We start from the raw sequence: 72,089 nt of genomic DNA, 5'->3' as shown, positions 1-72,089 counted from the left end.
CCCACGTGCACGTAATCATACTAATTAATCGTCACTAAGCGATAATCCACACAGTGGCCGTGAACAATCGCTTCGACAAGGTACAATCGTAAAATAATAATCAACAATGTGCAATATTTAACTCAGTAATGGTGGTTAATTGCGTTGTAAAATATTTTAATGCTTGTAGCGGAATTTGTGCGACTAATAGACACGGCGTCCAGATCAGAATCAATTTATTATTGCTGCCTCCTCATCAACATATGTTCTCTAGTTTTCCGTTAGTTTAAAAAACTTGCATCCAATCAGCTCACGGCTTCTTCTAGCCGGCCGTTGTATTACGGGGTGCGTCCAGTACTCCGTTGCGATCGATAATTGGTCGATATGTCACTCGGTTCGGCTTACGGCATCCAGATGGTGCCTCGCTCGACTTGTTGCTCAAACATCGTCGTCATTCGTCGGTTTCCAATTTTGCTTTGCTCTCGCCGTTATCCTCCTCCAGATGTCACGCTGGTCGTTGATGGCTCTGTGTAAATTCGCGGGTTCGTCTGATCGCTTAAACTTAATTTCGCTCTCACTCTCACATAATCTCTACAATAGTCACACGACTGATCACACTCATTCATGCAAGATTCCCGCTAGAGGGCACCGAAGTGTCAACAACAAATAATTTCGCTGTCCGTATAAATACAGAAAAAAAAAACCACAAAAGTGAGTGAAAAAATAATAAAAACATCCCGCGAGGGACCAAGCGAGTTTAGTGATTACTTACATAAATATAACCTGAGCAAAAATCTCAATAAAGTGACAAACTTTGTTAAAAATCCAACCGACGCCAACATGGCGGACGGCGCACGTAAAATTCAAGGCAAACGTAAAGTCAACGACACGTACAACGCAAACGTGGCGAGTAAAATGTCAAAGAATACAAGACCTAAGCCTAAAATCATCACAACTGAAATGTTGGATAATGAATTCTTAAAAATAAGAGACAAAAGCAAAAATAATGAGAAAGCATTATTCGATCAAATGAAGATCAGACCTATTTTTCAAGCAAAGCAAAATAAAGGCAACGTCAGCGAAACTGCCCCACCACCTGACGGGTGGATAACACCCAAACACACAATCAAGACCGCTACTCCGATTCAGAAAGCAGAGACATCTACCAGCAACCAATTTAATGCTCTAACAACAGAAAATGAAAATGACATGGAGTTTGATATCGATCCGACAGGCGGCGCCACCCAATTGTCAACAAATAACCAAAACACGGAGTCTACCGCTCCAAAACAACAAGAGTCAACAAATCAAACAACAAATACCCCGGACACAGAAAAATCCGCCAGACCGCCACCAATAATAATAAATGGAGCAACAATCAAAGAGGTAATTGAATTATTCACCTCCAACAATATTGGAAAAACCGACTTTCAATTAAAACAAGTAAGTCCCAGCAATAACATCAACGTATCAACCAAAGTGTTGACAGTTTACACTAAAATAATAAAACTACTAACAGCAAATCAAATAAAATTTTATACCTACACTCCAAAAAGTCTCAAACCTAGAACGCTGATTCTTAAAGGCATAAAAGGAGACTTCAATTGTACCGACATTAAAAATGCCTTAACAGAACTTCAAACCCCAAACGTTGAGATTGTTAAAGTTCAAGATATAGTATTTAAAACCAGAAATCACACGAGTCATCACCACCTAGTGCAATTGTCACATTGGAGCAACACAGCGGAGCTGATGAAAGTGAGAGGTTTACTTTTTCAAAAAACAAGATGGGAATTTCTCAGAAAAAAAATTTGGAAAACGATTGACCCTAACGGCCATCCCGGCAACTTCCCGCTAATTCCATACTTAAGCGCTTAAAATTGCACTTATTACTTTTTGCGCTTTTCGAGCTCATAAATATAATTTTCGTGTCATTTTAAGCTATCCAAGCTCATTCAAAAAATTATTATCGTTAAGACGTGAGTAAAGAAAAAAAAAACAGGGTGAAAACAATAACTTCCTAATTTTTGAAAATCTTCGATTTTGTTAGTGGGAAGTTAAAAATGTCGCAGTGATTTTAAAAAAACACTTGTTTTCAAATCTTTTATTGACGATATCTTTTGAACTAATTAACCGATTTCTACGTTTTTGGCGGCAATCGACGCGGCTTTTTAAGTTCTATAAATTATGCTATGTCATTGAAAGTGATCCGAGAAGAAATGACGAAGTTATGTGAAAAAAACACTTTTTTCGGTTTTTTTCGGTTTTCTTTCGTTCACGCTATCTCTCGAACGAATCAACCGATTTTGATCGGGTTGACGCCGATCGGCGTGGTTTTTCAAGCTTAAGGGCGGATTAGTTTTTGAAGTTGATCAATAGAGCCGTTTAAAAGATATTCCAAAAAAACTACTTTCAAAAATGATTTTTTTCTTATTTTTTTTAAGATTTTTCAAGATTTCTTAAAATCTATCGGTCCGAATCGGTTCAAATTCTCAGAAAATCTAAGTTCAGCGTAGCCCTTTCGAATGGCACCAACCGCGATGAAATCGGTTCAACCGTTCAAAAGTTATAAGCGAGTCACATAGTCACACACACACACACACACACACACACACACACACACATACATACATACAGACATAGTGACAACATCGCGGGGGTAGTCAGGGAAGCTTCCTGTGACCTTCAAACGTCGAGATCTGATGAAAACTCGATTTTTGCCAAACGGGGTAAAAACAATAACTTCCCGATTTTTGAAAATCTGAGATTTTTAGCGGGAAGTTAAAAATAATCTTTCAGTGTCGAAACTGTCAAAAGTTGGGACTTTCACAAGCTAACTGCAAGCTCCAAAAAAAATGTGTCAAGTGTGGTGAAACCCATGACAAAGATATGTGCACAATCAAGCCGGAGGACACAAAAGAAGTACTTAAATGTGCCAACTGTAGCAAAACCGGACATCCAGCTAATTACAAGGGCTGCGAATATTACAAAAACTCCATAAAAATAATCAAAGGCAGGATCAGACAAAAACGCGAAGAAACGGCTATCAAACTCAACAGAATTAACACATTCATCAACCCAAACCGCTCATACTCTGCAGCCATGAATCTTAATAGCCAACAACAAGACACCAGTGCCTTACAAGGCCCACATTACTACCCAAATGCACCCAACGTGCATCAACAAGCTCCACAGCAGCAAGACCAGACATCATCGCCCCCACAGTGGGCAAAAGATTTGTTGACACAATTTTCTCAAATAATCCAAAGACTAACTACAATAGAAACACAAATAAACGACAACACGTCAAAGATAAATTATTTACTTGAAGTAAATAGCTTTGAAATCCAGCAACAATGACTCATAGGCTCAACACCAACAACAACAACCAAGATACAAGGACCTCCAACACTAGCAGTTCCAGAAACTCACTGAGAATAGCAGAAATCAACGTCAATTCAATAGTCAAACTTCAAAGAAGGCTTGACCTCACCAAGCTCATCGGCGAACACGACTTAGACATCACATTAGTCACTGAAACAAAACTGAGCCCTCGTCATAAACTCCAAATGGACGGATACAACATAGTAAGAACAGATAGACCAGGCCTAAACAGGGGTGGTGGCACCGCAATAGTAATTAGAAACGACATAGACTACAATACTCTATCTCACCCAAACTCAGTTAACAATAAAATAATAGAATATACACTAATAAAAATAAAATTAAGCAACAATAGACACCTAATAGTCGGCAGTCTCTACGCAACCACAAAACTGGAGTCTAAACAAGTGTTTCTCGATGAGCTTGACACACTCTTTCTCAACCTCAATCTGAACAACAACAACAACTACTATTTAATAGCTGGAGACTTTAATACCAGACACAAGGAACTAGGTGACAGGGTAAACAAAACCAGAGGAAGATGGCTGGTAAACTGGGATAAAGAAAATTCAATAACTTTCAGGTCCAAAATCCACACAGCACATGAACCTACATTCACATCAAAAGGAAGTGAATCCTACCTAGATCTCTGCATCGCTGACTCCAGACTGAATCTTGTGAACTTGACAAATAACAAACTAAAAACATTAAATTACAACAGTGACCACAGAGGAATTCTCATAGACTTAAACCTACAAAATTTAGAAATAAATTTACAATCAACTGAATCTCACACTTCATTTTTATACAAAAAAACAAAATGGAAAAAATTTACCAAATACATAAATGATAACTACTCCATCGAAATTCCTCGTGATAGAAACTTAAATATCGCAGAAATTGACGACTATATAGAACAATTAAATGAGGCAATAAAAACTTCCATAGAAAAAATAGTCCCGAAAAACACAGCACAACCAAAAAACAATTATTACATCACCAACAGGATAGTAAAACTACATAAACAAAAGTCACAGCTCCTTACGCTACTGCATAAAGAACAAAAGTCAAATACAGCCAATCGTCACCTGATAAAAAACATTAAAATTAAAATTGAAGCAATCCGTTCCAAGATTCAGCTGGAAATTAAAGCAAACATCGAAAATCATTGGGAAAAAATTTGCAAAAAAGTCAACCATCGTGACCACACAAAATTTTTCCCCATAATAAATAAAGTCTTCAGACCCCGGGAAAGATCACACATGCCTAATCTATCGATTAAAGAAGAGGACTCTCATCTAATTGATAGATGCGATATCAAAAAAGAAGAACTGAACAAAACAAATAATGAATATATTATTGAAGAAGAAGCTGACAAAATTAATATCATTGGAGCCTTCTATAAAACAATTAATTCTCCAAAATACTTAAATGCCAATACACGGACCAAAGAAATTGCGGACAGAACAGTCCAAGAACTGGAGCAAAGACTGGCCAGGGACACCGCTGAAAATAAAACAATCACTATATTCTTTCAAGAAAATAGAACATACGCTCCCAACAACAACGATGACAACTATTTCTGCACTGTGCTGAGATTAGAAAAAATCCTAAAAAGGCTGCCTAATAAAACCTCCGCAGGAGTCGATGACATTCCGTCCATCGTACTCAAACATCTGCCTACGGTCATGATCAAAGACTACTCGACTTTATTCAACAACGCTCTCAACAGGCAATATTTCCCGAAAGCCTGGAAAATATCAAAGATTATTCCAATTCTCAAAAAAGGGAAACCAGCTAACCAACCATCCAGCTACAGACCTATTAGCCTAACACCTAATATAAGCAAGGTCTTCGAGGCTATAATCAATGATTCAATCGTCTCACATTGTGCAGCATACAGTGTAATACCTGACAACCAATTTGGTTTCAGGTATCAACACTCCACAGTTCATGCCATCAACAAACTTCTGTCTGATGTAACATCGCATCTAGCACAAAACGATATCATTGGAGCAACGCTCATCGACCTAGAGAAAGCTTTCGACACGGTCTGGTTAGCTGGACTAATATACATTCTGACCAAAAACAAATTTCCAGAGCAACTGGTAGGTCTAATCTGGAGAATGATCACTGATCGTACCTTCTACACCTGGAATGGAAGAGGAAAATCGCCAAAACCTTTTAAAATAAAAGAGGGTTTACAACAAGGGACAGTAAACTCTCCCACACTCTTCAACATCTTCACCAGCCACACATTGAACGCTTTCAAGCTGAATCAAGACAACAACACCTACTCGATAGCTTATGCAGACGACTTAATCCTATATGTCGCTGCAAAATACCCAGAGCCACTGAAAGACCAGCTTGAAAGACTAGTAAATAAAATAAACAATTACTACGCATTGTGGAACCTACGCGTCAGTCCAGCAAAATGCGAAACAATAGTGTTCAGAAGACCAGCCAGATTCGTGACCAAGGCCAAGAGAATCACTAATGACAACTTCACCATTGAAACAATCCATCCAGTTTCAAGAGAACTCACCAAAGTCCCTACCAAAAACATCGTTAAATATCTGGGCATGAACATAGACTACTTGGCTAAATGTAACGCACACCTAGATGCACAGCTGGTGAAGGCCCGCAACACCTACAAGTCACTGAGCAGACTCTTCCATAACAGACACATCAGCTCCAGAGCAAAGGTAATCTGTTACCAACTCCTTATCAGACCGCTGTTAACTTACGCATCTCCGGTCAACTGGAACCTAGGCGCAGCTCAAGCTGAAAAGCTAAGAGCATTCGAAAGATCCTGCTTAAGAACAGCTCTAAATATGCACAGACGCCCAGACACCGACTGTAGAGAAAGATTTAGCAACAAAGAGCTATACGATGCTGCCACCATTCCGAGGATCGATAATCACAGAATCAAGTTGACCAGAGATTACTACAGTATGTTCAATCAAATAAAGAACGATACCATTAAAAATCTCAAGAATATAAGCGGAGACTTGAACACCAACTCTGAAAAAGGCATGCTGCAGCCACAAGCGTTCACTGCTCTTGATAAATTGGGATACATACAGAACAGTAAAAATGTACCCATAATTTATCACAGAAGCAGGCACAAAAGTAACAAAAATATAGACCTAAGTACTTTCAAACTACTACCTGATAAGTACTCTACAGCTCTGCCAAAAACAGATGAAACGGACTTTCACAGACTGGACCATAAAAAGTACTGGTGGATCGACACACGCAGCCCTGAATACGCCGAGCTTTTGCTCAGAAAAAGAAATTACAATCAGCATTAATACAAATAAATTAATTAAATAAACTCAACAGAACAAATATTATAATTTAACATTGTAATAGCAGCTTCAGCTGCACTCTTCATGTATATATGTATATAGTTATTTCTAGTTTTAAGTTTATAATTTAAAAGATTTACGCTAGGGTTTTTTTTTTTTTTTTCTAATAGATAATTTTTTCCCAACAGCACAATAAACCAGAGTTTGTCTAGGATCTAAAAATTAATATCCTATCACAAGAACACAAGAATTCTTTTTTAAAGTGAATAACACAGATTGTTTAAGTCCGAGTGCTGCTAACTACAGCCTGTAACTTACTTAAATCTAATATTTGTAAGGTTTTCTTTTTTTGTTTATTTGACCTAATAATTATAACACATGTATTATTAAAAATTGATAAATAAACTTTAAAAAAAAAAAAAAAAAAAACTCATTCATGCATACTTTTCAAATTCAGCGCGGTTTCGGGTATAAGCCTTACCTCGAGCTTCACACTCTGATCAGGAGGCCGCTTGGGGCGACACAGTCGCGTCGAATCTCCGCATTCCTTCAGCTGAGCCAAAATAATTAATAATGATAAAGAAAATTAAAATAAAACAAATAGCCAAACTAGTCTCTTGACATGGGGAATTTTTCCCATATCCCAATATATATATTATAAAGAATGTTGATATTAACCATTGTTTTATAGTCAACTAATATGAAGTTTGAGACGCACCAGGCATAGATATATGGTTGAGGGTGGGAGGTATAGTCCAACAGCAATAGCATACTGTTACTATTGGAAAACACCTTTCACTACTCTCCTAAAGGTGGCGTGGTAAAAGGTCGCGGTGGTTGTTTAAACCATTCACATTTCCGCGCTAAGAATATCTAATATCAGATGGCTCTGGTACAAGACGCGTGAAATTCAAACTATCATAAATATGAGTAACTTGAAAAATTAAGTTTTAGTAGAACTTATGAAATTTGAATTATAAATATTGATCTTAAACTAATAATGTGAGGGATTATAAGTAAAAACAATGAATTATTTATATTGAAATACAATATTTTATTGATTAAATAATTCCACTGGTCATTTTTACATCAAGACTAGAATTTATAAATTCAAATTTATTATATTTTCCACCATGATAACGCAGAAACAGATAGTTTGAATCTATTAATTCAGTCATACTCTTCATGAAGTTATCATCTTTTAGATGTTGAATAGTTCTAGATGGTAGATAAATGTTAAATTCATCGTTTATATTGACAACAATCCTAGTCCCATACTAAGTTGTAATAGCTTTGATACCGTTAATCTTATATTCTCGATTAAACTCCAACTCGCTCATTTTCTTAACAGAAAGAATCCCAGTAAGACAATTAACCTCATTTATCTTAGTAAGATCCATAATTGATAGCTGTAAAAATTTTTTAATTAATTAACGTGATTAATCAATTGATTAAATGATCCTTCATTCAATTCATATTTTAATTAGACAGTAAATGAATACTTACAATTAGTAATACTGATAGGTAGAAGATGTATATCACCAAGAACTCGTACTCTACTACTACTACTACTGCCTGTCGACAACTGGTACTTCACTGGAGACGTGTACTTCGTTTTTGTGAAGTACGCTCTCGGCAAGCTGCTTATATAGGCAGAAAATACTGCGCAGTTACCCCCACTCCTCTACCTAAAAACTGGTTTGATGACGTAATCTAGTGCGCAGTTAGAAAATTCTAGAACAGAATGAGTCATCTACTGCGCAGTTACCCCCCTACTCCTCTACCTAAAACCAGTTTGATGACGTCATCTACTACGCAGCAGAAATAGAACAAAGAAAACTGCGTAGTTATATGACCTTGAACAGGCTCAGACCTGTTTAGAGGTAGACAGAAACCTCGAAAGATGGTGTATCTTCTCGCATGTACTCCTCATACATACAGTTTGAATAAATTAATCTTTTCAGGATATAAACAATGAAATACACCTGTGATCTGAGCAACTATAGTTGATGCTGAGATCACAGGTGCATTTTTTAACAAAATGACGGAAATCAGATTCAAAATGGCGGAAATCTGACTCTAAATGGCGGGAAAATGATGGGTTTTTGGTTCCAAATGGCGAACGCAAATTTAAAATGGTGGATAGTCATCACCAGATGGCGAATAGTAAGATTCAAAATTCAAAATGGCGGATTTTCCACTCAAAATGGGAGCCACCAGATGTCAGATAGCAGTCACCAGATAGCAGCCATCAGATGGCGGATAGCAGCTATGAGATGGCGGATTCAAAATGGCGGATAGTAAGATTTAAAAAATGGCGGGAAAATGGTGGATAGATTTTAAAAATGGTGGCAGAATTCACCACTACCTTCGAAAAACCCTCCACCATATCCACGTCGGTAAAACAGGTCGGTAAAACAAGGCGCCCATATCTACAAACTTAGCATGAACCCACAAATCTGTTTCACCGAAGGAGCCAAGCCCTCTGATACACTACTGTGGTCAAGTGACTTAAGCTCTGTTGTTGAATCAGAAATCAGAATTAGACGACCGTTTTTGGATAGTTAACAGCAACGTCGTTTATCAGAATTATTCACATTAATTATCCGCACATTTTTTATAATTTGCAACATTGTTGTTGCATTGTTGATTTATTGATTATTTGGTAAGTAAAAATTTATATAGCGTAATATATTATAAAATTTTGGCACAATATATTTTTGTCTAATATATAACCTCATTTTCATTGTAAGTTGTGAAAATACTACAGACTTGGTGAATAGAAATAAAACCTATTGTAAAATAATCTAAAATGGCAAATAAAATTAATTTTTTAACGACTGTAAAATAATTATAATAGTTAACGTTTCTATTAAAATTTAATAATCATAACTTTAATCATGGAATCAGTATACAAAAAAAATAATTTTCCAATAAATGAGAATATCAATTTACAAAGAAAAACGTTTAGATCGGAAATAAAAATTATTAAAAAAATAATATTCATACAGATCATAAAAAAAATGTTGGCTTTTTCTTGGGTGTTAAAGTTGATAAAAATCTATAAAAATGTAAATAATGCGTGGTTTACTCGTAGATCAGAAATATTTTTTTCCTCTACGTGACAGCAACTTTATCTATTATTTTAATTACTTGTAGTTACCATTTATTCCTTTTGACAATCACTTTTATTATAAAATTATTTTTTGTTATTCGTATCATTGAAATTGACTTTCTCAACATTCCAAGATGAAAATGTTAACAAAATATGTAACATACTAATTAAAAATGCCGTATATTTCTTCCAACAAATAACCTTACATATTTGACATTATCGGTCACATAATAAATTAAATGAACAAATTAGTAATAACAACAATAATAAAAATACTGATGAACGCAAAATTGATTTGAAAAGTAAAGAATAAAAATTATTACGAAAATAATTACAATTATACTTATAAATATTTAAAATTTACAACTTTGATAAAAATGAATACTTGCATAATAATAATAACAATTGTATTTTTGTCAATCATATCAATATTGAAATTATAAGTACCATCTGTTTAAAAAAAGGACAATCATAATAATTATTATTTTTCTTTTTAGTAACCTGCTCGTTTTGATACAAGTGTAGCAATGAATTCCTATAATTAAAAAGGGAAAAGTAATTAAATGAATATTCTTTACTTTAAAACTAAAATTTTCTTCAACAATAATTTTCAATTTCGTTTACGGGCGTGGGAAACGTCAAGTACGTGCTGCTAGACTGCATGATGAAGAAGTAAGGAAGTCTCCACGAGGTAACGCTAGACAAGCACCAAATGCGCCGCTGCTACAGAATCAGGAAGGCAATCCACCACCGCTACCAGGCGAACTGCTACTTCCACCATTGCCACAAGAACAAGCACCACAGGGTGAAGGAGGTTATGTACCGATGGTCCAAGGACAAGTACCGTTACTACAAGGGCAAGGTGGTAATCCTTCACAGCAACAAAGACAAGCACCGTTGCCACAAGGGCAAGGAGATCATCCTCCACAGCCGCAAGGACTAGCCCCGTTGGAACAAGGGCAAGACGGTAATCCTCCACCACTGCTACATGGGTTACCACCGCCTCCACCGATGCTGCAGGGACAAGCACCATTGCCACAAGGGCCAGCACTGCCTCCACCTATGCTAGCGGTACAAGCATCGTTGCCTCAAGGGCAAGGAGATCATCCTCCTTAGCAACAAAGAAAACCACCATTGCCTCAAGGGCAAGGAGATCATCCTCCACAGCCACAGAGACAAGCACCGTTGCTACAAAGTGAAGAAGGCGATCCTCCACAACCTCACGAGCAAGCACCAAACGCATCGTTGTCTCAAAAGCCACCAGTTGGTCAGGTTTCAAAGAATCTTCGAGTTTCTCAGTCAAATTGTCCTAGTAATGGCTTTCAAGGACTAAATTTGTCAAACAGGTCTATTAAAACTCTGAGACTTTTTAATAAATATATGTCCGAGACCTTAAAAATGAAGACTGTTACACAAAATCAGCGACAAACGGAAGAAATTTGCAAAAGCCAAAAGACTGTTGAAAAAAGTCAACAAGTAATCACGTCAAGTAATTCAAGCAATGAGAGCAAGCGTGAAGGAGAACCTTCTCCGCACCTTTCGTTGACTCAATATGTTCCTCCCTACTCTAACCATCCTCAGTACTACCCTGCTTATCCTAATTATAGTATTACATCGGTTCCTCAGTATCACATGGCCCCAGTTCCTCAGTTTCCTATGCCACTAGCTCCTCAGTTTCCTTTCCCACCCGTTTCTCCGTTTTCTATGCCACCAGCTCCACAGTACCTGATCTCACAACTCCCTCAGTACCCATCTATGCCTTACAACTCACCATACGGATTTCCACCTCATTACTATCCTCCACGGTACTTTTAAGTTTTTGTATAGAAGGCATCTATCATTTTTATTTTCAATAATATTATTATTTTGATAACTATTATCTAAAGTTTAGAAACAAAAACATTTATTTGTTTTTATTCATATTCTTTTTAAAATAATGTTTGTGGCTTAGCAGTAATGAAAATATTTCATGCATAATTCTTAATCTAATTTTTTAACAGTAATTTTTTTCAGGTTTTTTTTTTCAATTAGAGATACTTATTAAAAGACGTAAAAATAAATATGTAAAAGAGATTTATTATTACTTCTCCTTGATTCTTAGAAATTGTTATTAAAATTTTTCATTTCATAATTATAATGTTTTATTCCTTTTTCTTAAGCTATTAAAATAGTGACAATAATAGAAAACATGTTTAGATGTGAACAATATTAATATAAATAATGAAAATAATAGTGAAAACTTTGTTTTGAACGTACATGAATAATATGCTACTAACATCATTAAATGAACATTTTAAAATCACAAGTAATATCATTATCTTAACTAACTATTATTAAAACATTAGTAGAAAAAACTTTTTTAAATTTCAAAATAATTTTTTTAAAAATATTTTGAACTTGTAAAGTTGACACTGATAAAAAAATTATTTTGACTCAAGAGCCGAAATTTTGAACCAAGAATACCATTTTGAAGAAAATGATTTTCTTGAGTCCAAAGAATAAATTCTTGATTCAAGAAATTAGTTTTAATTTTAGTAAATTTTGCTTGTCTCAAGAATTTATTCTCTTGACTCAAAAAAATCATTTTTTATCAGTGTACCCTTTTAATCTATAAGTAATATTTTAATGATAATAACAGTGATAACTATTTTTTGCACCTACATAAATATCCTACTAATATCATTAAATGAACATTTCAAAATCACAAGTAATATCATTATCTTAGCTGATTATTATTAAAACATTAGTAGAAAAAACTTTTGTAAATTTCATAATAATTTTTCTAAAACTATTTTGAACTAGTAAAGTTGACACTGATAAAAAAAATATTTTGACTCAAGAGCCAAAATCTTGAACCAAGAATACCATTTTGAAGAAAATGATTTTCTTGAGTCAAGAGAATAAATTCTTGATTCAAGAAATTAGTCTTGATTTTAGTACATTTTTCTTGTCTCAAGAATTTATTCTCTTGACTCAAGAAGAACATTTTCTCCAAAATGGTATTCTTGATTCGAGATTTTGGCTCTTGAGTCAAATTAAATTTTTTATCAGTGTACCCTTTTAGTCTATAAGTAATATTCTAATCATACTAACAGTGATAACTATTTTTTGCACCTACATAAATATCCTACTAACATCAGTAAATGAACATTAAAAATCACAAGTAATCATTATCTTAAGTAACTATTATTAAAACATTAGTAGACAAAACTTTTATAGATATTAATACTATTTTTCTTAAAACAATTTTGAATTTGAAACGTTTACCCTTTCACTTTATAACTAGTGTTTGAGATTTTTTTTTTTAATCCTTGATGCCGATAAGTAGGTGAGAATTAGACCTCTGCATCTTTATCTTATTATTATTCATATTATTACCTTGGTACATGTTCATTGTTTAATTTTTTACGACATTGTTTAAGCAACTCGCCTGCCCAGTTGTGTGCATGAATAGAAACATCGTCCTTACCACCACGGATATACTGAATCTCCTTCTTCCTTTGTAAATACAAGCAAATCCCTAAAAAACAAAAAAAATTAATTTATTAGAACTTTATTTGAATTCAACTTATAATACTACTAAATAATGATATATCTAATAAATTTATGTTATTTAATTGTATTAATATAAATTATTGTTACATACTTATAATGTTCTTATTGGGTATTGTTCCTAATACTTATTAAATAATTCAAGTTATACATACTTTTTATCTTTCGAATATCTGCTGATTTCACAATTTCATGGTTTTCATTGCCTGTTTGCGGTTTCAAATACATACGCTTCATAACATTGGGCCGCCACATATCATGCATTAGCACATTGGCCCGCCCTCTCAAACTATTTTGAAGCAACATCTTGGCGTAGTTTTCACCATCAATTTTTACTCCTTCGATCTCTATAAACTATACCCTAGCGGTATCGACGACTCAGAGTAAACTCGGAGTTTACGCGGAGTTACTATGGAGTATACTCCCTCTTGGAGTTTAATCGGGGTATAAGCGGAGTTTACGCGGAGTTTTAGAGGTGTATGCAAGGAGTATTGTGTGCAGTTACGACACGGAGTCACAAAAGTGTATTATTGGAGTTTTCGAGAAGTTTTTGACGAGTTTTTTTGGAGTCGCTATGGAGTTTTCCTCGCGTTTTTGTCGAATATTTTCGGAGTTACAGTGGAGTTTTTTTGGCGTTTTCGTCGAGTTTTTGTTGAGTATTTTCGGAGTTGCTAGGGAGTTTTTGTCGAGTTTTTTTCAATGTTTTGCGGAGCTTTATAAGAGTTTTGCTGGTGTTTTTTCGGAGTTTTGGTAGTGTTATTGTGGAGTTTACTTGCAATTAATAATACTTCACGGCATGAAAATTAATTTTAATTTCACAAAGATGACTATAAATAAATCATTTTTCAATTACGGTGTACTTTTTATTAATTAATTAATTTATTTACAAGTTGAAATATATTTATCTATATAGAATATGTTATTTAATAAATATATTATGAAGTTTATAAGTAAAATATATGATATATAAAAAAAATGACATCATAATGAAATTGTCAAAAGTTTACTGTTGTTACACTGAATCAATATTATCATAACTAAAATTAGAATTTTATCAATACATAAAGCGATTCAAAACTTTTTCGGTTTCCGTAAGATAGACAGTGTTGTTTATTACTTGGTGGGTCTTATTATGTGACTAAATAGTTAATACTGATAATGTCTAAGACAGCTTGACCGATTGAGCCCTTGGCTAGAAATAAAATAGCCCGAGTTCGAGTCCCGGTCTGTACGAATTATTTTTTTCGGTTTTTCATTCATTATTAATCAAAAACTCCGATGAAACTCGCAAAATACTCTTGGAAAGCTCCACAATAGCTCGGTAAAGACGCTGACTAAACTCGACAGAAAACCCGTAAAAACACTAATAAAACTCGGAGAAAACTTCATGAGAACACCAGCAAAATTCCAACCAAACTCCGTAACGATCTCAATTAAACACCTATTAACCACTATCGTCTTTATGTGTCACAACTGCACACAATACTCCGAGTTTACTCCCCATATGCGCTGACTATACTCCGTCGTTATGCTGAGTTTCGGAAGAGTTTCTACAGAGTTTTATCGGTGGCACCGAAACCGCTAGGGTAGTTAAAAATAATACTCATCATTGAAGAAAATTTCATTTTTTAGAATTATAAACATAAATGAAAATCTTTTAGAAAAACGATAAAAAGGTATAAATAGTAATTTTATAAAAAATGTTAATTTTTAGATTAATGATATTTTTATTTTAATTCTAGGATCAGAAATTTTATTTATTTCGAAAATTATTTTCGATAAAAAAAATTTTTAAAACATTGAAAATCGCTACAACTGTGTTGACGCAATTCAATCATTATAACACTAAATCCACCGTTAAATTGAATGATTTGAAAAAAAAAAAAAAAAAAAAAGAAAAAAAAAAAAAAGAGAACTCACCTCATTTCCACCTTCTACAATAACTCTCTGCTCTAACTCAGGATACTTTTCTTGCGTAACATTGTCGTTCCCCTGACCACCTTTTTTTAATAATTTTTGGACAGTCTTTTTCAATGAATTTACTGACCTCTCTAAGTTCTTGATTTTTTTTGTCATATTTTGTCTAGAACGTAATGGTCGTCTTATAACACTATTCACTCGCCGTGACCGACGTTCGTTGTTTTCCGACGATGAGCCTGTTCCTGACAATCGAGCCGATCTTCCTCGAACTGTTTCGAAAGTATCGTTGCGTAATGGCGGTGAAGGAACAGTTCTTCTTCTTGGATTCGCATTACTCTCGGAATCTTCGTCGTGTCCCATTGTAGTGTTGACATTACTGCCATCTTGGTCTCCTGGATCGTGTCCATCTAGTATTGCCTGAAAATGTTTATTTGTTATTATTAACAATGTTTTTAATCACCTAGAAGGGTGATTTGAACGAAACAGTTGCGCGCGCATCACCGCCAGTCGCTCGGAGCTGCGCGGACTGCGTCGGTAACTCACTCAGCTATTAGCATTCGCTTGTAAAAGTTTATTAATTATTTTGGACTAATAATTAATTGATTTTTATAAAAAAAAATGGTTGGTTCGTATGAACCAATAATGGGGCTTGCCAAAAAAAAAATATTTCAGGCAATCATCTTTATTAACTATAATATAAATAGCGATTAAAGTATGACTTAGCATCGATTTGCACACCTTTTTGCTAATAACTAATTTGCTGTTACTCATGCAGTTTGGCAAATAGCACCATTGAATTCCTCACATTTTTTTACATAAAAATCAATTAAGTTTGTCCGGTTTAGAATTTTATTGCCAAACACTTCGTAGTAGGGACAGTAGACTAGTACGTTAACTTAATTTCCCAAAATTCTCAATTTATTCATACATCTTAATTACCAATAAAACTGAATCTCAAAACTACGCAATCTCCAAAATTACCAAAATTACGCCTAACAATTACTTAACACGAAATTCTGACCTTCGATTTTAATTCATTAATACATCTTCTTAACTAAATTCATTTTCAACTCACTTAACCAAATTTTCTACTAAAGTTATCAATCAATTTATTCTACTTAACCCACTGATTTATTTCATTTCTTGATCTCCACTAAATAATCTTTAACAAAGTTCACTACATAATTTTCTTAACAAGTTCAGTAATCATTTTCTAAATTCACTAAATTTCTCAATAAATACATTCGCTAAATTAACTTAATTAATTAAATTTAGCCCACCGACATCTTTTCTAATTTCAGCCTCTTAATTAAATTAATAATCTAATCTGGCCTAAAATAATCAAAAATACCTGGAGACTCAATTATTGTTTTACCCAACGACGACTAATACTCCGGTCCAACTTGGCGGGCTCAGCTGCTTGGCGTCTTGTCATCTCGAACCAGAGTGCTGGCCTGCGGTCAGGGTTGTCCAATTCCAAAATGTCCAAATTTGCACTCTATTGACTTAAACTGATCTCAACAAGGTCACTGATTCACAAAGGCAAAAGGCCACTGGCTTCCAGAAGGGAAAAAAGACTCGATGTCTCTCCTGTCGGCTCTTTTATAATCCTCGAACTCCAGCTCTCGAACTTTCCTATTGTTATGCCCCGCTTCATTTTTCGGGGACAGTAGTGGGGACTTTCGATTAGCACGCCCGGTGACAAGTCGAAACTACTTGTCAAAAATCGAAAGGTAAGGGAAAGCCCTTAACTACCGTGCGTTAATTAAGTGGTCGATAATGACCCCGGGAAGTTCGATTTTCCCTGTTACAAATAACTAAATTATTAATGTATGAATTTAATTATTTTACAAATTTTTGTTGTAGGCTTCTGCTGATTTTTGTTATTATCGGTAATTCCAGAGCTATATGATATTTTTAACTTTCGTATCCTTATTGTTCCATCAAAAAAACGTTTCTTTAAAGCTCCAGTATCGTCTAAAGTTTCATATTGAGAATAAAAAAAAATTTTTGATTTATTTGTATGCATATTTGAAATATAATTTAATGTACTGTTACTACATATGCAATAAGTAAATGATTAAGAATTACGTACTGCTTGAACGAACAATTATAACATCATTAATCTGCCTGGTGTCAGTCTTGACAACACACATCAGATCTTCCTCCTCACTTGAATCAATGGGAACGTAAATGCCATCAATTTCCTCCTTAAAAACAAATTTTGCCTCGACAATCCATGCTTCTTTGCCATGGTAAATTAAGTATATTATTTATTCTCCTATGAATTATATCATTACATGGTGTGTACCATATGGTACACATATGGATAACCACTTTAGACCGGTAATTAAATCGGTCTAAAGATTATTAGGTAGCCCGGATAATTATGTATACGTAAGATGGACGGTGTGGCTTAATGTATATAGAATAAGCGAAAGGAAATTTAGTATAGACCGGATAGCTCAAATGGTAGAGTAGTCGACATGTCTTCGGAAGGTTCTGGGTTCGAATCCCAGTCCGAGCTATCTAATAATTTTTTCTCGCATATTCTATAAACTCACATTAAGATGATCCTCTCCACATTCCTTTCTCAATCCTTTCCTACCAATATCCTGTTACGTGAATGTGGAACGCTTCACGTAATAACTACCGTAACTCCTATTCTTTCCCGCTTTACAGCGTTATTTGTATATATAAAAATGTGGAACGCTTCACGATTTTGCGTGTCATCCTTGCGCAGGGGTCATGCTAATTTTCTCTGTATCGTTCCACATTTTTTATAAATATAAATAATGCTGTGAAGCGGGAAAGAATAGGAGTTACGGTAATTATTACGTGAAGCATTCCACATTCACGTAACAGGATATTGGTAGAAAAGGATTGAGAAAGGAATGTGGAGAGGATCATCTTAATGTGAGTTTATAGAATATGCGAGAAAAAATTATTAGAAAGCTCGGACTGGGATTTGAACCCAGAACCTTCCGAAGACATGTCGGCTACTCTACCATTTGAGCTATCCGGTCTATACTAAATTTCCTTTCGCTTATTCTATATACATTGAGTCACACCGTCCATCTTACGGTAAGCATTTTTACAAATATAAATAATGCTGTGAAGCGGGAAAGAATAGGAGTTACGGTAAGAATCGGTAAATACAAAGAAATATTTCTTAAATACTAAGAAATATTTTTTAAATGCTAAGAAATGATGTTTAAGAAATGATTTCTTAAATACAAAGAAATCTTCTTAAATGCTAAGAAATCCTTCTATTAAAAAAAATTCGAAAAAAAATTGACATGTAGAAATTTAAAAAAATAAAAAATGTAATTTTTTAAAATTAATTTTTTAGAATAAATTTTTTTGTCAAATAAAATTAAAAAATTGTCAAGTGACTGCTAACTTTAATGTCATGTTATAAAAATTGATGATAAGGAATAGTGGATCAAAGGAGTTAATAATAAGTAAATGATATATTCGTGGTTATAAGTGATAAATGTATTATAATATAAGTATATGTACAAGCTACACGTCCGTTCAGGACGATGTACTAGTAGGAACTAGTTACTATAGTTAAGCGGACAATTATATACGTGTGCTAATACATTCGAGAACATTCGGGAATCTACTAGCACTATGAGCCTTGCCCCTCAACACCCTCTCTCAAGGTACATAGTGCGTGCATACTAATCCAAGCTCTCACACACACTATTTACAATGCCTATATTTTTCACACATTTTCCGTGTTTACTACCACTCAGACCTTTCGTAAACATATCTGCTGGCATTCTCTCGGTACACATGTACTTAACATCTATGACTCCACACGCATACTCATTCCTTACAAAGTGATGCCTAACATCTATATGCTTCGTACGCTGGTGATATACATCGTTCTTTATCATACTAATTGCGCTCTGGTTGTCATTTAGTATTGTGACAGTCTCTGAGTCTTCCTGTATACCTAAACTAACTAATAAGCCCTTCAAGTATAATGCCTCTTTCGTAGCCTCCGCCACGGCCATATACTCTGCTTCTGTACTTGAGAGCGCCACTGTTTTCTGTTTTCGCGCCTCCCAACTAATTACAGATCCCGCCAGAATAAATCCATATCCCGTATACGACTTACGATCCATTGAGTCCCCTCCCCAGTTAGCATCTACAACAGCAAATAAAGCTAATCCGGTTTGCTCAAATTTTAACCCGTAGTCTAAGGTACCCTTCAAATACCTCAAAACCCTTTTCGCGGCTTTCCAATGATCTACATTGTAATTGGTATTGAATTGACTTAAGAAATTCACTGCGTATGCTATATCCGGTCTAGTAGTTATTGCGAGATACAACAACGCTCCGATTAAACTCTGGTACGGATACTTATTCATTTCTGACTCACTCATACATTCTGGTTTTACTAAATTGCATTTAGCCTCAATGGGTGTGTCTATCGGTTTACACTCATCCATCCCAAAACGTTTGAGTACGGCTTTGGTATACTCTCTCTGTCGCAAGAACACGCGTGACTCTTCGTCCCGCTCAAACTCTATACCTATACATGTTTTTGCTAAGCCTAAATCTTTTGTTTCGAATGACCTTGACAATAATTTCTTTATTTCACTTATCCAAGCCTCGTCATCACTCGCTAGCAAAATGTCATCAACATATATAGCAATATACATTACACTTTCACCTTTTCGGTTTACAAATAAACATTTGTATTGTGGCACTGCATTAAATCCTAATACATTTAATCTATCTACTAACTTTCTATGCCACTCAGCCCCGGCTTGGCGCAACCCATACAGCGATTTTTTCAGAGCACAAACACTGTCACTCCCCGCCTTCAAGCCCTCTCTCCAGCGCTTCGCGGTTTCTATAATTTTTACATCGCGTACTACCTTCCCGCCTAAACCGATGGGCTCACCCGCACTTATCTTTTCGATAATCTCGCGCATACACTCGGGCACTTCCATGTATACACTTTCCCGCAAATCACCATTCAAATACGCGGTCACTATGTCCATCTGGTGAATCTTCAAGTCGTATTCCGCTGCTATCGCCGCCATGATCCTCACTGACGTTGACCTGACCACTGGTGAGAATGTTTCTGTGAAATCTTCACCTGGTCTTTGAGAACACCCTTTTGCCACTAATCTGACCTTTCTTTTGCCATCAGACTTAGTGCAAAAAACGTAGCGACTTCCAATAATTTTTCTGCCCTCGGGTCTCTTTTCGATTTCCCATGTCTTGTTTTTTATCTGGGCTAGCATTTCTTGCTCCAATGCTACCTTCCACGAGTCTGCATTTTCTGTCTTGCTCGCTTGTTGCCATGTGGTTGGATTTTCTGTCACTGTTAGATACGCGAATATCTCTTCTTCCATCGCGTCATCGTACGTTCCCTCATTCTCTTCTTCGTTAGCAGCTCCGTGGCTTTCCCCACTATTGTCACTTGGTACTGTGACGTAGACCTTTCTCGGTCTTCCCACCGAACCTGACCGAATCAACATCGGTCGCCCTCGGCCTCGCTTGCTTGGTAAATCTATCCCTTCCCAAGACTTCGTTGCCCCTCTCTTTCTCTGGGGTCTCTCTGGCATTATTGCTGGTTCGGGCCTCTCCGGCTCTTCGCTCGGCACCTCGAGTTCTTCACACGACTCTTCTATTACCTCAGTGTTTCTCTCGATCTCGAATATTTCCTTATATTCGCCCTTGAACCCAATCTGGTCGACAAACTTCACATCCCGTGTAGTTGTAACTGATCTATCCCGCGGAAAATAGATGCGATATGCCTTGGAAGTATGTGCATATCCTACAAATACCCCTGGTTTTGATCTGGAATCTAGTTTCCCGCGCTTTTGCGTCTTATCCAAGACGAAAGCCTTTGTCCCAAAGACTTGCATGTGTTTAACCGTCAGAGGTTTCCCCTTCCACACACAATACGGTATCTCTCCGTTCAACGCACTGGTCGGACATCTATTTCTGGTATAATTTGCGTTGCTTAACGCCTCGGCCCACAGGTGGGGGGGTGCCCCTGCCTGCCGCATCATACATCGTACCATTTCGACAAGTGTTCGGTTTTTTCTCTCCGCTATGCCGTTCTGTTGGGGGGTGTGCGGTGCTGTCAATCTTCTTTGAATTCCATTTCTCTGTAGACATTCGTTGAACGCTCCATTACAATACTCTTTTCCGTTATCTGATTGTAACGCCTTTATCCTTTCGCCAGTCTGGTTTTCCACCTCATTTTTGAACTCTTTGAATTTTTCTAGAACTTCAGATTTATTTTTCATCAAGTAAATTTGGCACCATCTTGACTTATCGTCGATAAAAGTGACAAAGTATCTCTTTCCTGATCCCGATGCATGCCGCATTGGTCCACATACGTCTGAATGAATTATTTCTAGTAATTTTTGAGTCCGCTGTTCACTGGTTTTTGGAAAAGGTAATCTGGTTTGTTTTTCTTGTATACACACCTCGCACTCTGACAATTTTTCACTGTCGTTTATTTCCAAACCATACACCAATTTATTTTTGGCCATGAGCTTCAGGTCTCGCTCATTCACATGCCCCAACTTCTCATGCCATTTATTTATCTCTAACTTTTCACTAGTTACGGCACTGTTCACACTGTCTCTAATGTCATTTACAAAGTACAAGTTCCCGTGTCTTTTCGCGCGCATGATCACTTCATTGTGTTTATTTACCACTACCGCTTCAGTTTTCCTGAAGGTCACTGTATGCCCGAAATCTGTGGCCCGTGCCACCGAGAGTAAATTCGTTCTCAAGTCTGGTACGTATGATACGTTCTTAAACCCAATGTCCCATTGTCTTTTACCGGTCGACACTTTCACTGAAACGTTTCCCGTTCCCAATATTTTCGTATTTTTGTCTGTTGCCAGGCTCAACTCTGCCTGCTTCGGCTTAAAATCACTAAACTTGTCTCTACTGTTACACAGATGACTGGTTGCACCACTGTCTATACACCAACACATGCTACCACTACTACTGTACATTGCCTGTTCACTAGTACTTAACGTTGACTCATTTGCACTTCTCGCACTATTGTACTCTCTATTGTTTCTTTCTGGGCAATTCTTTGCGATGTGCCCCCTCTTATGACACCTGAAACATTCGACTTCCCGCCGAAAATTCTCATTCCGAGAACCCGACGCCTTTGGCTTTCCGCCATGTTGTCCACGTTGTCTCCTCTGGTCATACCTCGAGTACATTGCTCCTTGTGTTGGCTCGACATGTTTTTCCGCATGTCTCTCATGGTACTCCATGATTTTGACTTTTAGCCCATCCAGTGTCGGCAACTCATCGTGTGTCTCGATCGACGTCTTAAATATGTCGTAGCTCTCTGGTAAACTATTTAACAGTAAAATCACCAGCATCTCACTGGCCACTTCCAGGTTTACCTCCCTCAGTTTTTTCACTGACTCACAGAATTCTGCCACGTGTTTTCTGACGTCATCTCCTTCTGCCATCTTCGACAGAGCCAATTTTTTCAAAAGGTGCACTTTTCGCGCCGGTCCTTTTGATTCATACGTAGCTTTTATCTTGTCCCACATCTCCTTCGATGTTGACAAATCATCGTAGTTTGCTGCTTCTTCCATTCCCAGCGCAATCAGAAGATATGCCACAGCTTTTCTGTCTTTCTTGATCCACGCTGATATTAACTCTTGTCCAGTCTCTGGTTTCAGATTTTCTCCGATAATGTACTCCCACAAGTCGTGACTCATCAAAAGTCCTTTGATTTGAGCCTTCCAGGATCTATAATTCTCTGGAGTGAGAGGGTCTATTTTGACGGATAGAGCCATTTCTACGAACCACTTATTTAACCACTAAAAAAAAAAAAAAAAAAAAAAAACGGCACTATCAACTTTTTCCCGCTAGTCACAGCACAACGGTTTTCCCGCCAAAATGTCCGAGCTCCTACACCTAGTGTCTCACAGATGACGAACTCCACGCCACTGCACGCTATCGAAAAATTTATCGATGCTTTCCGCGCGTTTTTCACGTGCTTCTAAATAAATCACCACTTTATTTATTAATAACCACCTTTATTACTGGGTTACCTTTACCTGGGCCCATAACCTGATGATAAGGAATAGTGGATCAAAGGAGTTAATAATAAGTAAATGATATATTCGTGGTTATAAGTGATAAATGTATTATAATATAAGTATATGTACAAGCTACACGTCCGTTCAGGACGATGTACTAGTAGGAACTAGTTACTATAGTTAAGCGGACAATTATATACGTGTGCTAATACATTCGAGAACATTCGGGAATCTACTAGCACTATGAGCCTTGCCCCTCAACAAAAATAAAACTGTTGATGATAATATTTGTTAGCTTAGATTCACAGAAATAAATAAACAATTTAATGTAGCTTTCTTACTCGTCTGCAAATTACAGAAATTAAAAAAAAATAAGGATTTACTTACAACAAACATTAAAGTTTATTATAACGTACCTCAAGGATTATATTTTGTCAATTTTTTTTTCTTCCACGGTTGCTAGTGCTGTTGAAACATTTTAGCATGGAGACTAGATAAGTAGCCCGAACTCCATGTATACAAATAGCGTCTAAAAATAAGAGGGCGTTAGTGTTCCTTTTGTACCAAAATGGCGGGGGGTGAAAGCGGTAGTTTCAAATGGAATTGATAGAATTAATAAATTTTGAATCTAATTCAATGAATGAATGAATTAATTAATTATTTTAAATAATTTTTAATTTTAATTAAATTAAATGTTAATTATATTAATTTCAATTTTAATTAAATAATTAAAATAATTAATTAATTAATCAAAAAATGAATAAATAAATGAGTAGAGTGAAATAATTAAATTATTTAACATTACTTAATGAAATAATGTAAATAAATTAACTCGTTAAGAAAAAGAAAGAAATTAAATAAAATCAACAAAACTTATTTAGCGTAATAAGTTTTAAATATTAATGTAATTAATAATATAATTTACTCAAAGAAATGAAATAATTATTTTATAATTTTAATAAGTTTCAAAGGTCAATAGTAATGAGAAAAATTTTAATATAGATTAATATTATATTGTTAAACGTACAATTTTTTTTTATAAAGAAAATAAGTTATTTATGAGATAATGATTAATAAAATAAAAGATAATAATTCAAGTAATGAATATTTAAAATAAGATTCGTTTAAATTATAGTTTATGTTACTAGTTTAGAAGTTTTTTTCAGAGTTTTCATTTTTTCTCTTCTCAACTGATTTCTCTTGTTAAAAGTTCTACCGAGAAAATACAGCCTCATGGTTATGTAAAAATCAATTATTTCTTTGGTGATTTCAAGCTGATGAACTGCACACCCTACTAATGATAATGTTGGTAGGATTTTCTCAACTCGGTTTAATATTTTATAAATAATTCCATGACTCAGCCCCACTCTACCAACAACGTCCAAAATAGCAGCTTCTAATTGCACAGTCAATTGAAATAAATCGTCACTTGCTCGCGATAATCCTCCATACTTTTCCATTAAATCAATTAAACGGTCCCGGCAATGCGATTCATGATTAGACGATTGAAGACTTTTTAAGTACAATAGGCACTTACACTTAGCTTTAAGTTTTCTAACGATATAACTGGCCATGTAAGCTTGAACTTCTCGGCTTGTTGACACAACGTCATAATCATGGTCTTGAAGCATGCATTCCTCTGTTATAGAAGAATTTGGCGCTGATTCTGTAATTGTATCACTTAAGTCATTTTCACTCATATCACTGCCATCGCTATTGTTGGATGAATTATCTTGCCAAATTGCATCAAGTGGTACAGCGTTCTCAAGCATTTGGTCAATTTTTTCTAACCACTACATTCGCGGCTGACGAGACATTTCCAATGAGTCCTTTGTCTTCACTAGAGTTTGAAGTAATTCAAATTTAGTTACATTTGAACCTTTTGGTGGTTTAATCATGGTATTGCAACAACACAAACGAAAAACTTGACCAAACTGCTGAGGAGTTGGATGATCATTGGCACCACAACTGTATCTCATAATAGAAAACAATCTCTATAAGTAAAGAATAATAATATTAATATTAATAATAATAATAATAATAATAATAATAATAATAATAATAGAAAAAATTTGAGCATTCAATAGATAGAATTTCTTAGACTATTACCTCAGGATTATCTTGAGTTAACCGAGATGTTAGAATATATTCGTATCCATAATCATTGTGTAACTCAGATAAAATTTCTAAAGTTGCTCGTAACGTTACTTTAAAATCCGATATAGAGCTAGAAGATATAGGGAAAAGTTTTTTTTTTATTTGGATTTTGAAGTCGTTTTGTTTGATACTGAGTTTTTTTAGAGTTGAGCTTCATGGAGTAGATTTTTTTAATACTGAATTTTTCGAAGTTAAACTTTTTGGAGTAGATTTTTTTAAAACTGAGTTTTTTGGAGTTGAGCTTCTCGGGGTAGATTTTTTTAAAACTAAGTTTTTTGGAGTTGAGCTTCTCGGAGTAGATTTTTTTAATACTGAGTTTTTTGGTACTGAGCTTCTCGGAGTTGATTTTTTTAATACTGGGATTTCAGGATTGGAGTTATTTGGATTTACTTCATTTAAAACTGGATTTTCTGAAATGGACTTCTTTGGAGTAGATACTTCAGGAGCTTTTGTGGTAGTAAACATTTTTTCCCAATCTTCTAAAAACTTCAATAAAGTTAAAATGGCCTGTGTTTTCGGAAAAAGAAAAAGAACATACGGAAATTAATTATTTATGGAAAAAAATACATAGACAAAAAAATTGTAGGTAAGTTTTTAATAGAAACCATTAATAAATAATAGTATGCATAGAAGTTTTAAAAAAGGCCATTCGGCAGCCGAAATGGAAGTAGATTTCACATAAAGCAAATTTTAATTATAAATATTAATAATTTATTTACGAATATAATAAAAGGTTACTTGTAAACACAATACAAATTGTATAAAAACTATAAAAAATAGATTTTTTATGAGACATATTGGACAAAATAATTGAAAAACGACTGCAAAAGTAAAATTTCATTAAAAACCTACAGACGAATAGGTTATTTTAAGTTTAGGTAAATAAAATGACATGAAAATTGAAGCATGTTTAATGGGCTTTAAAATGAAATTTATAAAAATTCGATAAGTTATTTCATTCAAAAGTTATGCGCGAAAGAATCTGCCAAAAAATGAATTTTTAGGATTTTGAAAATTTTGAAACTCTGTAATTTCTGAACTACTTGACCGATTAAGCTCATCTTTGAACTTGGCCTTGGTAATCGTCTAAAAATGAAGTATGTTGAGTTTGAAACGGATCCATTATGAATTAGAGACGCTATCGTCCGGATAAGCCGCGTTATATTGTATATCTTAATATATATAGATCTCCTGTCACGATGTTTGTCCACGATGGACTCCTAAACTACTCAACCGATTTTGAATTAAATTGGCACACCGTGAGCAGTCTGGTCCAACTAAGAGATAGGATAGCTTATATCTTTAATTATAGTCGAAATTTTATTTTATTGCAAATTATTTGTCTATAATTAATTCTGTACCGTATTTACCCTGCACCTTGCCTCTCAGGCTGTTGGAACAGAATCATGGGGAAACCACAGAGAAAACCCATGATAGTACAGTCGGAGCTGGGCTAAGTCTACAGTGATTGATAAGAAACTCTTTTTTTTATCGGCCACTGAAGCATTAGGCCCTTCTCCTAGTGTACAGAGATCCCTCGCGCTAGCCAACGCTGACTAGAGCGGTCACTCATTCAAGTTGTTGCTTAAAATGGGTGATCGCTCAAGTCAGACGTGTGCCGCCTGGCTATCTCTGCCACGTTCAGAGGCTGGCAACGTAACGCACATATTTTTATCTATAATCACTGAAAAATATTGGTGCGTGCCGGGATCGAACCCGGGTCCCACTCTTTCGAAAAGCGGGCACTGAGCCGACTAGGCTATTGCCAACCTTTTATTTGTCTATAATTAATTGACAGTCACAATTATCTGTTAACTCCAAAAGATTCTAACGGATGTCGATACTTTTCGACTGGATTGAATAAGTAATCAATAGATGGCACTGCTATGGTAAACCGACAAACGTGTCATATAAGCTACAATTCAATATCATGATTACCACGTGCTATTGAGGCTGAAGTATAAATTAAATTTATTTTGTAGTAAACGAAATACCGTGAAATTCAATTATTTCTACTTTTTTAATTTTTGGTGTTAGCATAGCCAACCACGTGTTACTTAGACCGGTGTAAATCAAGTTCAAATTATAGTGACGATAATACAGTGAAATTATTCCTGCTTTTTACTTATTTGTGCTTCATTATTCAAAATTCTATAATTATAAAATATATACATGTAAGTATTATCACATAATTATAATAATTAATTAATATTTTAATGAGAAAATGGTACAAAGCTCCCCACACTTTTTCAATAATTTTACAAATATTTTTTTTTTTATTGTTTTTATTTAACCTCTATTAAAAATTATTTTGCACTTATTATTTTAATGTGCTTTAATAACATGCTTTTCAGTTTTTTTTTTTAATATTTAAACGATTAAATTAATATTTTCAGTCAAATGCCACCGAAAAAATCTAACCTCAACAACGCAAGCACCAGAGAGGCACGACGCAAACGTGTTAAAAGAGCTCATCAGTTGGCAGAACAAATCGAAACAGGAAATACAGCTCAAAGAATCAAGACAGCAGAAGGTCGTGCACAAGAACAGCCTGATACACGTCTGCAACAAAATATTACGGGAACAAGAGCGGCACAAGAACAAAACATAGTTACAGTACGAGTACAGGAAGGGCAATTCCAATATATACATGTAAGTATTATCACATAGTTATACAAGTTAATTAATATAACAATGAAAAAATGATTCAAAGCTTCCCACACTTTTTCAATAATTGTATAATGATTTTTCTTTTATTGTTTTTATTTAACCTCTATTAAAAATTATTTTGCACTTATTATTTCAATTTCAATGTGCTATAATAGCATGTTTTTTAGTTTTTTTTCCAATATTTAAACGATTAAATTATTATTTTCAGTAAAATGCCACCGAAAAAATCTAATCTCAACAACGTGAGCAGCATAGAGGCACGACGCAAACGTGTTGAAAGAGCTCATCAGTTGCCAGAACAAGTCGATACAAGAAATACAGCTCAAAGAATTAGGACAGCAGAAGGTCGTGCACAAGAATCTCAAGAACAGTGTAGCGAACGTCTGCAACAGAATATTACGAGAACAAGAGCGGCACGAGAATGAAACATAGCTACAGTACGAGCACAAGAACGACAAAGGCAACGGATCAGCCGCTCATTAATACGTACATCATTTGTTCGTCTTGCTTTTGAATATGCACCAGATATTAACTACTCTGCGCATTCAAAAATTGCTATCGGTGGAATGGATAAAGTATGTCAATATTGTCAGGCGTTGAAATTTCGAAATGAAGCTGCCGGTATGTGCTGCGCAGCAGGAAAAGTCGTGCTGTCACCTCTACCCGCTCCGCCAGAACCTTTATTATCCCTTCTTGCTGGGAATTCAGATGATTCAAAATTATTTTTGCGTAAGATACGCAAATTTAATTCTTGCTTCCAAATGACGTCATTTGGGGCAACTAAAATTTGCGATCTTGCATCCGATGGACGTAATTTTGAAACTACATTCAAAATACAAGGCCAGGTGTACCACAAAATTGGATCATTGATGCCAATGCCTGATGATAATCCGAAATTTCTTCAAATTTATTTTATGGGCAATTGTGAAGAGCGCGTAACTACTCGGTGCCAGTATAATTTCATTGAACAAGCAGAGGAAAGAGCAATTGTGATATTACTGGAAAATTTTTTAGAAGATCAGAATCAACTACTTCAATTAATCAAAAGAGTTTCGCCACGATTGCAAAATGACAACTATCAAATCGTCATAAAAGCCGATAAAGTACCATTAGGTATACATGCTGGTAGATTCAACGCTTCAACTGTTGATGAGGTTGCTGTTATCATGGTTAGTCATCCAGTTGACAAAATATCTATAAAAATTACACGGCGTGACAACACTATCAGTACGATTTCGGATCTACACCGTTCATATGATGCACTACAATATCCATTGATATTTTGGCAAGGACAGGATGAATATCATCTTAACATCAAACAGTGTGATCCTAATACCGGTAAATTTGACAATTACCTATTTATTTTCTTACTGTATGTATAAATGTTAATTTCGTATTGTATTTTATTTTTTATTTTTTTAGGTGATTATGGAAATAAAAAAGTGAGCTCAATGGACTACTACGCACACCGAATAATGATTAGACTAAATCAGGACAATTATATCCTTCGATATCGTCAGCTATTCCATCAATACATTGTTGATATGTATGCTAAGGTTGAAAGCGAACGCTTGCGATTCATTCGATTCAACCAGGCTAAATTACGATCGGAAGAATATATTCACTTACGAGATGCTGTTGCTGGAAACATCGACGGAAATTTAAATCCTAATGACATCGGTAATGCTTTCATTTTACCTTCAAGCTACATCGGCAGTCCACGGAACATGCAGGAATACATGCAAGACGCGATGACTTACGTACGTCATTACGGCCGACCGGATTTGTTTATTACATTTACATGTAATCCGAATTGGGAAGAGATACAAACTTTATTATTATCAGGACAACAAGCAATTCATCGTCATGATATAACTGCACGCGTGTTTAAACAAAAATTGAAATCCTTAATTGATTTTATTGTTAAATATTCAATTTTCGGTATCACACGTTGTTGGCTGTATACGAATGAGTGGCAAACGCGAGGTTTGCCTCATGTCCACATTTTGATTTGGATTGAAGATAAAATCCGTCCAGAAGAAATTGATCAAATAATTTCAGCTGAAATTCCAGACCCATTAATTGATCCAGAATTATTTGATGTTGTCACTAAACACATGATCCATGGGCCATGCAGTGCTTTTAACATCACGTCACCATGCATGGAAAATGGAAAATGTAAGAAAAATTTCCCAAAGCCGCATACGAATGACACTATCATGGATATTGATGGTTATCCTATATATCCCCGCAGAAATACTAAGAATGGTGGCCACACATTTACAATGCGACTGCCGAATTATCCAAATCAAGCAGAATTTGATAATCAGTGGGTGGTACCATATTCACCATTACTTTCAAAAACTTATAAAGCTCATATCAACGTTGAGCTTTGCAGTTCTGTAAAATCAATTAAGTACATTTGTAAATATGTAAACAAAGGCAGTGATTTGGCCATATTTGAAGTACAAAATATAAATAAAAATGACGAAATAGCACGATACCAAATGGGTAGATACATTAGCAGCAACGAAGCTATTTGGCATATTCTCAGCTTTCCCATACACGAAAGAGATCCTTCTGTCCAGCATCTAGCAATACATCTTGAAAACGGTCAACGTGTATACTTCACTGAAGAAGATCTTCTCCAAAGAGCGTTCGAGGCCCCAAAAACGACACTAACTAAATTTTTTACATTGTGTCAAAGATTTGATATTTTTGGCCGATTCGCAAAGACATTGCTATATGGTGATGTTCCGCGTTATTTCACATGGAGCAAATCCAGTAAAAAATGGGAACCACGAAAACAAGGAAAACGACATCCTTCCATTCCAGGTATATTCAAAGCTAAGACATTGGGGCGACTTTACACAGTACATCCAAAGCAACGTGAGTGCTTCTATTTACGTTTGTTATTGGTGAATGTGCCTGGACCAACGTCTTTTGAATTTCTGCGAACAGTTAATGGTCGAGTATTCAATACAAACCAAGATGCATGTCGTGAACTGCAATTGCTAGAAGACGATAACCATTGGGACTTAGCGCTTGCTGATGCTGCGTTGACATCAATGCCCAATAACGTTCGTCAGCTGTTTGCAATTATTTTGACGACGTGTTATCCATCGCAAGCACAAACTTTGTGGAAAAAATATAAAAATTGCATGACAGAAGACATATTGCACCGAATTAGACAAACAGATCAATGCCAAAACATAGATTATACGCCAGAGATGTATAATGAAGCATTGTGTTCTAATTTCAAATTTACCACTTAATCATTATGGTATGCCATCACCTAATCGCCCAGCTTCTGACTTAGTCAATACCGATTTACAACGAGAACAACAATATGACCATGGAAATTTAGCCACGATTATCACGAACAGTGAGCCATTACTAACAGCAGAACAAAAAATTATTTATGATCGGATTATGCTGGCTGTTGCTGCTGAACAAGGCGGTATTTTTTTCTTGGACGCACCAGGTGGAACCGGTAAGACATTTTTAATATCGCTGATTCTTGCCAAAATACGGTCGCAACAGAAAATCGCATTGGTAGTTGCATCGTCAGGCATTGCGGCTACTTTACTGGATGGTGGGCGAACGGCACATTCATTATTCGAGGTGCCATTGGATATTCATCATAAACCAGATGCAATGTGTTACATCAAAAAGAATAGTGGAATAGCTGCAGTGTTGCGGAATAGCTCTATAATAATTTGGGATGAGTGCACAATGGTGCACAAATATTCACTTGAAGCATTGCATAGAACTATGCAGGATTTAAACAGCAATGATAAACTTTTCGGTGGTACTATCTTACTTTTGTCTGGTGATTTCCGTCAGACCTTACCGGTTATACCTCGCTTAACTTTCGCGGATGAGATTAATGCATGTTTGAATGCCATCATTCTTATGGCGAAGTGTTGAAACACTTCGATTGACCATAAACATGCGGGTACAGTTGCAAAATGATCCATCAGCACAAATATTTTCCGAGCAATTACTAGATATTGGGAACGGTAAAATAGAACTGCAACCAAATACGCAATGCATCAAACTGCCAGACAATTTTTTTACTGTTCTTCAAGATAAAAATGAATTGATTCAGAGTATTTTTCCGGATATAAAGAATAATTACTTGAATCATAACTGGCTGAGTCATCGGGTGATTTTGGCAGCCAAAAATGTTGATGTTGACGAAATTAACTTCCAGATACAACAGTTGTTACCAGGCGATCTGATGTCTTTTAAATCAATCGATACTGTTGTTGATGAAAATTAAAGTGTAAATTTTCCAACTGAATTTTTGAATTCACTAGATATACCTGGAATGCCACCCCACAATCTTCAATTAAAGATTGGTTCCCCGATTATTCTCCTACGTAATTTGAATCCACCTCAATTATGCACCGGTACACGTTAAATCATCAAAAAGATCACCGGAAACATTCTTGAAGCAACCATTTTAACTGGGAAGTTTAAAGGAAAAGTGGTCCTGTTGCCACGTATTCCAATGATACCGTCAGATTCTACCATACCTTTCAAACGGCTACAGTTTCCAATTCGTTTAGCTTTTGCCATGTCAATAAATAAGTCTCGAGGCCAAACAATGTCCATTTGTGGTTTAGATTTGGAAAATCCGTGTTTTTCTCATGGGCAACTATATGTTGCATGTTCACATGTTGGAAAACCGTCGAATCTATTTGTGTTAGCTAAAGACAGGTTAACCAAAAATATTTTGTACCGATTAGTGCTAAATTAAATTGAAATTGAAAGTATTTATAATTTAAAATAATAAATATTACTGTTAAAGATTTAAGACTATCTGCCTTATCTACCTCATTCATAAGTTTCAATGTCATATGTTATTCACTAACAACTTTGTAATATGCTCATTCGTTACAAAATTAAATGTAAATAATAAATTTAAAAATTAATTCTTTTGTATTGATTTCTGCTTAATATAAACTGTAAAAAATTTTTAATCAATCGTGTTCAACGTCCTTCCCCTTTAAATCCCAATCCCGTGAATTTGTGTACCAACTTCAACATTTCCGTCTTGGTTCGTAAATAATTTCATTGTACTAAAGGGTTATAGTCATAGAAAATCTGTCATGGAGGTCACCATATTTTTTTACAAATACCATCTATGTATAAAGCATGGTGGTCCCCGTGACTGATGTTCTCCTACCGTTCCTCTTAAATTGTATACTACAATGTAATATAACAATAACTTTAGCCACAGCAACGCGTGGCCGGGTCTGCTAGTATATATATATATATATAAATACATACATATATAAACTTTTGAACTAATGGCATTTTCTGACCAGCTTGACGAACTGAGTCAGGAAATAGCAAAATTTTTCAAAAGTTGCGTCATGAGGACAAATGCAATAGTTAGATTTCTATGAAATCTACTAAGAAGCGTTAAGAAGTTAGTATTGCGATATTTTAAATAAATTGTTAGTATTGTTCTTAATTTGTCATCTCCTGCCAGCATCGATTATGGGTGATTTTTGTATTACTACTCTTATCCGATTTGATTTCTTCAACTCTTTATCCACTAATAAAAATTTGCAAATGCGCTGAAAATAGGAATAACATTGATTTTTTATTGATTCAATCAATCTTTGGAGTCTGTGGTGATGTCGATTACCAGAGTATTACAGATGATACAGTACTGATAGAAGACAGCATACGATGAAAATTATTGAATCCATTGTCAGCTACAACCATTCTGTAAATCATTAAAATTTAATTATAATTCATCTTTTTATAAGACTTGTAATCTTAAATTAATGTTTAGTAAAAAAAGCATATGAAAAGTTAGTAATAATTATTCAAGATTTAACAAGGAAGTATAAAAGCATAAAATATTAATTTCAAAAAATATGAACTAAATCTGAAAGCAAAATAACACATAAAAGCAAATTAAAGCATTTCCAAACATTTTCAATATTTATATCTATTTTATTACTGACAATACACAGAAAAAGTTACTTACTTTAAACAAGAAAATTTTAATGGAAATCCGAGGTTATTTTGGAGTAAGAAATATTTACCGAAACTCAAGAAAATTAGTTCTTCAATGAAGAATTTTTATCTTTCTGTGTATTATAAGTATGGTAAGTACGCACATTAAAATGTTTAATTATTAGCTCTTGAATTTTTTAAAAATTGTAATTTTGTATTTTTTTACATCCAAAAAATCGATATTTTAAACCCCAAAGATGTAAGTAATAAAGCAAATAATGTAAGATGTTAGTAATAAAGCAAATTAGAGAATAGATGAAAATATATAATCAATTATTTTTTCTAGTAAGAAATAATACAAATGTTTCTAATACTGTAAGAAAAGATGAATTCCAAACGAACCTTAAAAAAAAATTGTTCAAGTTGCTTAAGCTACTTCCTCATTGAAAAAAATTAAAAAAGTAAGTTAGCTATTTTGATGAAGAATGTAGTTAAAGTAATTGATAAATCAAGTTAGTTTCTTAGCCTAATTTATTTGATTACGAAAATTGTGTAATTTTAGCTCAAATTATAAAATTTACTGAGTCATGACACTCTTTTTACTACAAAGTGTTTCTTTTTATAAAAAATTCAATTTTTGATAGAATTAGGTAAATAAATCATGCAGGTAAATTATTAGAATAAGAAAAATTATATACAAAATCTCTTGTAATAAAATATCCACAACAAAAAATATTGCCACATGAAAATTTTTAATTAATTCTATGAATGAAATTATTTTCTTCATTACCTTCTTTTGTTCACAAGTATCCTCAAAGTATAGTGCGCTCTTAGCATCGTGCGAAGTCATAGCTTGGATGCCATCATCAATTATTTTGATAAATTTCTCGGTTGGTTCTGAAATTCTTGCTCGAATCATATTGTACATACAAGTGCTTTTCATTCGTATGAGAAGACATTCATAGATCCATTCAGTTTCATATCTCCTGCCAGTTGGACCCTTCTTTTGGGAGTTTTCAAAACACATTCTCACTCTTATTTGTTGTTGTTTCGGTAGCAAAGATAGTTTTTTATTAAATTATCCTTGATATACAGTTTTTATTCTTCTTTGAATGCCACGTAATTTTGATATAGATAATTGCAGCTGAAATAATTAAAAAAACTTAACAAAAAATTTGAACAATTTTCAGTAACAATAAAAAACGTTATTATCAACGTCGCAGTTGAAAAATACTCAATGACTATGGCACGCCGTTTTACTTTCTAAAGCTTAAGATTTTCTACCTAAGGTTAAAATTATAATTAATATTTTTACTGTTTTTGAATTATGTTTGACATAATTTTTATTTGAGATTATTTTTTTGAAATCTATTTTTATTTCTTTTTTGATAATGTTAATTCCATCAGCATATAGAAACATAGGGTTTTGGAGCATTTTTCATTTTTTAAGATATTATTTTTTACAATATTTTTGACATGTTTGTCAGGCAGAAATCAATTTTTATTTGGAATTTTTAGCTGTATGCATATTTGTCGATGTCATACATATGATAGTAAATTTTGTTTACGTTGTTGAGTATAGATAAAAATTTTTAGTCATCTTAGAAATTATGGTATAAGAAAACAAACGCATTTTTATTATTTAATACTAAATATGTTCTATGAAAAATTTTCTGAATTTTATTGAAGCTAAATTTTCATTAAGCTGATAAATTTAATTCAGTCCCTAAAAATATAATGTACAAATATTAATCATCATTGAATATGATATAAATTTATTAAACTTAGGTTTCAATTTTATATTGTATCAAAAAAAGTAACTTCGATCATTAAAGTCTCAAAAGAATCACTATTGGATGACAAGTTATCCTATTTTCATGTAATTTTTTATCATTTAAATTTTAATTGATTAATTGATATTTTGTTGATAATGATAATTATGAATTTTGAGATTATGTTTACATGTATATGGAGCATTTTAATATTAATATTCAATAATTCTTTATCTAAATAATTACATACCAGAATTATGATTTATGTTATAAATAACTTGTACAGTTATTTTTTGCAGTAATGTTTTAAGTTCAAATGCTTTCAGATATATTAATTATTCTTATTGATAAGGGCTCCAGAAATTTATAAATTAAAAATTTCACAATAATTAGTGCGATGACGGAAAAAATACTTCATCATTGGAAATTTATGTAAGCAAAACAACAGAATAGTAAATTATGGAAATCAATTGAATTTTATTTAAACTATCAAAAAATATTACATAATAATTAAGTCGATCTGTAAGTTAGCAATTAAAATTATCAATATTGATAATTTTAATTCCAAGTCTGAATTAAAATTATCAATATTGATAGTTTTAATTCCCAGTCTGAATTAAAATTATCAATACTGATAATTTGAATTCAGACTTCGAATTAAAATTATCAATATTGATAATTTTAATTCGAAGTCTGAAAGTTATGAATTAAAATGATCAATATTGATAATTTTAATTCACAGGATGAATTAAAATGATCACTAGATGTTTAAAACATCAGTGCAGCCAATACAAAATCGCGCGATTTTATCGTCTCATTCAAAAGTATTGTTATTGGTAAATGTAAATTTCAAGACACCCCCTCGTGGTCAAAAGCAGTACTACTCAAATCAGGTCATTTATTCTCATGGCGGTGACGTACTTGCCACCTGGCGTTAAAAAATTTAACTTCTCAAACCAGGTTTAGGTAATAGGCTTTTTTACACGGTGCCATTTACCAATACTCGGCAAGGTTACTAGATGCGTTACAACGACGACACCTCGTCGATTGGTGGGCTGTTTATTGTCACACAAGATTTGTTTATCAGTTTAAATTTAAAATATATCAATAAATGTATTTTAATAAATGATTCCCTAGTTAATATTGATAACATTTTATCTCAACTTAAATTTGTTGTTCGTTATAAGTTAATCAAGAAAAATTGCATATACACTCGCTCGCATTAATGGTGGACCCTCCCCCCTCCGCAAATTTTTTTAACTATCGGCTAAGAATATTGAAAATTTTCAAAAGTTGGGAAGTTATTGATTTTACCCCGTTTTTCGAAAATCAAGTTTTCAACGGATGTTGACGTTTTGAGGTTCTAGGAAGCCCTCCGAATGTTTCCGCGGTGATGGCCGTATGTACACGGAAAAAAGTAAACTGTAATATTCACTCGGATGCCGGTTAGTTTTTATAATTTCAAACAGTAAAGCGGACATCGGTGTGGCAAAAATGTAAATATTACAGAACTTAATGTAGAAAGTATAAAAGCCACAGTTTATAATTTAATATCCAAAATAAGTGATTAGTAGCTGTCACTATAGTAAATAACGACTCTTTCATCTTAAAAAATTACAGTTTCAAACAGTAAAAAATGCCATTTCAATAAATAGTCCATATCATGAAGAGAAGGGGAACTTAAATGAAAGAGAAAGGGGTCTCACTCAGGGAGAATTTAACATTTCAAACAGTTAAAATTATACTTTCAAAATATACATTTTACCAGTCTAAGCAAGTCAATAATTACAGTTTGACTTTTGGCGTTGCGTTTAAAATTTACCATTTTACTTTGTAAATATTGACGTTGCTTGTATTAAAAATTTACTAACTTTATTTTATACTTTTTACATATCATAACATCATTTTTTAGGTACGAAATGATAAATATTAAAGTCTGAATTCTTAATTATTATACTTTAACATTTTAGACATTTACCTAGCGAATATTACTGTTTGAAATAGTATTTTGTTCCATGTAAAGAGTAAATTGTAACGTTTAAATTGTAAATATTACAATGTGTATAGTAAAATTACAATTTTACTGTTTGAAAAGGTAATTGTTAGCAGTTGATCATTACTTATTATAAATCGACTGTTATTTATTACAGTTTACTTTTTTCCGTGTAAAGCTCTCATAAATTTTGAACGGCTCGAGTGATTTTATCGCGGTTGGTGCCGTTCGAAAGGGCTTGACCAAACTTAGATTTTGAATACAACTTGGACCGATTCAAACCAGTAGATTTTGAAAAATCTCAAAAAAAAAAATTACAAAAATGAATTAGGAAAACGGTTGACCCTGAAAGCCATCCCTGCAACTTCCCACTAATTCCATACCTGGACGCTTAAAATTACACTTATGTCGTTTTTGAGCTCTTCAAGCTCAAAAGTCTAATAGAAGTTTGATAAAACACTATTTATTGAGTTTTCAAACCACAATAACTTTTGAATAAATGAACTGATTTTCTTGCGGTTGGCGGCATTCGACGCAGTTTTTTAAGCCTCATGAAGAATCTTTAAGTTTGTATTGATCAAACCAGAAATTTCGGAGTAATTCCGAAAAATCACTTTTTTGGGTTTGCTTTCTTGCACGATATCTTTTGAACGAATCTACCGATTTTGGCTAGATTAGCGGCAATCGACGTGGTTTTTCAAGGTAAAGAGTCAATTAGTTTTTAGAGTTGATTGATAGAGCCGTTTGAAAGTAATTCCAAAAAAACCACTTTTAAAAAAAATTTTTTTTACGGTTTTTTTTAGATTTTTCAATAAAAATTACAAAAAAACTAAAAAAAATATTTTTTTATATGTGGTTTTTTCGGACTAACTTTTAAACGGCTTGACCGATCGATTTTGAATAATAATCAGCTCTTAACATCAAAAAACCACATCGATTCTTGCCAGTCGGGTCAAAATCGGTTGATTCGTTCGTGAGTTATCGTTGACGAAAGAAAACCGAAAAACGTTTTTTTTGAATTACTCCTATGTTCCTAAGTCGATCAAATTCAACTTGACAAATGTTTGTAAGGCTTAAGAAACTGCGTCGAATATCGCCAAACGCGTAAAAATCGGTTCATTTATTCAAAAGTTATTGCAGTTTAAAAATTAAAAAAATTAGAAAAACAGTAGACCCTGAAGGCCATCCGTGCAACTTCCCGCTAATTCCATACCTAGGTGCATAAAACTGCAGTAATGACGTTTTTGAGCTCTTCGAGCTCAAAAATACAATTGATGTGTTATTTTGAGCTCTTCGAGCTCAAAAATCTGATAGTAGTATCATAAAACTATATTTTTTAAATTTTTAAACCGCACTAACTTTTAAATGAATCACTCGATTTTCACGTGGTTGGCAGTATTTGACGCAATTTTTTTAGTTTCATGAAAAATCTTTAAGTTTGAATTGATAAACTAGGAAATTTGGAGTAATTCCAAAAAAACACTTTTTTTGATTTTCTTTAGTTCATGATATTTCTTGAACGAATTGACCAATTTTGACCGGCTTGACGGCGATCGACGTAATTTTTTCATGCTAATAGCTGATTAGTTTTTGAAATCGATCAGTGCAGTCATTTCAAAGTTATTCCAAGAAATGTTGGAGTTGTGTTAAAAAACAATTGTTTTCAAATATTTTATCGAGGATATCTCTCGAACTAATCAACCGATTTCCACGTATTTGGCGGCGATCGACGCGGTTTTTTAAGTTCTGAAATTGTTTTATATCATCAAAAACGATCCGAGAAGAAATGACGAAGTTATGTCGAAAAAACACTTCTTTCGGTTTTCTTTCGTTCACGATATCTCTCGAACGAATCAACCGATTTTGACCGGATTAGCGAAGATCGGCGTGGTTTTTCAAGCTTAAGGGCGGATTCGTTTTTGAAGTTGATCGATCGAGCCGTTTAAAAGATATTCCAAAAAACCACTTTCAATAATGATTTTTTTCTTATTTTTTTTGGGATTTTTCAAAATTTCTCAAAATCCATCAGTCCGAATCGGCTCAAATTCTCAGGAAATCTAAGTTTGAGGAAACTCTTTAGAACGCCGCTTCGTACGTTCCAATCGGTTCAGTCGTTCAAAAGTTATAAGCGAGTCACATAGTCACACACACACACACACACACACACACACACACACACACACACACACACACACACACACACACACACACACACACACACACACACACACACACACTTGGGGCAGAGGAGAAACTGCTACCAGGCGCGTCTCCCCGTAGTGGATGGGAGAACGCTCGCTGTCCTTGGATGACACTTAATCTCTTAGTTAATGAGGTATAGCGGGTAGGAGCCAAATAAAAAAAATACGTTCCCGTGGACAAAACTCCCCTTTAATGGGTTGGTCACACTAACTGACCTAACAAGACGATCGTTCCCTGCTGTGACCCACTGGGAGTGACCGGAACCTCGTGTCGTAGTTTCCGACGATGCAGGCCACGGCTGATGTGAGCTTGCTCTGTCGAGGTGTAAGTTGCAGCAGTGGATCAGGAGCCAGCCACTTCGGGCCTTGATCAGAAAGTACGCAGTGAGTGTTAGAGATCGGAATCTTCACCGCTCCGAGCGAGTTTAGGCCGTCGGTGTATTCCGGGACTGGCTAAGTGTTGGCTAGGCCTCGAGGAACTGGGGTAGGAGTACTATCTCCGAGGGTACACCCGTTCCTAGTTATGACAACCCGCTCCACTCCGTACGATGCGCTGGTGAATTTAAAAGTATGAGTAAAATTCAGGAAAATAACAATAGTGAAAACGGGCCTCATGCTCAACAAGCAGCGATTGAAGCAAGCGCTGAAATGAAGCGGTCGCAAGCGTTGGAACGCCTTGAAAAGCTGACCAGTGAGCTAAATGACTTCATCCAATCTAAGGTCAATATCCACAAGGAGATTAAAACCTAGACGACCAGCGTAGCCAATGCCCTCCAGAGATTCAAGAAACTTGATGAAGAATGGCGTTTAACAGTACGACGCACTTCTCGCTCTACACCGGAGAGAAGCATTCAAGCAACTGTCGTGAATGATGAAGCAATGGACACTGGAGCCGAAGGTGACAGTGAATCAGTCGCGGAAGACAGAAGCAGAACTAGCAGCAAGTCAACTAAGAGAAAAGATCGATCTTCTCCCGACCCAACAATCTGCCAAGTTGTGAAGAAAAAGGACCTGAAACCAAGCCCTCCAAAAAACACGGCAGTGCAGAACGCCGGAAAAAAAGAGGTGACTGAATAGCAGAAGGTCCAATCCAAAAAATAGAAGAAGGAGCAAGCGAGAGAGCGGTTACCAAAACAACCGGTGAACAAATCTCGGCCGGAGCCTTAGCGGGAAAAACCGCGAAAATTCACCAAACCAGATGCCTTAATTATTCGACCCGTTGAGAAGGCAAAATATGCCGAGATACTGCGTCGGATTAAAAAAGATGTCCCACCAGATCAGACCCGTGACGTCGTTGACAAGGTTCAAAAGACGAATGATGGGAATATGCTCATTACGCTTTCCAGAAAGACCGCAGACAAAGGACAAGCTTTGCTGAAGACCATCAAGAGCATCCTTAAAGAAGAAGCGCAAGTCATCTGTAAAGGCCCAGAGGAACTGCTTGAAATCCGGTACATTGACGACGAAACAACTAAAGACGATGTCCGGAAGGCCTTACAAGAGGCAGCTGGAAATGACTACGAAATATCTAAAGATGTCATTAAAATTCGTCCGGCCTACAGAGGTACTCAAACTGCTTCGGTACGATTGCCAGCAGCAATAGTGCAGAAGATACTCGGAAAGACAGGCAAAATAAGGATTGGCTGGGTTAATTGCCGTTTCAGAGCAGTTAAGACACCACTACGATGCTATAAGTGCTGGCACTTTGGGCACACTACTGCCCAATGTAAAAGCGAAGTCGACCGATCTGGGCTTTGCATCAAATGTGGGCAAACAGGTCATCAAGCTGCTCAATGCCCAAATAAAGTGAAATTTGCGTTATGTGCGAAAAAACTTGGCTCTCAGGACACTGCTCACCGGTCTGGTTCTGGCCGATGCCCAATCTTCCAAGAAGCACTCCAGAAGCTGACAAATAAACGAACATGAGGATACTGCAGCTTAACATCAATCACTGTAAAGCTGCGCATGACCTGCTTATGCAGACAGTACGGGAATTAAAGCTCGACGTTGTGCATTTATCGGAGCCATATAAACATTTAGCTGGACAACCTTGGGAGACGGATATCACCACGAAAGTTGTGATCTGGGCTTGTGGTAAGCTCCCTTTCCAGAGTGTAGCTACCAATGGCAGCGCTGGCTTTGTAGCAGCATCAGTAGATGGCATCCGTTTTTACAGCTGCTACGGCTATCCAGTGGCGATAGCCGGAGACTTTAACGCCTGGGCAGTTAAGTGGACTGGGGCAGTAAGCAGACTAATGCACGAGGAAGAGAGCTGCTAGAAGCTCTTTCTACACTAGATGTAGTCTTGCTCAACAGTGGTGACACACCGACCTACACCAAAGGTGACGCAAGCTCGATTGTAGACATCACTTTTGTCAGTACAAGCCTTGCTAAAGGTAACACTAACTGGAAGGTACTGGACATTTACACTGCCAGTGACCATCATGCGATACTCTGGGAAACGTCAAACGACCAGAACCTCAGGGGGCCTATCAAGCAATTTAACACCGTCGGTTGGAAGGTGAAATCTTTTGACCCAGAAGTATTGCTAACAGCCCTCGATAGTGATCCGATAGAGACTGGATGTGCAGAAGAACATACTAAAGCCCTGATGATGAGAGTAACACAAGCTTGTGATGCCAGTATGCCTCGCAAACGTGTTATGAATTCAAGACCTGCGGTACACTGGTAAAATGATCATATCAGCAACCTCCGTAAAGAGTGTCATCGAAAGAGAAGAATATCACAGCGTGGCTATCAACGACCTAACTCTGCAGTGCTGATCGCAGAGTACAAAAAAGCTCGTCGTGAACTTAATAAGGCCATAAAAAAGAGCAAAGGAAGATGCTGGAAAGAGCTCATATACGAGGTCGACAAAGACGTGTGGGGTCGGCCGTATAAGGTGGTCATGACGCACCTGAAGAAACAACAAATGCCGTCACCTACGTGTCCCCAACTCCTTCAGAAAATCGTCACTGCGCTGTTTCCACAGCAACACAGTCTCAATTATCAGTCAACGCAAGATGAACTGGATGACATTCCACCTGTCACTGAAGAAGAATTGTTGGAGGCCTGTAATCGGGTAGGAAATAATAAAGCGCCGGGATTGGACGGAATCCCTAATATAGCCTTGAAAACCATCATAAAGGCAGCACCAACATTATTTCTAGACGCTTACAACGCATGCCTCAAGGAGGGGACTTTTCCTCGTAAGTGGAAACAGCAACGGTTAGTACTTTTAACTAAAGGAAAGAAACCGCCAGAAGAACCGTCATCTTACCGACCACTCTGCATGCTAGATACGGCGGGTAAGATATTTGAGCGTATCATCCATCAGCGAATAGATGCAGTAGTCGACCCACTCTTGGCAGACAACCAGTATGGATTCCGGAAAGGACGATCAACCCTGGACGCGATCAACCTAGTTGTTAATACGGCCAAAGAGGCAATCGCAGGAACTAGATGGAAGGGTGGAACGAAGAAGTACTGCCTGGTGGCTGCCTTGGACATCAAAAATGCTTTCAATTCCGCTAATTGGGACTGCATCATGCAAGCTCTCGACGAGAAGAACGTGCCAACATATCTTCGCAGACTAGTGATTAGCTATTTTACAGATAGAGTGCTGAAATACGATACAAAGAATGGTCCAAAAGAGTATGATATAACCGGTCGTGTGCCACAGGGCTCTGTTCTTGGTCCACTTCAGTGGAATATCATGTATGACGGGCTCCTGAGACTGAAGCTTCCAAGATGTGTCAAACTGGTAGCGTATGCGGATGATGTTGCCGCAGTGATCGTCGTCAAACACCTCGACGAGATTCAACATCTGTTTGACATCACTTTTGAGAAGATCAACCAGTGGATGGATACAGTGAACCTACAACTGGCCAAGCAGAAGACCGAAGCAGTGCTTATTACCAGCCGAAAAGAAGTTGAAACAATTAAGATTAATGTCGGTGACCGAGAAATCACATCACAACCTCATATACGATATCTGGGAGTGATGCTTGATGCCCGACTCAACTTCAAGCAGCAAGTGGAACACGTCTGTACGAAAGCGTCAGTAGTGAGAGCTAGTCTCGCACGATTGATGCCGAACGTCGGAGGCCCAAAGTTGAGCAGGAGGCTACTATTGTCATCAGTAGTCACATCAGTGCTCACCTACGGAATATTCATTTGGGCTGACGCACTAGAGGTGCAAGATTCATGGAGAAAAGCTGGACCAATATATCGTATGAGTGCCCTACGAGTTGCAAGCGCCTTTCAAACAATATCAAAGGAAGCAGTGTCTGTCATTTCCGGAACTTTGCCGCTCAGAGTCTTAGCTGAGGAAAGACGGAACCTTTACCAACGAAAGAGGACAACCACACAAAGTGCCGAGGAACTCAGAGCTGAAGAACGGCAGAACAGCATCGCACGATGGCAATCGCAGTGGGACGCCGCGACAACAGGGAGATGGACACACCGTCTCATACCGAAGATCGACGTTTGGCTAAACCGAAGTCATGGCGAGGTCAATTACTATCTGACGCAGTTGTTGTCAGGACATGGATGTTTTCGGACGTATCTTCACCGCTTCAAGCATGATGATTCACCGGAGTGCCCGTCTTGCCCAGGAATCAATGAAGACGCGGAGCTCGTTTTCTTTGAGTGTCCACGATTTTACCCACAGCAAGATGAGCTGGAGATGATCCTACAGAAGAAAATCCAACCAGAGATAATAGTAGAAGCAATGTTGTCATCAAGAGCCTCCTGGAACGCCATCAGCACATTTGCAACAGAAGTCCTTATAGACTTGCGTTCCATCGAAAGAAGAAGAGCAAATGACAACAACTAGAAGAAAGTTAAAATAACACCTTAGCTACCAGAAGAAAGAGCAACAGCTAGATCCTCCCCTCACGAAGTAATGCCTAACGGCGATTTCCATGATGGATTAGGGGAAAGAGGAAAAGGGGTTTAGGGTTTAGTGGGTAGGGGCGCTAGCGTCGAGTTTTAGTATGACACTGCGTCGAGTCGCCACATATCCAGGCCAAGCAACTATGCCTAGAATCCGTAAAAAGGATTCCCCCCTTAAAAAAAAAACACACACACACACACAAACACACACGCACACACACACACACACACACACACACACACACACACACACACACACACACACACACACACACACACACACACACACACACACACACACACACACACACACACACACACACACACACACATAGACATAGTGACAACCTCGCGGAGATAGTCAGAGAAGCTTCCTGTGACCTTTAAACGTCGAGATCTGATAAAAACTCGATTTTTGCAAAACGGGGTAAAACCAATAACTTCCCAATTTTTGAAAATCTTCAATTTTCTTAGCGGGAAGTTAAATGAACAGTTGCGATTTCTAACATGTTTGCTGACTCAGAGGCGCGAAATTCAACAATATTTAATGATCTGGATTTATTTTTTAGCGTTAAATTTTACATTTCAGAGCAAAACTGAAATTTTTAACTTCCCCCCAAGAAAATTGAAAATTTTCAAAAATTGGGAAGTTATTGTTTTTACCGCGTTTTTCGAAAATCCTGAACATCCTAGAGGAGAGGTTAGGAAATACAAACAACTTCAGAGAAGAGTTGAGAAAGAAAGTGAAACGGGCATTACGAAGAAAGAAGATAATTGATACTGCAAGAGAAGAATTAGAAGAAGTCAAGTTTCTACGCCATCTACCAAGGCATGAACTAGATAGGGTCATGAGCTACCTGGAAATAGAAGATTTGGTAAAAATAGTGAACCCGAAGAACATCTCAACTACAGAAGAAGAATAGTGAGAGACAAAAATACTAACAATGACCAACAACACCAGAGCATGAAACGACAAGTAAAATAGCTGCATAGGTGATGTAATCAGGAAATTATTATTAAATCTTAATACTATAAATTTTAATAATATATCATAGATATATTTATATTTATATTCGTAGTTATATATATTTATCAGATATATTTTTCCTTTCTCTCTCTTTTCCGTGCTGAAAGATAATTACATAACCAAACTATAATAATACATCATGCTAATTAGGAACACTACTCTTCGTACACACTATGTTTGATTTTCATTTTTCTCATCTCAAAATCCGGCCGGTAACTCTTTCACGTATAAAATAATAAATATTCTTTAAGCTTATACTAAAATGAAACTACATATACTAACGCATTACTTGGGAAATGTAATTCCTTCCAGAACGGAAATCGATATAAAATAAAATAAGTTACACATGTACACATATATATGTGTGAAAATTTTTCTCCATAGAGAAGGTAAAAACAACGACTGAGTACAAAAAGGGGAATGAAATGGGGATTTTGCATTAAAACCGGGATTTAATGCTCGAAATAAATTTTTCTTTTTCTTTCTGTATCTACCGATAAGGGCCAGCAATAGAACCTGACTTTAAAATAGTAATATATTGAAAATTACTAATTTAACAGCGAGAATCCCTACTGACCCACATTGGAAAGATTGAAATTCCGTAAATGATAATTCTGTAGGAATATTCGGGGTTAGAAATTATACTACCATATATGTATAGTTTCTGGTTGTTGATAGTTATTTCGATTCTGTTTATAATCGAAAAAAAATTAACTGTATCGAAACGGAATTGTTTTGACACGCAATTTTCACAAGTTTTTGCAAAGTTGTCGTGTTATCAAGCCCATAGCCCCCATGAATACCACGCTCTCATCCGAATTCATCAGAAAAAAAAAACGAGTTTTCTGAGAAATCTCATTTAATCGATAAGAATTTTTTTTAACGCGTTCTGTAGTTACTATTATTTATTTTAATATGCATTTTAGCAATAATTTTTTCGTTTAAATTACGAAAATTATGAAAATGCGCTTCGCGCTTAAGGCATGCAAAATAATACCAATATTATTGAAAATAAAAATTAAAAGGATACGATTAGGTTGTGTGGTAGATACCACCCAGAACTGTGAGCAAAAAGAAAATGCTCAAGCGTCAGAGCACCACTATTGCGCTCTAACAGTGGAATGGCCATTACCAACAGCAGCAGCAGTGACGAAGAGGATTAGCACCATTCAGCCATCAACAAATAAAACCTGAAAATTTTTTTTTCAATGAGACAAATGAACATTAATAAATGACGAAAGGAATAAACTCACCATCAATCACGAAAATTAACAACAGCATCAGTAACAGCAACGCCATCGGCGGCAACGGCATTGACCAGCGGCAGGAACAACAGCAGTGGCAGCCAACCACGAAGGAGTCATCGAGGAAAACCGAAAGGAATTAATAACGACAAGGAAAATTACAGACATCAGAAGGGAACCCTACTTGGAAAAGGGATCTCTGAAGAAAAAATGTAGACAAAGGAGACAAAATCTCTAAGAAAATTTTGTATTTTTTTTTCCTCTCTCTCGGTTAATTTTTCTTATCAATTGTCACGAGAAAATGTAGCTGCCTGAAAAAAAAAGAGAAGAAAAAATATAGAAATAGGTAGGACAACCTGACAGGACCTCTCTGACAGGACCTCAATGTCAGCGATGTTGGACAATCTCAAAGGCTCGAGCTCAGGCGAAGGCATCTGGAGAATGGCCTAAGCCAACTTCAGCTTAGGTGGCAGGAAACCACATCTCTCCTCGATCACATGGATTGCATCTAGGGCCGCCGCAGGTTGGTCAGTAGTGGCCACGAGTGCGACCATAACGGCCAGACGCTAGAATTTTTTTTTCTCTCAAAAAAAAAAAAAAAAAAACTTTTGGAAAATCCCTTCGCTCTACCCATATTTTTTTTTCTCCCTCTCTCTCGAATTATTACCTCTGGGCTGCAATCGACTGCTGCCCACTGGAAAAAGGTCGTAAACCCGTGGTGACCATGGTGGTAAACATGGCGACCTGGAAACGCAAAATTATAATTAGTTAAATGAAAAAAATATATATATTAAATAATAAAGCTTCAGTAAGATTGAATAAGAATATGAAGTCATACAGTGAAACTAGTGAATACAAAAAAAAAAAAAACTAAGTCCGAGCACTCAGCAAGAAAAAGTTCATTTTTCGAAATAACTCCAAAAATTATTACCGGACATTAAGTTTTATAAACACCCAAAAGCTTCCATTCTCAAACGCGGATCAATTGAAACCAAGATAATTTTTTTTATAAATAACTCGAAATTTTTTCTTATCTGATGAAATTTTTAATAACACCAAAAAAAAAAATTTTTTTTTACTCGATCCTTTTTAATACGAACATACAAAAACGGGGAAACGCGTGTTTTACTACAACAAAATTTTACCAGACAATTTTTTTCCTTGTAAGGGAAATAAATGGGTAAAATTTTTATAAGTATTTCAGTAGAATTAACGTTATTAAGATAAGTTGCCTTAGTCATGTCTAATTGAAGAAACTGATGATCAAAAAAAAAAAATATTTAAAAATAATATTCTCAATTTTATTACAATTCTTCTTGTCTTACCTTTCTTTATAATGTTTGTAAACTTTTGTCACCTATCACTACCACAAAACTTGGGTAAACTTGTACAGAATTTTATTCGTTGGAACAACTCCGTTCAGTAGCTGCGTGTCGACTAATTATAATGAGATGAAATGTAACGAGATAGGATCATATTAACATTCCGGAGCGAGATATAAGCACGTGAAGAGTGAACAAAATTGAACAATAAAGACATTGGAAAAATTAACACGGGGAATCAAGTAAAATAATTGTGAAAATAAGTACACAAGAATAATATTCCTTATTAGAATCTTTATCAAAAACGGCGAAATTATAAGTGAAAGAAATAATGAGGAACTAACTCATAATATTCGAAATAAAGAACTTTGATAAGACCCACTCGTAAAAATTCTCGATACATCGTAATAATTAATTTTATTATTAAAATATAATAAATAACGGCATAATATAAAACAAAAAAAATTTGGAAAACGATTGACCCTAACGGCCATCCCGGCAACTTCCCGCTAATTCCATACTTAAGCGCTTAAAATTGCACTTATTACTTTTTGCGCTTTTCGAGCTCATAAATATAATTTTCGTGTCATTTTGAGCTATCCAAGCTCATTCAAAAAATTATTATCGTTAAGACGTGAGTAAAGAAAAAAAAAACAGGGTGAAAACAATAACTTCCTAATTTTTGAAAATCTTCGATTTTGTTAGTGGGAAGTTAAAAATGTCGCAGTGATTTTAAAAAAACACTTGTTTTCAAATCTTTTATTGACGATATCTTTTGAACTAATTAACCGATTTCTACGTTTTTGGCGGCAATCGACGCGGTTTTTTAAGTTCTATAAATTATGCTATGTCATCAAAAGTGATCCGAGAAGAAATGACGAAGTTATGTGAAAAAAACACTTTTCGGTTTTTTCGGTTTTCTTTCGTTCACGCTATCTCTCGAACGAATCAACCGATTTTGATCGGGTTGACGCCGATCGGCGTGGTTTTCAAGCTTAATGGCGGATTAGTTTTGAAGTTGATCGATAGAGCCGTTTAAAAGATATTCCAAAAACTACTTTCAAAAATGATTTTTCTTATTTTTTTTAAGATTTTTCAAGATTTCTTAAAATCTATCGGTCCGAATCGGTTCAAATTCTCAGGAAATCTAAGTTCAACGTAGCCCTTTCGAATGGCACCAACCGCGATGAAATCGGTTCAACCGTTCAAAAGTTATAAGCGAGTCACATAGTCACACACACACACACACACACACACACACACATACATACATACAGACATAGTGACAACATCGCGGGGGTAGTCAGGGAAGCTTCCTGTGACCTTCAAACGTCGAGATCTGATGAAAACTCGATTTTTGCCAAACGGGGTAAAAACAATAACTTCCCGATTTTTGAAAATCTGAGATTTTTAGCGGGAAGTTAAAAATTGTTACAAGTAAGACTTTCAAACGAATGCGTGACACTGGCTGCGCACCAGTTTGGGACAGATACATATAGATATACACACACGTACTGTTGTATCTCTTAAAGCGTTGCAAGACAGACGATATATATATATATATATATATATATATATATATATATATATATATATATATATATATATATATATATACTTACCTCAAGAGAACTTGTAAGTTCTTTAAATCCCGTTTTCACAATTCACAATTTTCACGCCTAACTCGGTCGAGATTTAAAAAACACATTAATTAACAATAAAGAACTCGTTTGTCTCTTTTGAAAAAAAGGCAATTTGGAAGCGATTCTAAGAAATTTTTTTCTCTTTCAAATCCTTTTATTTATTTAATAAAAAAAAAAAAAAAAAAAAAAAAGAAGAAGAAAAAATAATAATAGTTGAACGAATCAAAAAATGAGAAGGGAATAATATAATAAGTAGTAGCAATAAGGCGCGATCAATCTCGAAGAAGATCATGGAGTTCACGGATGCTGAAAAAAAAAACCTTTTCTTTCACAATTCCTTTTCTCAAAGTTACAAGAAGGAAGAAGTAGAAAACCATAAAAACTTACCGATTAGAAGCTTGGGACGAGCCAAGAAGGTCACGAGCAAGCTCTAGAAGAAACTGTTGAACCTGGCGATAGTCCGCCGGAGTAAGCTCCACTTTGGCAACAACGGAATTCCATAATGGCCGCAGAAATCGAGGAAGAAGCGGCCGGACCAAAGCCAAAATTTTACCAAGAAGCTCGAAGGTATCCGAATACGAGTCGGCGGAAGTGAAGCAAGATCAATCAAATAAGTAATTAGTCTCAAGTTGACCTAAGAAAGAAAAAAAAATATATAATAAAACGCAAGTAGAAACGAAATAATGATCAAATTTCTGCACACGAGTAAAAGAACTTACCGGGAGAGTCAAACACCGAACATACAAAATAAACCGCATCGTGGGAATAAATTGAACTTTGACCCATCTGTCATCATCTTCGAAATCCGCAACGGAGCGACGTGACGCTAAAAAGACACGAAAAGAGTAACGAAATTTTCACCCTTTTTGTTGTTCTTAATGAACTCGTGTCTAGAATATATTAGACTCACCCATTATGCGAAAACAATCCGCAGAAATTCAAAAAGTATATGGTCACTAAATCACGACACAAATAAGCATAAAGTGAATTTTTTCTTCTTATATCACCTTTTATCACTTAAACACACCCATGGAAAATAAATCTCGTGTCACTTAATGAACTTAACTACACTTCATAAAATATAGTTCAATGAATATTCATTTTTTTTTATCGACATTCACCATTGTAAAATTATAATAATTTTTTTAAGATGTAAATGACAATTGTAATATTTTTCTTGACTAAAATGAGTATGCGTTTACGACGGTAAATGGGCGATAAATGATAAATCTCGGCAATTAAACGGAACGTAGACGCAGTAAGTAGATTTTAATTAATTATAAATTAAGCAAAGAAGCGTCTTCTCAGAGACATAATCAAATTCAGAAAGGAAAACATTTTCAGAAATTTTAATTATAACAATAAATTAATTCATTAAATATATAAAAAATGAAAAGATAATGAAAAACGACTCTAAGTTGCAGGAGACTTATTTGAATAAATAAAGCATGCGCATTAGCCACTTGACAAGGCATAGACATACATCCACACGCCAGCCACCACGACAAAAAAAGGGATCGAATTTCCCTTTATTTTTTCTATTTCAGTATCGCAAATACTATTCTTCTCTCTTCAAAAAGAATTTTTGTGTTGAAGAACTAACACTGTACGAAAAATAAAGTATGAAACTCCACCAAGAGAGCAACCCCTTTCTCAGGCCTCGGGCTGTCCTCAATAAGCATTCTCAGAATGCTACACATTCTTAAAATTTCCTGAAAATAATAAACAAATTTTAGGGAGGATTCAGAATTAGCTATGATAATTCATTTAAATCAAAACAAAAAATATATAATCTTATAATAACTTACTCCGTCAGTCCTACTGGAGACTTGTAGGCATCGAAGGAAATGAGAGGTCAAGATATAATTGGACATGTTGAATGAAAAAAAAAAAAAAACTTTTTTCTCCCCTTTTCCTTGAAGATTTCTTTAATTATTAAACTGTCACTGCTAGAGATGTGATCAGTCGGAGCGGAATAAGCATTCTAATTAAGTAGACGCAAGTGGGACTACCGGGTCCAGCATAGATAACGTACTTAGAAAAGCACTGTCAGCACGTCTGGAGAAGTGATACAGATGAGAAAAGAATAACTCTATCCTTGTGTTCTCATATTTCATGGGGCATAAATCTACGGTGGGATACGTACTCAGTCGTTGTAAAAACGATTAGGATATAATATATTATATTAAGATAATAATAATAATTGGTAGATCAAAATGCTTTTTTTCATAACTAGTAATTTTAAGAATAGTTAATTAAGTAATTGTCGTTTCATGCCCAATGATATTGTTCACCAAGTAAAATACAGATGAAAGGAAATCCTGTCGATCCAAAAAAAATATACAGATAAAAAGTTATAAATTAATGCCATAAAATTTTTTCAGAATGAGTAAAGCAATAAAAAGATTATTACTAGTGATGCTGCTGATCATCCAGACAACACAGGCATTGATAGGATATGACTGTGGAGAAATTTTAATGAACGTGACAACGATGTCAGCGGTCGTGGTAGAAGAGTGCAACATCCTTCTCAGGAACCCGAGAGAAGAAGCTGTAACTTTACAACTGCTGCAACTAGCGGAATTCGAAAATACGGAAGTGCGGGAGTGTATCACACTTTCGCGGTAACGAACGGAAGACAAGAGTACATTTATGAGCTTGATTATAGACAATGTAAAAAATTACAAGAAGATGGAAGCTTAAGGATGGGCGATTCAGGATTTATAGAAGGAGTAAAAAGGAATAGTACTGATTTTCGGACTATAATGCTAGCAGGAAAAACAACAGTGGATGGAAAATGCACGGGAGTTTCATATAGCGATCCATTTGGCACATGGGACGGAGTTATCGTGGAGGCGACCGTAAAAATTACAATCAAGAACTATTATGCGACTATTGAACGAGCCAGTAACAAAATAATTTTAGGAAGCGGATCAAGATGCGACTGGGCAGAAGGAGAGTGTATCGACCAAACCGATGGAGGTCATCATGGAAATCAGTGACGAAACCTCCCGATCAGGAAACAGGATCAGCAACCCGGAGGTCATTGAGATGACCGATCGACCCAAGAGGATCAACTCGAGGAGTAAGCAGACAACAACGGTCGTCGACAGCTGGGACTACAGGGCAATGCGCTTTTAATTGAAGATCTGCAATCCTATTAATCCTTTCAACACACTCCCGAAATCCCACCTACCTTTTTTTTTGTTACAGGGACCATCTAGGATTACCTTAAGAGGATCATATTAACATTATCCAAGGACACAAGAACCAATCAGGAAGGAGACATTACCAGAGATCTTCGCAAAACCGTTATATTGTCGGGACATAAGTATTGTAATCAACATGCATGTTAGCATATATCCATTATTGCCTATATATTCACTATTATCTATATATTCATTATTATTCTAGAATGTAGAGAAGTCTCTTAGGGTTCCAATTATTTAGTCTGAGCAGAGGGTGGTACAGCAATTTAGATAAGAAAAAAAAAACGCGTTAAATAAATCGGGACTTCAAGGTAATAGATTCCTAATACCATTCAAGAGAATGGCTTTCTTTTTTTAGCCGGGGGAGCATGTGACGGGTGGGCCTACCCTCCCGTCAATATTATGATATTCTATATATATTTTCTATAAATCGATGGGCCAACTTGCCCACCTGAATTAGACACCGAATTTCCGTTGTATTTCTAGCCTGACTCTGGTTACCGAGAATCGCTGCTTGCACGTGTTGCTGAGGAGACGCTTTCTCATGGGAACCGAGCGAACAGGTACTCTAGCACAGGGAACCGCTTTCGGCGCCTTGATACCATTTTCTGCTGACTAGGGAACTTGACAATAACCACCTAGTTCCTAAGGGCGGAATAATCTGAGTTCAACCGCGGAATAATACAAGTTCCGCGCAGTGATACAGGTGTTTGGCGAAATCCGCGACCGAGGTTACATAAACCTGGGACCTCCAGGAGGAGCGGCCACTTGTAATGTCAGTCGTTTAGTCTGTCCAAATCTATGTCGAGTCCGAGCTGTCTTGCATCGTGATTAATTGTCTCCTAAGACTCTCACTCTCGTTGCTGTCCCATTTCTCTCTCTCTCTCAGTTATAGAATCAAAAGTATTGGATCAAATGGATTATTGTACTGGATTAGATTTGCTTTCATAAATAGAATTAGTTTGTAAAAGAGACTCTCAGGGCCATTTCGGGCATCTCCCATGCTTTGGGGACGCCCAATAAACAATTAGTACCGTAATTCACGAGTATTCTTCATTCACTGAGCGACCCACCCTCTTATCAACATCTAAATATTTTTCAGTGAGACGCTGAGCTAGTCCGGAGGTCTGTTTACGTGACAGGTAAATAACCAGGTGTAGGCTCACTCGTAACATTATAATTATTGTTATTATTATTAAGATTATTATTATTATTATTATTAATTAAAGAGTTCTATATTTCAAAGCCATTATCCCCGATCCAAATTGATGTTAGACTAATTTTAAATTTTACATAAAATTTTTATTTATTAAATTCTTTAAATTTTAATTTTTACTTATTATTTATTATCACCACATTATTGTCGGTATGAGCACTTATACCGTTCTTGGGTCAATATATCTACCAATTAAAAATCTTTATTTTAATTTAAGATTGATCAAAGATGTTATATTCTTTACTCAGTGAGACTTTTTTCGACCACCGAAAAAATACTAACTTGGAAATGCTCAGACCAGGAATCGAACCTGGATCTTTTGGTGTCGCGCCAACTTCTCTACCCTTAAGCTATCCGAGACACTGTCCGTAACTATCATTCAGTTACCTATTAAGACCCACTGAGTAATTGTTGTATATTGACAATTTTTCATGAAGAATTTTAGATGTTTTTAAATACGTAGACTCTAATCTCCTACTTGATTGTATGAAGATTGTAGTCCGTCTGGCCAGGAGTTTCCGATAATTTACTATTTTTTTCCGAAGATCGGTGTTTTTACTAATTAACGAGTTCTATATTTCAAAGCCATTATCCCCAATTCAAATTGATGTTAGACTAATTTTAAATTTTACATTAAATTTTTATTTATTAAATTCTTTAAATATTAATTTTTAATTATTATTGGAACGAAGTTCCTTATGGCAGGCTTGGAGGGGATAGTGATTTTGCTGCGCGACCGAACTGAAAAAAATGTGATAGTAAAACCGTAAGAAAAAATCCGTGGAAAAAAGTGCGTGGAATAAAACCGTTAAATGAGACGTGCGCAGCTGCGACAGTCGCATACACAAGCTAGTAGTGTATAATACCTTTCTCTTTCTCCCTCTTTCTTTTCGTTCTCTCATCCCTTCTCTTTCTATTACCACTCCACCCCGCCAATGCATAGTATATACTCATGAATTCATGGACAAGCACGTGGCGAATACTCACATTATAGATACATTTTACTCGTGAGTAGCCACGTTTATTTTCATATAATTTCAAATCGTTAAAACAATAATAAATATAGTAACAATGGCAAGTGAACCAACAAGTGACTTGAATGCAATTGACAGTGATAATAGTGGGAAATTATTCAGTGCAAAAGAATTAAATACGTAAGTATTAGTTTATTCTTTATTAATAAATATAAAATATTTTACATTGGTTAAGTAAGGTTTTCTAAGTTATCTTTCTTGCTGTTTTGAGGGTCATACAGAAAAATTGAGAAAAAAACTACGAAACTTCATAGAGATTATATATATATATATGTGTGTGTGTGTGTGCGTGTGTATGAATATTTCTTTTTAAAAGTTAATTCTGTCCTAAATATATATATATATATATATATATATATATATATATATATATATATATATATATATATATATATATATATATATAATTAATAATTCTATTTATATTTAATCATTTTCAGTACTGCAAAACTACCAAAAACCAAAGCAGAGTATCAAAAAGTTAGAATTTTGTGGTTCGAAAAAGATAGGTCAAAAAAAAAGAAAAAAAGCTGCTCGACTAGCAATTCAATGTGGTATCAGTAATCTTGCTGTACCAATTGAATTACGTTCAGCGAACATCCCATTGACATCAGATAAGAAAGTTACTGCGAAACGGAAGCACTTTCCTTTAGTTTCAGTTGCTGCGATGACCATCCACAAATCACGAGGTGGAACATTCGATGAAATTGTTTACGAATACAATAAGGGACATCCACAAGAGCTTGTTTATGTTGCGCTATCTCGTGTAACAAACATCGAAGGTTTGTCTATTGTAACACCCGATAACAATCCAACTAACTTCAGATTCCACCATAATCGAGTGCAAGCATCATCAACGAAAAGTTTGCTGCAAGAATTTCAGAGATTGTCGTTAAATCCTTTACACACTAAAGCCCAAACGATCTTGGATTTTCTTCAAACTAAAAATGGCATTTCCCTAACCACATTGAATTGTCAAAGTCTACAAAGCCATAGATTGGATTTGTCGGATTCTGTAATTCAAAAAAGTAATTTCTTACTTCTTTCCGAAACGTGGATGAGCAGTGACCAACAGTTTGATATTCCTAATTTCAACTGCATTGCCCATTTCAAACGAGATTACGTACGTACAGGTGGAGTTGCTATCTATCAAAATAGCAATGACACTACTAATATTTTAACACCAAATATGGACATAATCTTAAAAAATACCGGCGATGTGAATGTTTCACGTACAGGAGTTGGAGACATTTGTTCAGCTGTATGTAAAACGAACAACGGAGTTGAAATTGTCATGGTAATAGTCTACATTTCACCAAATACAAAAATAGAAGATGTGAAATATTTCATCCATCGAGCGCTGATAGAATATACTGATAAGGTTTCTAAAATACTTGGTGGAAACTTCCATCAGCATCCGATAGGTTTATCTGGAGACTTCAATATCAATTTTGCAGATGAAAAATCAGAACCACTAAGAACATTTCTTTTAGAAAAATTTAAATTACATATAAATAACAATCCAAAAAAATCGACAACAAAATACGGTACTACTATTGATGCTGTTTTTTCGAGGTATTTGCATAAAATAGAATCACAAACATATGTATCATATTTAAGTTACCACAAGCCAATAGTTTCAGCAATAGAATTTGATGACGAGACTGATTAATAAGAATTACTTATAATAATAATAATATTAATAATAATAATAAACTTTTTTTGTAATTATTTTTATTTCTATTTTTCTATTTCTATGTAATTTTATGTTGTCAAACAAAAATAAAGAGACATATTTTGTTATTTTAGTTGATAATTTGAATTACGATGTTTTTTTATTTTAAGTAATTTATTATTTCCTAAAATACTAAATTTCCTAAATACTTTCTTGTACTTAAATAAAAACTAATCAGCAAAATTTAAGAGAAAAATCAAGAAAACCTACATAAAATTGAGCACGATTTTTTTTTGCAATTTGTGTCGATTCTACATTAGCCGAAGGAACTTCGTTCCTACCTGGTGTCCCACGACACCACATCATTTTTTTTTATTTTCACCACATTATTGTCGGTATGAGCACTCATACAGTCTTTGGGTGAATGCTCATGCCGATGTATGAGCTATAAAACACCGATCTTCGGAAAAAAATAGTAAATTATCGAAAAATCCTGGCCAGACGGACAACAATCTTCATACAATTAAGTAGGAGATTAGAGTCTACGTATTTAAAAACATCTAAAATACTTCATTAAAAATTGTCAATATACGAGAATTACTCAGTGGGTCTTAATAGGTAACTGAATGATAGTTACGGACAGTGTCTCGGATAGCTTAGGGTAGAGAAGTTGGCGCGACACCAAAAGATCCAGGTTCGATTCCTGGTCTGAGCATTTCCAAGTTAGTATTTTTTCGGTGGCCGAAAAAAGTCTCACTGAGTAAAGAATATAACATCTTTGATTAATCTTAAATTAAAATAAAGATTTTTAATTGGTAGATATATTGACCCAAGAACGGTATAAGTGCCCATACCGACAATAATGTGGTGATAATAAATAATAAGTAAAAATTAAAATTTAAAGAATTTAATAAATAAAAATTTTATGTAAAATTTAAAATTAGTCTAACATCAATTTGGATCGGGGATAATGGCTTTGAAATATAGAACTCTTTAATGAGTAAAAACACCGATCTTCAGAAAAAATAGTAAATTATCGAAAAATCCTGGCCAGACAGTCTACAATCTTCATACAATCAAGTAGGAGATTAGAGTCTACGTATTTAAAAACATCTAAAATACTTCATTAAAAATTGTCAATATACAAGAATTACGCAGTGGGCCTCAATAGGTAACTGAATGATAGTTACGGACAGTGTCTCGGATAGCTTAAGGGTAGAGCAGTTGGCGTGACACCAAAAGATCCAGGTTCGATTCCTGGTCTGAGCATTGCCGAGTTATTATTTTTTCGGTGGCCGAAAAAAGTCTCACTGAGTAAAAAATATAACATCTTTGATTAATTTGTGCTGAAACATTTGTGCTGAAACATTTCAATCATCGCATCCACCTCCATTTTCCCCGAAGACCCCTTGTGATTAGCACTACACTCATTTTCATGCGGATCATACCATTCCTCGAACTCAACCGTATTTCTTTTCTTTTTCCAATACTCACATAGCTTACAATAAGCACTTTTAATGTTTATATCAAGAATCTTTCCAGTATTATAGCCAATTATAGAAGAAACTCCAAATGACGACGTAAATCCCCGTTTTTGCCCGGTTTCATCTCCCGATACAGTCAAATCGTTCTTATTCTCATTTTCACGTGTCGCTTCTTTTTCTTGATTCACAGCTTTTTTCATCAAGGCTTTTGCAACGGTTTTACCACAATCTAAAATGTGCTTCAATAATATTGTATGCGTAGCTTTATCTAAAAAAGACGGCATGTCCATAAGACCACAAAACTTGCACAAACCTTCGTATCCTATCCCTAGCATTCTCATCACAAAAATTAAGCGTCTATTTATTTCATAAGAATGCCCAATGAAAGAGCAGGAAGGAATATATTCACTGTTACAGTTTGACATGAAACTACAATTTTAAATCCCAGCCCACGTGTACTAGCTATTAGAAATTCAATGTTTCCATCACATTTCTTACATTTCACAAGAGCAGAAATGGTAGTGAATACCGTAATAAAATTAATTATTCGAAATTCCGAGGTGCAACTTTCGGGTACATCGTTTTCAGTATTTTGTTTCAGTTTTTTAGACGATGTACTCTGAACACCTTCCCCACGTTCCGCCGTTTTTCGGTTAAATATATTTTTTCTTTTCTTTGAATACGACTTACGGATATTTTAGATTTCCGAACTTCTCTCGAAACTTTTCTCGTATCACGTCCCATAATAAATAACTTCAAAAATAATATATTTTAGTAACGTACAACTATCGACTGCTCTCCGCAACTGCCACAGGCATACTAGTGACGTGGCGAAAAAAAAATAATTTGTAGCACTTATACTACCTATAAATTGTAATTATATATATTTAGGTATTTATAAATTTAGGTACTACTACATACACCAAAGTCTTAGTTCATGGATGACAATAGAACCCTAAAAGGGGGTTTCTTGAAGCTGCCGCTAGCTATCTGCTCCCGAGCGCTTTAAAGTACCCGAGCTCTCTTTGTTATTTGTCGAATAACTCAAAAACTAATTATTGGATCGACTTGAAATTTTCAGAAAATATTTTTAAGATATTACACATAACGAAAATGCAAAAAAAAAATAATTGATTTTTTGAAAATTCTGACTACCCCTAACCCCTTAAGGGTAGAGCAGTTGACGCGACACCAAAAGATCCAGGTTCGATTGCTGGTCTGAGCATTTCCGAGTTATAATTTTTGGTGGCCGAAAAAAGTCTCACTGAGTAAAGAATATAACATCTTTGATTAATCTTAAATTAGAATAAAGATTTTTAATTGTTAGATATATTCACCCAAGGACGGTATGAGTGTTCATACCGACAATAATGTGGTGAAAATAAATAATAAGTAAAAATTAAAATTTAATGTAAAATTTAAAATATACCAAGATGGTGGGCCAGCATGACGCTGGTGAAAATACGTGCAAGGTTTTCAAGTGCCATTCAAACATGAAAATTCCTAAAATAGTTATGTGCTTAATTTGTGAGAGTATTTTTCACGAAGGTGACTTTAATAAATATCAAAAGGCTCAATACATCAGTGAGATGTTAGTTATTTGTCCTCAACATCATACGGACAACCTAACCTCTAAATCTGACTTTGATCTGAATACTCTTGATGAAAACGCGCGTAAAATAATTACCCAGCTTAAACTTTTCTACAAAGAAGAGCTGAGAAATAATCTAACTAATAACATATCTTTAAATGCTTCAAAAAATACTTCAGAGCTGTCTGAAGCTCAAGAACTTGATGAACTAAATGCGTTGAAAATGGAAAATGAATTACTGAAACAACTTAACACTGAGCTAAAAGAAAGAAACAAATTGTTGGACAGACTTGTGAATACCTCTAGTATCGGAGTAAATAAGCATACATCGTATGCCGTTGCTACAAAAGGTATCAATAAAACTGAAAAAGTCCCAAATATTTATGTTAAATCTAAGAGCAATGATAATCGTGAGACTCTTAGCAAAGTTAAAAAGAAACTAATTTGTGACTTACCTGTGCCTATTAACAATGTGAGAGAAAATAAAGATGGTTGTGTGTCAATAAAATGTAAGAACAGTGAGGATGTTTGTAGAGCTAAGTCTGTGCTTAGTGAAAAACTCGGCCCTGATTATAGTGTTGATCTTGAGCATCTGAAAATGCCTAAAATAAAAGTGATTGATGTTGAGTCTGATTTTGGAATGGAAGAGCTTTGTGAAGATATTTATAACAGAAACTTTCTTGACCTTGATGGTGCGTTTAATATAAGTGCAGACTACAATAATAGGGTAAACAAACGTACTTTAATTCTTGAATTAACTGCCGAGTCTTACTTACAGGTTAAAAATAATGGTTTTAGGTTATTTATTGGTCATCAAAGCTGTCGTGTCTTTGATCATTTTAACTTAAACCTATGTTTCAAATGTGGTAGAATGAACCACAGTCATACAAAGTGTAGCAATGAAACTAAATGTCTAAACTATGCAGGTGATCATCCCACCAAAACCTGCACATCACAAGTCAAAAAATGTCTTAATTGTATCTACTATAATGAGAAGTTTCATAAAAGTAGATCAACTAACCACTGCGCAACTGACACCTGCTGCGAGTATTTGACTTTTAAGTTGAATCAGATAATTACTACTACTGACTACGCTGCTAAACCTATAATACCGAAGTCACTTGGTAATATAGGTAATAAAACAACGATCACCAATCAATAAGTATTCTATCTGTTTTATCGATGGCTGAAATGGATCTACAAATTGAAGAAAATTACAGTGAACTTGAAAGTTTAAATTTTGCGTTGTGTAAAGATAGTCTCCTGATATTACATCTTAATGTCAGGGGTCTCAATACTGACTTTGAAAACTTAAAACTATTTATAGAAAAATTATCTGTTAAACCGGACATCATAGTTTGCTCTGAAACCTGGACACTGCCCTGTTTCTCATTCTTCAAGATTAGTGATTATGATTGTTGCTACAATCATAGTATGATTAACAAATCTGATGGTGTTTTAATGTATATTAAAAAGACATTAAACTCAAGTTTCGTGATTGAAGAAGTGGGTAATTTAAAAATAGTCTCCACTATTTTCAAACGTGACAATAATGTTAAATTTAAAGTCTCAGGTGTATATAGATGTCATGATGTTAATAAAGAAGTCTTTATTAACTCAATTTCTGATTATCTTAAGTCTACTTCTCATGAAAAAAATCATGCAATTGTTGGTGATTTTAACATCAATGTGCGTAACCTAGATAATTCAACTAATGACTTTTTATCAAATTTCCTGGATTCTGGTTACATTCCATACTTTAATGGAGTAACCAGACCTAGTGCTCATGGTGGGTCATGCATTGATAATTGTTTCATTAAATCAAATAACAACAAAATTAAATCTTTTACATATAATAATATTTTCACTGACCACTATCCCATCTTTGTTAGCATTGGTCTTAGACCTAGTGCTAAATCAACACAAGATATTACTATTCTGGATTACAATAATATCAGTGAACTCAGTAAGAACTTTGATTGGTCTTCGTTTATGTATATTTTAGATCCTGATGAGTTTTTTGATACTCTCATAGTGATAATTAAATCGTTTATTAAGGGGTCTACCCTCTTTAGAATTTTGAAAAAATCGAATTTTTTTTTTGTATTTTTCGAAAGTATACATATTTAAAAGTATCATACTGAAAATTTATAAAGATCCGAGCAGTCTAACTGTACTTTTGGACGACGTTTACGTAGCTACCTGAGCGCGCTAATATGCGGACCGCTCGGAGCGGTACGGCCTACCTGCCTTTGTATTCATTAGCAGCTGCAACCTTTTTCAGGTATACTGACAAATGTACAATATTATAATATACTATCCATACTGAAAATTTTCATTTATGATAGGTTATTCTCGAAGGATACCGTTCCATTAGAATTTCTCCCTATATTAGTCGTGTTTGAAATTTTCAACCGTCAGTATCTGTGCTCGTGATTACCGAAATGGACAAGAAAAGTGTAAATCAAACTGCCAAGTGGAGACGTCCAGGTTCGAAGCCGAAAAAGCGGAAATTTCATGGACTGCTTCCACATGACCACGAGGCAAATACAAGTTATGCTAATGCATCTGCGTCGAAGTTACAACAATCGGAAGATACCAGTTCCGACGTACACGTGGATCAAACGTCGGGATACAGTATTATACAGTTTTTCCTGGTTTTCTCTACGTTGCAAGAGTATTTAAAGTGTAAAACTTGTGATAAAGATATTTCTTTTACAAAGTATGGACAGCGAGGACTCGGTTTTAAAGTTTGTGTTACATGTGAGTGTGGCGAAAGGTACATTAATTCGTGTCACATGATTTCTACTGGATACGAAATTAATCGTCATCTAGTGTATATTATGCGTTTGATTGGTGTTGGATTGAGTGGTATTAATAAGTTTTGTGGCCTTATGGAACTTGGAACTGGGATAAGCTCCTCTATTTATTATAAAATTATCGATTCGATCTCTATCGCGGTGAAAAGTGTGTATGATGTAGTGATGCTGAAGACTGTTAGAGAAGAGAAACTCTTGAATGCTCAGCACGGAGAACCAGAAGATATTTTAACCGTTTCGGGAGACGGTTCCTGGCAAAAAAGAGGATTTTCTTCTCTTATTGGCATAATTTCTTTGATATATAAACGCAGTAAAAAAATCGCGAACGTCGCTATCAGATCAAGTTACTGCAAAGCATACGAGAAAAAGAAAGGAACTGAGAAAACGATTGAATATGCAGCGTGGTACAAAACGCACAAAAGAGACTGTAGTGCTAATCACTCTGGTAGTGCTGGAAAAATGGAAGTTGACGGTGTATGTGAAATGTTTTTGCAATCTTTATAAAAATTTTCTGTGCGTTATGGTTTTTACATCGGAGATGGCGACACGAAGACTTTCAAAATGCTGCTCAATACACAACCGTATGGCGAAGATTTTATAGTAAAAAAGTTGGAGTGCGTCTTACACGTCGCAAAAAGAGTCTTCAAGCGCGCTAGTGAGGCTAAAAAAATTCTTACACAGGCAAGGAAAGCTGCAAAGAAGGACGAGAAAAAAAGCCCAGTGAAAAAAAGTGCAGCAAAAACAGTTGTCGTGAAAAAAAGAAGAATTGTCGTAAAAAAAATTCCTGCTGTAAAAACTCAGGATTTAACGATAAAATTGATGAAAGAACTATCAAGAAACTATGGTTTAGCGATTCGAAGACATCCCGATTCCGTGGAAGAAATGCGCAAAGAGATCTGGGCAGGATTTTTTCATAAGATTTCAACTGACAGCAATCCACAGCATTCATACTGTTCTGAATCCTGGTGTAAATACAAGATAGCTGTAAAAGATAACTCCGTTCATAAATTCAAACATCCTCCTGCCCTTGCTCAAGATGTTCAAGAAGTTTTAAAACCGATCTACGACGATTTGACAAAACAAAAACTGCTTGAAAGATGCCTCGGTGGCAACACGCAGAATAATAACGAATCTTTCAACAACTGTGTCTGGTCAATGGCTCCCAAACACATCTTTTGCGGAAAAAAAATTGTTGAAATAGCTTGTCAAACAGCTGCGTGTATTTTTAACGAGGGATTTCATCCAGTATTAAAAATCTTGGAAGTAATGGGCGTCAAAATCGGCCCGATCGCCGCACAGTTTGCTGCTGACTGTGACAGAACGCGCATACGAGTTGCAAACCGCCGCAGCACCGATGCCTCTAAGGAAGCCAGAACGAAACGAAGGCAGGCTATTTTGGATGAAAATGAGCACTATGAAGAAGATGAAGGCATAATGTATGGTGCAGGCATCGCTGATTAGACGTAAGTAAGATTTTTTCACGATTTTTCGTTACAGAAAACTTTAAACGCGTTTTTCTCGGAATGACGTTTTTGGACGGCTTGTTGATAAAATCTCCGAAACTATTCAACCGAACCTTACCAAAATTTAACCACATGTTCTTGATGACTATAGCTATCGCGCATATCATACGATTTTCGAAATTTTGAGTTTAACTATTTATTTTTGGCAAAGAACGACGGAAAAAACGTGATTTTTCGTACTTTTTCGAAAAATGGCTGCCATTTTGTCATTTTTGAAAAAAAAAAAAAATCGTATGATATGCGCTATAGCCATTTACTTACTGAATCTAAAACTATTTTTTTTTTTTTTTTCAGATCATCCATTCCAGATATTTCATCAACAGCGCACACTCATCTTTTTTTTTGGACCAGTCTTCTCCCTCATTTTTATGTATAAAAACTGATTAAAATAAATATAAAAAAAATTCTCTTGTGTAATTAAATAGTGTATTTTTTAGGCCTAACACTTTTTATGTCCATATTTATGACGTATACCGGTCAAAAAAATTCGTGAAAATAGCCTTATCTTTGCCCGTCTAAAGAGGGTAGACCCCTTAAAGACTCTAGTGTTGTTGTTAAAAAATCTAGTCGTGATAATAAACCAAGAAGTAATTGGATTACCAAGGGAATTATTAAATCTTGCAAAACCAAAGAATCTCTATATAACATATGGAAATTAGATAGAAATAAAATTACTCTAAAACTAGAATATAATAATTATTGTAAAACTTTAAACAAAGTGATTAAATCAGCCAAAGCTAAATATGAAAGAGAAAGGGTTAATAAGTACATAAATAGTAGTAGAAAAATGTGGCAATTTGTAAATAATAAGTTAGGTAAAAATACTAAGTCTTCTAATAATATTGACTATCTAGTTAGTGATAACATAATTATAAATGATAGTAAGAATATTGCTAATAATTTTGTAGATTTTTTTAGCAATATTGGAGTGGATCTAGCAAAAAAAATTAATACTGAACCTATAGATATAGAAAAATTTGTTAAACTTAACTGCGATAGCCTCTTTCTTGTACCTATTGACTCGAATGAAATTAGAAAAATTATCTTGAACATGAAAGACAAAGCAGGGGGTATGGATGACATCGGTAGTAGAGTTTTAAAGTCAATAGTCAATGAAATTTGTTGTCCACTTGAATTTATATTTAATGAATGCATTAGCAAGGCCACTTGGCCGTCTGCACTAAAAAAAGCTGATATTATCCCTATCTTTAAATCTGGGAATAAACATTTAACTACGAATTATAGACCAATATCGCTTATCTCCAATCTTGCTAAAATATTTGAAAAATTAATTTACACCAGGCTGTATAACTTTTGCTCTGAATATAATTTAATATCCGATAATCAATTTGGTTTTACGAAGAACAAGGGCTCAAATGATGCTCTGGCTTTTACATCTAATTTTATCTATAATAATATTGATTCCAATAGACCTACGGTACTAGCCTTCTTAGATCTTGCAAAAGCATTTGACACTGTCAACCACAAGCTGCTTCTAGATAAACTGTGGAGAAAAGGTATAAGAGGCCTACCTCATCAACTACTTAAAAATTACCTTACTGACAGACAACAATGTGTAAAGGTTAATAAATATACTAGTGAATATAAGGCTGTCAGGGTTGGTGTACCGCAAGGCACCATTTTTGGCCCTTTACTATTCATACTGTATATTGATTAGGGTGTTTCAAAAAAAGACGAATTTTTTTTTTTCTTTTGGTGTCTAAAAATTGATAGTATACCTAAAAACAAAAATTTTGGCGCCCATGTGAGCTCTTAATATCAATAGTAAGATTTGCCTGTATCCATTTCTTTATTTTCCATTTAAATAACACGGGAAAAATTTTTTTTAATTTTTTAATTTTTATTACTTTGGAACAGTTCATCGTAACAACAATCTGAAAAATGATATTAGTAGGAAATTTTACGCTCTACAAAAAACGTTTGAAGACCAAAGTTCCTCAGATTAACGGCTTCAAAGATATCCGCGGTCAAAGATAACACTAATAAAAAATTTCAAATATTTTCCAATAAAATTACAAAAAAAATATCACATGCTATATTTTTATTATTTTTTATGTTGAATTACTTTAATTCCGTTAACCTGAGACTGTAAACTTTTTTTTTTTACTAATTAATTCAATACTTAACTCACGAAATGCACTAATATATAAATATAAACGTTAAAAATGTCACATAAATGATTTTTTGGTCTTTCTTATAACAAATTTATTTTATATTTTATAAAATTTATAAATTTTTGTAAGAGGAAAATGTAAAGTTCCTTATTACACAAACTCACCAAACACTCATCATTGCATATTATTCAAAATAATATGAAAATTCTGTAAATACGTTAAATCAATTAAATCTACTATAAAACTTGATCAAATGTTTTTTATTTGAAAAATATCAACAGAGCTTTATTTAGCTCTGTCGGTACAGAGTATTATACTCATTTAATTTGAGTGTTGTAGCTAATAAGCTCTGTGTTGGTAAGCCTGGTTGTTCGGTACTAACTTCATTTAGTTGCTTTGCTCTCAACGCTCTCAACAGAAATGGTGCGTGTGTATTAGTAGAAAAGGCTCTTAGTAGAAAACTGTTGTACTTGCCATGCCGACACCATATTTTTGAAATTGTTCTTCGAAGTGCATTTGAAGTATACTGGCCTGCTTCGTCTGGCCCAAACGTTCCAATTTATCAGAGATTTAAAAAGAAGTGGGATGAAATTGACCAATCAAACTTTGCGGCTGGTATTTGTGACAAAAAAGTTTTGGAAGTAATAACACCAATCAAAGATGAGATTTTGAAATTCGTTAATAATCAAATAGAAGTAAAAGTTTTTAATCCAGCGCTGAAGAATTATTAAGGGATGTAAAAGTGGAAAAGAAAAAATGTATAAAGTTCAGTATAATTGAGGAGCTGATTTTCAAAAGGGTATCTTTTCATATTTTTAAAATACCAGTTTTCTGAACTTTTAAATACTAATTACTTTGAGAATTATGAACATTTATAAATGAAAATCGAATTGCAGCTTCATAACCGATTGCACTTTATAGCTAAATTAAAAGTTCAATACAAATATTTATAATTGAAGATAACTAGTTTTTGTCTCGATTAATCAAAAATCAAAAGATACCCTTTTGAAAATAAGCTCCTCAATTATCAATTTTACTCTGATTAATTAACTTGCCGTCGTGATTAAAAATATTGAAAATCAGTTTCACATGACTGTTATACTTTTAATCATCTTTAACGATTAAAATTGCGTTTGTAAAATATTTTACAACTTTTACCTCACATCAGTTAATAATAATTAGTCTTTCTCAACTTTGAAATTGCGATATAATCAATTTCATTTTGACTTATAACTTTTTGTAGATGGATCATTGTCGAGACGATTACCGTGAACTTCTGGAATTATCATTAATATTTTTGGGTACTACTACCACAAATATTACATTTAAGCATCCTGGAGCGGTCCATCATGCAAGGTGGATGGCTAAAAGCAATATATAGTTTAAAAATTTTTTATTCAGAAATGAATTTCATCTTACTAAATCGGAAATAGATGGATTACGAGAACTTTGTTTATTTATCATAATATTCTATTTAAAAGCTTGGTTCACTGCGCCGTGTGCTATAACAGCACCTAATAATGATTTAACTTTGATTAAAGAATTAATTTCATATGAAAGATTTAATAATAGTCTTTCACAGACATGCTCACAAAAATTAGCCGATCACTTGTGGTATTTAAACAACGAGCTGTCTGTTTTATCTCTCTTTGATAAAAATGTTTCAGTTGGAACAAAAAGAATAGTTCATGCTCTTAAAAACTGTAAAGCCAATGAAACTACAACAAATCGCTTTATAATAGATAAGAAAAATTTAGAGTCATTATTAAATAAAGATCTTAGTCAATTTATGTCTATGAGATCGATTAATATATTTGAATCGTTTGATTTGTCGTATGAGTTCATTGATGAGGATGTTACTTTGTGGCCTCAGAATCTGAATTTCTTAGAAAACTTGGAGTATTTCGGGAAACTTCAAGTTGTGAATGATGTAGCAGAACGCGGCGTGGCATTGATAGAGCAGTATAATCGATGCTTAACGAAAGATGAAGAACAGCTTCAATATTTGTTGCAAGTAGTGACAGAACATAGAAAACAATATCCTAATTGCAATAAAAGTAATTTTATAAAACTGTAATATTTTCAAGTTGAAAAATTGTTGTAACAAGTTGTAAATATAGTTTTTTGTTATAAAGAATTAATTGTTCAATTAAATTTATTAATATTTAGTAAAAAAAAAAATAAATTTGTTATAAAAGAGACCAAAAAATCATTTATAAGATATTTTTAACGTTTATATTTATATATTAGTGCATTTCGTGAGTTAAGTATTGAATTAATTAGTAAAAAAAAAAGTTTACAGTCTTAGGTTAACGGAATTGAAGTAATTTAACATAAAAAATAATAAAAATATAGCATATGATATTTTTTTTGTAGTTTTATTGGAAAATATTATAAATTTTTTATTAGTGTTATCTTTGACCGCGGATATCTTTGAAGCCGTTAATCTGAGGAACTTTGGTCTCCAAACATTTTTTGTAGAGCGTAAAATTTCCTACAAATATCATTTTTCAGATTGTTGTTACGATGAACCGTTCCAAAGTAATAAAAATTAAAAAATTAAAAAAAATTTTTCCCGTGTTATTTAAATGGAAAATAAAGAAATGGATACAGGCAAATCTTACTATTGATATTAAGAGCTCACATGGGCGCCAAAATTTTTGTTTTTAGGTATACTATCAATTTTTAGACACCAAAAGAAAAAAAAAAAAATTCGTCTTTTTTTGAAACACCCTAATATTGATGATATTTTTAATGTAATTCCAAGTAATAATATTGTTTCTTATGCGGATGACACAGTTATATTATGTAGTGGTAATAGCTGGGATGATACTAATTTACTCTTAACTGAATGGTTGCATAAAATAGATTGTTGGCTTAAGGGTAATCAACTTTCTCTGAATATAGATAAGACAAATTATATTACTTTTGGTAGTTACATTGATAGTGTTCCTTACAAATACAAACTATTTATAAGCAATAAAGAGATTAATAGAGTAGATAGCTGTAAATATCTTGGAATAATCTATATATATATATATAAGCAACTTTTTTTTTTTTTGTTACCGATAAACTTGAAAACAACTGGACCGATTGGCATGAGACCATGACCATTCGACGCGGAATTAATTGTAGAAGGTTTTAGACTATTCATTTTTTGAATTCCATCAACCCTTTACCATTTTTTTTCAAATTTATGTGGATAGTCATTTATTTCTGCTACTTAAACAAATGAACATCACTTCTTCTTCATATTCGAGTGCATAAAGACCGGCAAAATGTCTAACGTCACTTCAATGCTTATAAACGCGTTTCCACACACCCTCCCACGCATCTACCCACGCACTCCCACGCATCTACCCACGCATCCACAAGGTTGTAACATGAATTATTATCTATAGCAACGGTTTTGTTAATTCATTTATAGGTTATGTAAATATGGCATTTATTTACGCTACTATCTTTTGTTTAAAAATTATTCATCTTTCATAGGTTATGTAAAGATGTCATTTATTTACGCTATCTTTTGTTTAAAAACAAAAAAGAATCTGTCTGTTATTTAATCGATTGTGTTTTGTTTCGTATTTATTGGTTATGATACGTTTAGTATTCGTTAGTTAGTTGAATGAAGAAGAGGGCCTCCAATTTATAAAAGTTAGTATAATTAATATATTTACGTTGATTATATATTTTATTTTAATATATATATATATATATATATATATATATATATATATATATATATATAATTATATATAATTTCCAAAATATAGCTTCTAAAAGCTGTAAATTTGGTAGGAATTTTTTATTTGTCATGTAGAGATCATCTCAAAACGGATTTCAATAAATTCTACTTCCGACAAGGATTGCGGGGCTGGGTGTTAGAATTTCAAATTTCCATTTTCAAACTGTAACTTTTACAAACTCGAAATTAGGTCAGAATCTTTCATTTGTCATGAGGAGATCATCTCAAAACGGATTCCAAAAAATTTTACTTTCGATAGGGATTGCGGGGGTGGGTATTAAAATCTAAAATTTTAATTTCCAAACTGTAACTGCTGCAGATTCTAAATTTGGTAGGAATCTTCGTGTACGATGTCAAGTTCAGCTGAAAATGGATTTTCTCGAATTCTAACCCCAAAAAGGATCGTGGGGGCGTTAACAATTAAAATTTTTCATTTCCAATCGATAGTTTTTATAGTCTCGAAGTTTTGTTGGAATCTTTTATTTATAATGTAGAAATCATCTTGAATAGGATCTTATGAAGTTCCTCCCCCATATAGGAGTGCGGGAGTGATAATTGTCAAAAAATTCATATTCTTCAAATACAGTTCCTACAAATATAAAATTTGATAGAATCTCACGAGAAACAGACAAATACCGGGATGGCCTCCAAGGTCAACGGATTTAAATATTTTTCTTACTTAATAGTGATATTTTCGTACAACAATCGTCTCTTTGCCAGCGGCAAAAAAGTCATTGTAACGTTTCCAAAATTTAACATTACATATAGCTATTCAGTCAACGGACTAAGAATTTTACATACATTTTATTTTTGCTGATCTCATAACCGATGAATTGTTCTTATTACAGGATCGCGGAAATATAACAGATTAAAAGCATTGCATTTTCTAAACATATGAGATATAGAAAAGAAATTTGAGATATAGAAAATATGAAAAAAAATAAATAAAAATGAAACTTAAAATTTAATTTATTTCCTTTTCAATTCGCCCAGCGAAGCGGGCGGGAACCGCTAGTCTTTGATAAGAACATGAAATGGAACATTCATACTAATGAACTGGCAAAAAAAATTAAATTTTTCTTGTATTTGTACTATAAGTTGAAACATTGTATACAACCTACTGTATTGAAAACAATATATTATGGGTTGTTTGATAGCTTAATTAATTATGGAATACTTGCTTGGGGTGGAGCATATGAAAACTCCGTTAAATATCTTGTTGATGTACAAACTAAATTAATAGACAGAATATTCATTAATAATCAACTAACTGCCCCGCTAAAACTCAAAGAAAATTTTGTTGTCAGTGCTTTAACCAATTATTTTGAACTTTGTAAAAATCAGTATGTTGAAAGACCTTTAAATACTCGAACTAAATAACTCCCTCTCCCGAAAATAAATAAGAAATTAAGTACTAAGAATGCCTGTTATGTAGC

At 34.7% G+C, this 72,089-nt stretch overlaps 3 protein-coding genes, 1 long non-coding RNA gene and 1 pseudogene across 4 annotated transcripts; 3 read left to right on the top strand and 2 right to left on the bottom strand.

Annotated features, from left to right (window-relative positions):
• Positions 1 to 8,964: 8,964 nt before the first annotated feature.
• Positions 8,965 to 11,604, top strand: LOC123270143 (bromodomain-containing protein 4-like). Its single transcript, XM_044736081.1, has 3 exons — positions 8,965 to 8,974; positions 10,433 to 10,860; positions 10,906 to 11,604. The coding sequence occupies exons 1-3, from the start codon at positions 8,965 to 8,967 to the stop codon at positions 11,602 to 11,604; spliced, it is 1,137 nt and encodes a 378-aa protein (XP_044592016.1).
• A 6,355-nt stretch (positions 11,605 to 17,959) lies between these two features.
• On the bottom strand, positions 17,960 to 18,057 carry LOC123271104 (annotated as a pseudogene).
• A 10,654-nt stretch (positions 18,058 to 28,711) lies between these two features.
• Positions 28,712 to 31,420, top strand: LOC123270142. The gene is made up of 3 exons (XM_044736080.1): positions 28,712 to 29,483; positions 29,568 to 29,948; positions 30,168 to 31,420. Exons 1-3 carry the CDS (start codon positions 28,712 to 28,714, stop codon positions 31,418 to 31,420), a joined length of 2,406 nt encoding a protein of 801 aa, XP_044592015.1.
• A 10-nt stretch (positions 31,421 to 31,430) lies between these two features.
• Positions 31,431 to 32,075, top strand: LOC123270141 (ATP-dependent DNA helicase RRM3-like). The gene has a single exon (XM_044736079.1). It carries the CDS (start codon positions 31,431 to 31,433, stop codon positions 32,073 to 32,075), a length of 645 nt encoding a protein of 214 aa, XP_044592014.1.
• A 1,552-nt stretch (positions 32,076 to 33,627) lies between these two features.
• Positions 33,628 to 33,890, bottom strand: LOC123270736. The gene is made up of 2 exons (XR_006510683.1): positions 33,808 to 33,890; positions 33,628 to 33,736 (listed from the first exon to the last, which is right to left on the bottom strand). It is a non-coding gene; the product is annotated as an uncharacterized LOC123270736 (long non-coding RNA).
• Positions 33,891 to 72,089: the final 38,199 nt, after the last annotated feature.

Source organism: Cotesia glomerata, linkage group LG8 (assembly GCF_020080835.1).
Source record: "Cotesia glomerata isolate CgM1 linkage group LG8, MPM_Cglom_v2.3, whole genome shotgun sequence".
Taxonomy (NCBI): domain Eukaryota; kingdom Metazoa; phylum Arthropoda; class Insecta; order Hymenoptera; family Braconidae; genus Cotesia; species Cotesia glomerata.
The sequence above is the reverse complement of the archived record's forward strand: the minus strand, read 5'-3'. Positions and strand labels throughout refer to the sequence as shown.

What these genes read in the sequence shown, in the direction of transcription:
- LOC123270141 (XM_044736079.1), top strand. Translation starts at nt 31,431, where the DNA reads ATGCCATCACCTAATCGCCCAGCTTCTGACTTAGTCAATACCGATTTA.
- LOC123270142 (XM_044736080.1), top strand. Translation starts at nt 28,712, where the DNA reads ATGGATAAAGTATGTCAATATTGTCAGGCGTTGAAATTTCGAAATGAA. An exon ending in ACAGTGTGATCCTAATACCG is followed by an intron (nt 29,484 to 29,567) that starts GTAAATTTGACA and finishes TTATTTTTTTAG; the next exon opens with GTGATTATGGAAATAAAAAA. An exon ending in TTTGTTTATTACATTTACAT is followed by an intron (nt 29,949 to 30,167) that starts GTAATCCGAATT and finishes TTTGGATTGAAG; the next exon opens with ATAAAATCCGTCCAGAAGAA.
- LOC123270143 (XM_044736081.1), top strand. An exon ending in TGCCTCCACCTATGCTAGCG is followed by an intron (nt 10,861 to 10,905) that starts GTACAAGCATCG and finishes CATCCTCCTTAG; the next exon opens with CAACAAAGAAAACCACCATT.